At 35.0% G+C, this 72,089-nt stretch overlaps 1 protein-coding gene and 1 long non-coding RNA gene across 2 annotated transcripts; both read right to left on the bottom strand.

Moving 5' to 3' along the window:
• Positions 1-29,168: 29,168 nt before the first annotated feature.
• Positions 29,169-30,791, bottom strand: LOC103501050 (uncharacterized). Its single transcript, XM_008464543.1, has 4 exons — positions 30,482-30,791; positions 30,029-30,388; positions 29,588-29,894; positions 29,169-29,415 (listed from the first exon to the last, which is right to left on the bottom strand). Exons 1-4 carry the CDS (start codon positions 30,789-30,791, stop codon positions 29,169-29,171), a joined length of 1,224 nt encoding a protein of 407 aa, XP_008462765.1.
• A 38,652-nt stretch (positions 30,792-69,443) lies between these two features.
• On the bottom strand, positions 69,444-70,817 carry LOC127148318 (uncharacterized). The gene is made up of 3 exons (XR_007819168.1): positions 70,661-70,817; positions 69,659-69,778; positions 69,444-69,569 (listed from the first exon to the last, which is right to left on the bottom strand). It is a non-coding gene; the product is annotated as an uncharacterized LOC127148318 (long non-coding RNA).
• Positions 70,818-72,089: the final 1,272 nt, after the last annotated feature.

The following is a 72,089-nucleotide window of genomic DNA, read 5'->3' as shown; positions in this document are numbered from 1 at the left end:
CATTTGTGTTTCTTATATTAATCCTCTAAATATTGATTTGAAGAAAACTTTCATTATAAAATTAAATTAAATTAATTCTCTAAATATAAAATTAAATTGTAGTAATTAAAACGAAACAAATGAAAATGAAATAAAGCAGAAAATTCAAAGCTATAAATAGAATTTGGCTAAAAAACGATAATATCTAAGAAGCTGATGATAGTTTATATTTGAAGAATGATCTAACCTATTTTCTTTAATTTATTTAATTATTATCTTATGGACTATTTAATTATCTTGGAAGTTGTGTATTGGTAAAGAGCATTGGGCAGGCTTTGTGTGGTTTGATGAGGTCATGGTTTGGTACAATAATTCAACTTATAATAATAATATATCCATTCAAAAATTAGGTATTATCATAGGTTGTCATTAATTCTTATATATATATATATATATATATATATATATATATATATATATATATATATATATATATATATATATGTTTTTATGTGGAATTTGTTTGCAAGCTCATAAATAAAGAAATAAATAAATCAAAGAAAAAGAAATACTTTGGGTATTTGTTTAACTTTAGTCAAGGCTTAGGAATCTCTTATTAAATATATATACACACATACATACTTATATATAAGATTGACAATCATATTGCCATTATGAAATCAACCATGTGATTAGGTATAAGACTCTTAATTTAGTTTTAACAGTATTTCGTAGCCATCGTACCAAAATTTGTTTAAACAAACATTGAATTAATTATTTAAAAACTAATTGGACGGTTGATTACTTGCATGATTGATGTTGATTGAGGTATTCGTTTGGATACTCAACAACCTTAACACTGAAGTTTACATTTTCTTTAACATATTTATACGATTTTTAAAAAGTTAAAAAATATTCTTTTTTTTTTTTTTTTTAATTTACGGGTTATGGAATAGTTTATTGTGCTTTTGGTTTCCATTGTGAATGAACTTGTATTTGAATTTACTCTACTACTTTCATGAGCTTCATATATTTCTTGAAAGCAATCTATAATAAATTTGTTGTGATAATAAGAATGACAATAATATATTGCTTCTAGTATAAGTTTTACCTTTTGTGTGAGGTTGTTGAAGGATTGATCCAATTATTATAATCTATTTGGTTTTTGTAAGGTTAGAAAGGGCAGGTTGTTACATTTGTTGGTTAATGGGTATAGCTAGAATTTGAGTTAAAATAGTTTCATTAGTTGTAACTAATATGTTTTGTACACATATCTAGTTTTCCTTAATAGCCAAGAGGAGCTCAAGGAGCAGTGGATGTCTAATGGGAAGATGGCAATAATTGTAACGACCCAACTTTCCGGACTAAGCTGAGGTCACTACTCAGTACTAAGACTCGACCACACAACACAAAATTTATAACGGACCGGTTACGATTTCTTAAAACGTTAGAAATATTACAAAAAAACAGTTTCGGGCCCTATTTTAAATCACAGTCACAAAAGTTTCAAATAAAAACTCAGGTCATCAGCTCAAAATCACAAACCAAATATTCTAACAAAATACATCAGCGGAAGCAATAAGAAAACCAGACGCGTCCATATGGCCTTCACGCATCCTTCCTGCCTCTCGTCGGTCTGCCCCTCGCTGTGCCCTTACCTGAAAAGTTTAAGAAGAGAAAAGGGTGAGTATAAACATACCCAGTAAGGGACCCACTACTGGGCCCGTTAGGGAACAACAGTTAACTTCCTATTCAGGGGTACCCTACATAACAGTCTAGTGGTTCCGTAGAACACACATATCAGTCTAGTGCTCTCGAAGGATGCACATATCAGTCTAGTGCTCCCGAAGGATGCACATATAAGTCTAGTGCTCCCGAAGGATGCACATATCAGTTTAGTGCTCCCGCAGGATGCACATATCCGTAAGGTACACTACCCCATAGATGAAGCTAACCGTTACCCCTCAGTTCATACTAAACCGTCTACCACAGTCATACCCCATCAACACTCATATTACAAATTCGCCATAGGCTTTGCCGGTCAGATAGTATAGGTTTAAACAACTACACCCTCAGTTGCTATACGCGTTTCCAATTCGCACACCATTATGGTAACCCCTAGACCCAATCAACTAATCAATCAAAATCGGACTCACTGTCCTTCCCCGTCCAAACTCCATGATCAATGTCCAGACCAATGACTACCACGTACCTAACCGTAACTTCAAGGTCCAACGACATACAATTCCAATCTACAACGTAGCCCATTAACATAACCACACTATACCGAACATCCAGCATCGGGGTCTACCAGCAAGTAACTCCTTATACCCAATAGCACACAAGCTACAACTAGCGGTCGCGTTACCTTTACATCAGACAAGAGTATAGTAACAATGCTTAAAAGTCAAACACACATATATTTATTCGGTACAGTTACTAACGTGTAATCCCCTGTGGACTACTACGTTACCAGCCTCGATCCGAGGTCAAGTAGTAGGAAAACCCTTACCTGAAACTTGGTTATGCCCCTCGATCGAGTCCACGCTCAACGGATTCACCTAAACGAAAACACAAGGGTTTTTAAACGATGATACTAGTAGAAGTCATTTTAATTGGCCCTAAGCAACAACCGTTGACTTACCCGAGGAAAGGAAAACTATCTCCAAATAAACCTGCCGCGGAACCCGAGAACTTAAACGTCAACTCCTTAATACCTTCAAGGGATGAAAGGTAGGACCAAATCTTATTCCAATATTCAAATTCGAATCGGACGTAACAACATTAGGAAATTCATCAAAATAATCCTTACCGAAGTCTCACCGTGACCCGAAGTGGAGGAAGGAAGGCTTAGGTGGCTCGGTGAACAGGGAGCTCGGCTTGGCTTGGAGGTGTTCGGCTCGGCTTGGCTCGGCTCGCGGCTTGACTCGGCTTGGCTCACCCTCGGCTCGGCTCGGCTTGGCCTCGGCTCACAGCTCGGCTCGGCTCGGCTTGGCCTCGGCTCACGGCTCGGCTCAATTCGGCTCGCGGCTCGGCTCAACTCGGCTTGCGGCTCGGCTCAACTCGGCTCGCGGCTCGGCTCAACTCGGCTCGCGACTCGGCTCGCGGCTCGGCTCGCGGCTTGGCTTACAGCTTGAAACACGGGTCGGACTGGAAGCGGGTTCTCGTGTCGGGTCGACTTGAAATCGGGCAACCACGAACGACAAATCTTAGGGCGTTCGACGACGGAGACGCGTCGCGGCTTGGCGGAGTCCGACGACTGGCTCTGCTTCAACGCGGCGGAGGGCGACGGATTGACGGCGGACACGACCGGACGAAGGACGCACGGCGGCGTCCGAGTGCTTTGAACCGAGAGGAGACCCGAAATGGTAGGGAGCCGCGGCGGACGAAAACGATGAAGTTGAAGACGTTGCCGACGTTGGAGACGGAAATGGAGACGGAACGCGACGGAGGAGATGGGGACGGAGGCGACGGCGAGTGTGAGGAAGAGAGATGGTGGGAGGCGGCGCTGAAAGGAAAGAAAAGAAGATGGGTTGCGGCGGCGCAAGGAAGAAGAAAACGAAAATGGATGAGGGGGGGTGGTGGTGCCGCGCGCGCCTTAGAGTTTTTTTTTTAAAAAATATTATTATATATATATATATTAACTTATAATAATTATAAATAATAATAATAATAATAATAATACTAATAATAATAATAAAAGATAATATTAATATTAAATTATATATAAAGATTATAATAAATAATAATGATAATAATAATATAATTAATATTATATTATTATTATATAAATTTACAAATATTAATTTAAGAATTTCAGAAATTACTCCAAAATTTAAAATTTCCGAAAAATTTACGCAAAACGATAAAAGTTTACCTCGAAAATTCGGGGCGTTACAATAATAAAGAGGCATCAGCCATCGAGCTAACACAATAATACAAATATCCTTATCCTTATTCTTATCTTTATCCATATCCTTAGTATATTAAAAATGGCTTTGGGAAGAATCAGTTTTAGACGATTCTATCCCTTGTCAAATTCTAGAATTTATAATATTAATGTCAATTTTAAGTTATTGTTTTTAATTTATAAAAAAGTAACTCACATGTATTGTAATTTTTTTTATTAATGTCAGTCTTAAGTTATTATCATTTAATTTATTTTATTAAAAAAATAATGAAAGAAACTCCTCACATATTCTTAAGTTATTTGTAAATAATCATTTCAATTTACCCTTTCAATATTTGTTCCATTATAATATAATAATAACAAATACAAATTTTATAATAAATAGGAAGGGAGAAAGTCACCAACGCGTATGGCAAACACTAGAACAAATTTGGCCTTTAATGTCGGTTGGAAAAAATGAAAAATCAGCTTTAATGTCGTTTTTGAAAAGGCGGATGTTTAATGTCGGTTTTAAACTGACATTAAAAAAGGAGCTTTAATGTCGGTTTAAAACTGACATTAAACATCCTTGTTTTGCAAAGCGACATTAAAGCTCCTATTTAATTTTAATTTTAATTTTTTATTTTGTAAAAAAATGACTTTCTCTCTCTTACTTTACTCTTTCTCAATCACCCACACGATTTCTTCCTTCCAATTTCTTCTTCACTCCTCATTCTCATCTAACAATCTTCCCTTTCTTCTCTGAACAGTCGCTGCCACCACCACCACCATCGTCCCTCGTGCCCAGCCCGTGCCCGCCACCACCGTCGTCACTCCTCCCTTTCTTCAACCGCTGTTATGCTTGCCACCACCGTCGGGAGTCCTTTTCTTCAACCATGTTCATGTCCATCCCTCGCCACCACCGTCGCACGTCTGTATCTATCTCACAAGCTCCGATCTGGTTGGCTTGTGGCCAGATCTGTTGCAGAAGCGTCAATTAGCTGTTGTTCGACGATTCTTTTAAGATATAGTTCTTTCCTATACCATGGGAATTCTTTTGATAGGTGGCAAAAGCAGCCATGCTTGAATACTGTTTAGGGGTAAGCTTATAGGCCTGGGTAAGGGTCCAGTAGGGATGCATCGTTGCTTGTGTTTGATTTGAAGTATTTATAAGGAACTGATTTTCATTTTATTTAGAAAGGAGTATTTTTTTTCTTTTTTAAAACCAAGATTATTTTGAACTTCAAAATTCATCAATGCCAATAATTAGATAGACTTTTCCTTTTTGCTAATGCAAAAGGCAGAATAGGAATTTTAAAATTGTAGCTTCATGATCCATGGACAACAATTTGCATCTTAGAAAAGGGCACCTTCTGTTGATGAGAAGTTTGATCTCTATTTATTGGGGAAGTGGCATGACTGAGTTGTCTATTTAATATGCCTCAATCATGTTAACTGGCTGAAGTCACAATTTGTGATTTCTCAAAAAATGTTCTGGAAATCAATTTGTACTAAGATGATCTGTTAGAATACTGTGGTGAGAAACTGAATGAACACTTCTGAAATATACTGTACTTAGTTTTTGTTGTTCACAACTCCCACAACTGATATTTTGGATAATTTATTATTTTCAGAGTCGGGTATTCTTTGTTGTCCCTGAAAATATTGCAGCCAACATTGAACTACCAGACTCCTTTTACACACTCTCTATTGAAGAGGTCAAAAGAGAAGCTATAATGAGGAAGAAAAAGATTGCTGAGTCTCAGCTTTTGGTTCTAAAATCATACAAGGAAAAGCAAGCAAAAGCTGCTAGGAGGAAGTACACAAGAACAGTTAATGGAAATCACTAAATTCAGGGGAGCCATTTATATGGAGATTGTAAGGAATGTGGTTGGTAAAGAAGAAGAAATTGGGTATTCAAATTGTTACTTCCTTACTTGAACCGTTGGAAAGAAAGTTTTTATCTCTTTTACTGTTTGTGCTTTACTTGTTGTTAATGTATTTAATTGTATACTTGTAAGTAATTGTCAATGAAGAGTAGGATAAAGGATGAGCTGAGAGTGATACAAGAATGGGACATAAATTTGGTTATTCATGCACCTGGAATATGGTTGCTTATTTTGTTGAGGGATTTGTGATTTCTCTATAAGCTTACCTTTCTTGTTTCCTATCTAAACATATATTTTTTATCCATGCATTGATGCTTATAATAACCATAACTTTTAGAGGCAATATTCCAACTCTGTTGTATAACATACAAGCACATTGCAATATGGGGTTGAAATTTTGTAGGATGTGTGATTATTGATTGATAATTTAAAGAATTATGGGTTAGTCTTTTCTCTGTATCTTTAGTTGAGTACTGAACTTCATTGTTATATGATCAAGTGTTTTTAGGTTTGCAGATGTCTATGTTTAAGTTTTTTCTCTATATGTTTTGTTTTGGCCTCAAGGTATTGTTTCTTCTATTCCAAATTATTTAATGCATCTAATTGTTTTACAATGCCACCTTCTTTGTCTTCACTTGGTCTAATTTTGCAGGTTGTGAAAGACAATCTAGGGGAGCTGGTATATTGCACAATTGCTTTTCTACAAATTTACGGAGCAACAGGTTTTCTTCTACTTTTTTCATTATATTTCTCGGGCATATAGGGATTTAGTTCAACACTAAATATTGGTATGGGCAACAGTACTTCAATGTATTTCTAATCTTGAGATATGTTTATTCTTTTACATTTTATAACGTATTCTATATGTTGAAAGAACTTATTCAAGATATTGATAAAAATAATGTTTTGAGTCAACCTAGTTAAAGACTTATAAAAGGGCTTATTCTAAGTTTGTTGTATAAAATACTTATTCTAAGTTTGTTGTATAAACTACTTATTCCAAGTTTGTTGTATAAACTACTTATTCCAAGTCTGTTGTATAAACTACTTATTCAAGTCTGTTGTATAAACTACTTATTCCAAGTCTGTTGTATAAACTACTTATTCTAAGTTTGTTTTATAAAATACTCAATTTAACAAGATGTGGGGTTGAAGATATTTGAACTTTTTGAAATGTTGGCTAATGGTGTATACCTAGTGTGGCTATAATACTTCATTTTGTACTTGAGTTACTCCGACTTAATTAAAAGTTAATTTTTGAGATATCTCTCACTTTTTGTATGCTTTGTAGGATCGAATGTCTAACCCTACATTTATGAACTTTAATTATTTAGTAGGATTATGTTACCTACTCATTTCTGCTTTTGTGAACTATAATATTGACTTGTGTTTCTTTGGTTGTAGCCTTTTAACTTTGTGAGAAGCTCTTCCAATACGTTTACTACACTTGGAAATTATAAGTTTCATAAATCATAAATTTTTTCAATTAATGACCTTTAATAGTTAAGATTTTTTGTTCTTTATTTGAAGTCTAAACTTTTTTTTTTGTTTGTCCTATTAGTTAAAGTGTTGTTTAGGATATTTGCATATTGACTAGAATTCTAACAATGTTTTTTAATTTGCATATTGAGTTTAATGTCTAACCACGTTTTTACAGGGAGGAGGAAGGAAACCATGGAATAGTATCAACTTATTTGTGCACACAATGGTTTCACTTTGGCTAATTTAGTGACTTATAATAGTAGACATAATTTAGGAAATGGTGAAGACAACAATGATAGTGAAAATCATAATAATAGCTGTAAGTATGGACAGATATGCAATCAATTGTATGCATCTCATGAGATCATCGTTGATGTGGTATTAAGATCATCTCACAAGTTCTTTACTTGTTAGTGAATTATTACCTAGTTGTGGCCATTTCCAATACGTATTCCTACCACATAGGCCAAGAAAAACCAATCCAAAAATCTACTTTTGGCCCTCAATTATTTGCTCTTTAATTAGCTTTTTTCTACACTTGGAAGTAGATCACACTCATTCTGAGAATGGGAAGATTGGATTTTTGTCTGTAAAAGTTGGATTGGAGTATTCTTTTTCAGGTTATAGATAGTGAACATATGAGAAATTAGATATTGATTATAGCTGTATTGGTTATGGAGTTGTTTGCTGTTTTGCTTTGTAATGTGGTTATGTTGTTCAAATCAGATTCTTGTTTTTGATGGCTCTATTATAATAATTGTTGTTTAGCCATAAGAACAACCAACAGATATATTGTTCTCTTATTTGTGTAATCAAGCAAATCACAAGCACCAAATAATATGTAGGAAATTAATGGTTTAAGTTCAAGCTTCAGTCAACTGATTGGAATTGAAGGTATTATACAAAAAAATTTATCTTACCATGTTTCTCAGTTTGTTTTTTAGGAAGACTTGAATGAACAAGTTACAATATTATCTTGGTAAGACTGTTATGTGGTTGCACTTGGTTTAGAAAGTTTTTTTGGTGGTGTTGTTTCAAATACTTAGTTTAACAATTTAGAAAAGCGGGAAGTTTAATTATGTGAAGAAAAAAATGTTTTGGTGGTGACTTTATGTTTGGTTCTTTTGTTTGGCAATGAAAAGACTATTATGGTGGTGGCTATTTCTCAAAACTTGACTTGGTTTTTGAAAAACATGAATAGAAAGTTGATAACGAAACAAGAAATGTAGATGTGGTCACTTATTAGATGCTTGGATTTTTTTATTCACTTATATTTTTCAAGTAACTAAAGGAGAATTTGTTCATGGGAAGTTAAAAAAATCTTGCCTTTGTTTGGAACTATCATATCATCCTCATCTCATAACTAACTGTGATTTTGATATTGTTGGATTAAAGAATTACTTGAATGCTCAGTATTTTGGTGAGATTGGTATTGGTACTCCCCCTCAAAAGTTTACTGTTGTTTTTTAAACTGGTAGTTCAAATCTGTGGGTTCCATCATCCAAGTGCTTCTCTGTAAGTTCCCACCATCTTAGTAATTAAATGATTTATTTGTCTATTATATATTATAGCATGAAATGATTTTGAGTTGTCTGTAGCTGGCTTGTCTACTCCATTTCAAGTACAATTCAAAACGTTTGAATACTTATAAAAAGAATGATCAGGACAAGTCAAAGCGTTGAAGTACTTATAAAAAGAATGGTCCGTAAGAATAAACTTTTATGATCTCAAAGCTGTTTTTCTTCATTTTGATCTTGTTGTACTATCATTGTGCTGAAAGTTCGATTGATGTTGTAGTCCCACAAACTCTTTTCGAATGCGATCATATCTTTACCTCTGATTTGTGGTTCTATTTTATAGTCATGATATGCTTTCCAGTGCTATGAAGACTTCATATTCCGCTTTGTTAAGAATTTTGGTCACTTAGTTGGAGATTTGATACAGGAAAAGCATTGGTCTTGGCCCTTTTGGAGAGCTTAGATACTTTTATAATAATTATTGATATTTAAACGGGAACTTCAAAGGTGTTGCTTGAGGGCTTATATAGAGGGACCTTTTACAGGTATTCTGCACATCCTTTTGCTGATGGAAGATGGATGTTTCCCGAGATTGGTGAGTTTCATTGCTATGATAAATACATGTAAGTCTGAAGTTTTTATTTTTCTTGATTTTTAACTAATATAGTCAATCGTCATCTTCAGTTCTCTTAGGATTTACTTAAATAGCTATAATGGCTGTTGCTTTAGTTAATGTAGTTAATCGAGGAGTGAGTTTTTAGTCTCTTAATTTAATTTATTGATAATGAGAAATGGAAATATTTATGCTAACTCATGTTTTTAATTTCCTTAAAAAAAAAGTTTTGGGTTCTTTTGCATATTCCGATTGCTGCCATCGATCCATCTAACCACCCTCAGACCCTTCTGCATTGCGCAATAAAAGTTATGTTCGGTAACCAACCCTTTGCTTTATTAACTAGTAATCAAATGTGAATATTTTTACTAGCAACTAGGTTATAACATTGTTACTTATCAATTCAACCATCTTGATGTCTTTTACAGGGAGCTATCACGAAACAAATGACTGCAATAGAAGAAATGGTTGCAAGTGAGTACAATTAGCCAGACCCTTATCTTTGTGACAAGATCTTGAAGATCGTCATTTGTGAAGCGTTCTAGTTTGCTATTAGTTGCAGTTTTAGTTATTGCTCTTTCAATATATTCTTTTTCTTTCTTTTTTTTCTCAAAGGATGATCAGTGTAATAATTAAGCTTCATAATTTCTTTATGTTTGGAGCCAAGTTGTATATAAATGTACACATTATTAAGATTTCATTTTGTATATGTACAAGTAAAAGATTTCATTTTTAACTATTTGGTGTCATACAAAATGGACAATAATGCAAGGATTTAATAAAAATAAATTTGAAAAAACGACATTAAAGACAGCTTTAATGTCGGTTAAAAAAAATTAAAGACATCTTTAATGTCGGTGAAAAAACGACATTAAAAATGTATCATAAGTGACATTAAAGACATATTTAATGTCGGTTATCCACCGACATTAAAGATGAACCGACATTAAAGGTCTTCAATAACACCTTCAAAGATGTCGGTTTATAACCGACATTGAAGGCCTTTAATAACGCTCGCAAAGATGTCGGTCACCAAGTTACATTAAAGGCCAGATTTCTTGTAGTGCAAGTAAATAATCATTATGTAGGTGAATAATGTTTTTAGAAAACATTTAAAATATTTAACACCATTTGTAACCATTTTGCACTCAAATACAATATGTGGGTGAATAACTTAAAAAATATAAGTTGTTTGTAACATGGGAAATAAATTATTTGTAACATTTTGAAAGAAATAAATATGTATGATTATTATAATAAAAAAAAGTTGCCTTTTAGAATTCCATAACAAGAACCATGAATGGTCCAATTTTAATAAAAATATAGATGCATCATTTGAGTTAAATTTTCTATCTAAAGATTTTGTTGCTTTTAAGTTTTATCTACTTTGCTAGAAATTATGCCCACATTAGCCAAGTAAGCCATTTAGGACGTTAGTGCATCCAACACTAACGATGAAACTGCAGCGGAAGTTGTTTGATATACTTGATGTTTGATGGGTAAGAGAGTTTTGGCGGGAGAGAGAGTTAGGCTTAGCATTTCCTTAGAATTATTCCCTTTATTCCAAGTATGCCCAAATACAATTGCTTACAATGTTTTATCCTTTGCCAGGGTATTGCCATTTGTAAAGGAAGAGGCAAGGTTGCCTTGGTTGGCTAGGACATGCCAAACACCAAGGTTGTCCTATGGATACTCCATGTTTACCAAGGAGCCTAGGATTCTAGGATTGATTACAAATGAGCCCCCTAACTCCTATTTATAACCTCCACAACCGACTTAGGGGCTTAGAAGGTCGGTTGAGGACCTATCTAGAAGATCCAAGGCGGTTTGGCCCTTTACATTTGACTCTAGAACATTCTGGACCTACCATGACACTTCTGACCGTCATCGTATGTCTCTGCACCGACATAGAAGCTTCTGGATGTGTCTGGAGACTTCTCAGCTGGACGCGCACCGACATAGGCCATCCGGGCTGATCGCGCGCATTCCAGCCCCTTCACGGGCGTTCGCAGGTCTTCTGGAGTCTTCCCGAGTTATCCCGACCATCATATAAAGTTCTAGAAGCATCTGGGCTCTTCTCAGCTTGGGCGGACATGGGCGCGCGCGCATCCTGCCGCGCGCGCATGGGCGTGGTGCTGCACGCGTCATGCTGCACCTGCGTGGGGCGTGCGTGCTGCCTGTCGTGCATGCCATGCCACATCCGTATGAGGCGCACGCGCATCCTGCTGCGCGCGCCATGCTGGGTGTCGCCTGTGCGGGGCGCGTGCGCATCCTGCCGCGCGCGCCTTGCCTGTGCGTGTCTAGGCGGCCGTCTGGCGGGCGTGTGCGTCTGTGTGTGCACATGCTGGGTTGGCTGCCATGCCATGCACTGCTGTCTATGCGCATGGGCTGCCGCGGTAGCGCTGGTGCCGGGCACTGGTGCTTGCGGCCTGTCAGGGGCACGCGCGCATCGTGCCGCGTGCGCCTTTCCTGGGCGAGCATGGACGACGTCTGGTGGGCGTGCATGCCTGTCCGCGTGCATGTTGGGCTTGCCGCCTGGTTATGCGCATGTGCCCGCGCGCATGGGCTGTGCTGACTGTTGGTGCTTTGGGGCCGATGGCCGTACCAATGGGCATCCGGGGGTGTCATGGTGCCGTACTCCTGGGCTGTCGTGGCACACATGTCATGGCTGTCCTCGAGAGGCACACGCCAATGTCATGGGCGTGTGGGGTGGCCACCCGTGGGCTGTCTTGTGGCCACGTCGGGGCTCCTCCGTGCCTATCCTTAGGGAGCCGTGGGCACATTTCGGCGCAACTTTGGGGCTCTTTCGGTGTCGTTTCACGGGACGTGACAATATGCTAACATGAGGTTGGTAACATTTCCAAGATAATTGGAGCCTCAAAGGGAATGTTTTTTTGCAAAAACACCATTGAAAAATATCTTATCTTATCTTATCTTATCTTACTATCTTAAGAAAGGGCTAAGAAGAAAATTCATTATTGGACTTCTTTACCCTTCAAATTCTAAATTTACAACATTATCTTACATATTAATGTCAATCCACTCGTATTGATTGACTATTTTTTAAAAAATAAATAATAAGGAAAGAACGAAAGAAAACGACCCCATCTCTTCTTATGTGGTTTGTAGTAAATAATCATTTATTTAACCTTTGTAGGAATACCAAAAATATTTTTTTATAGCTTAAATAGTTTTTCATTTAATTATACTTTATTATAGAATCTCAAAAGTTTTAGAATTGTACTCTCTCTATTTTTTATTTTCTAACTTTTATTCTTTCACTTCATTCTTCTCCATGCACATCAAATTGGCTACATATTAGTTTGATAGGATTTCTACTATTTGTGGAGTTTTGCAACTATGTTTACCGTCTAACATCATCAAACTATGTCATCCAATTAAAAAGTATCATTCTACAATGTATATATGGTCAAACTTTTAATTGATAAAAAAGATATTACATCACCTAAATTGCACATTTGTATAGCTCCAAGTTGTAGCAAATGTTGAATTGTAATATTTGTAACTGAATGTGTTTATACCTTAAAAAAAGTGCAATTGATCTCAAACACCAATCAAAGAGAAAAAAAATTGTTTTCATATTATCATATACCTTAAATGTTTTATGTAAATTTTGTTTTCATTATTATTATTTTTGTTTGATGTATGATAATTTTTAAAATTTTATTTGTTACCCTTTTTTTGTTCTAATAATTAATAAAAAGATACTTTTCCTCCTTCAAAACCCTAAAAAATAGATATTGATTTTCTTATTGTATATCATGTAAGAAATAAATAAGAGAAAATAGCGCAAGTTAAATTATCAATCAAACTTTAGAAGTATACATGTGGGACACTTTTAAATATAATAAAATAAACTTATATATTTATAATATATAACAAAATCTTGGATTCTATCAATGATAGACAGTAATAGACATCTATCACTATGACTAATAGAAGCATATTAGTGTCTATCAATGTCTATCATTGATAGAATCTAAAATTTGCTATATTTTGTAAATATTTTGTTAAACTTGCCATTTTTGACAATTTCTCTCTCTCTATGTATATATAAAGCAAACCAACTTCTAAAGTTATTGATAAACTACTTGCCATTCATTTAAAATTATCTATTTTCACTTGATTTGAAATAGAAATGTAACTTAGTTGTAATCGAAGAGTTACACTATTTAATGAATTTTTTTTATGAGTAAAGTATAAGTATCTCTATTGACTATAATATTATGTTTAAATTTTTTAAAATAAAATTTAAAATACTTATTTAATTTAAATGCATCAAAATAATGTTTACATTAATATTTATTAAATTTAGAATAAATCTAATGAATATTATCTTCTTTAAACCATCCTAGGAAAATTGTCGTGAATAGTAAAAAGATGAAACAATTTAGAAAATATAGCAAAAAAATTTAAATGGTATATTGAGTTTGATGTATTTTGTCATATTTGGTAAATAGTTTCAATATTTTGCAATGTTTTGAAAATGTCTTATTATTCAGATTTTTATATATTTTGAGAAAAAATACACCATGCACTTGGTAAGAATGCTAATAAGCTTCAAGTGTTAGTTAACATTGAAAAACACCTTGAAATTCTTCAAACGCTAGTAAAAGAGAGTTTAGTGCAGTCAACTTTAACAAATTCCTAGTACATAATATGCATCTTAATCGATTATCATAGCAAAACAAGTTGAGCAAATCTCTCAACTCACATTTTCACGTTGACAATACTTCAACCTTGCTTGAAGTCTTTAAATAGGCCTCAAATCAAAACAAGACTACAAACATTATTAGTTTTAAGATTTGAAGTAAAAATACAAAACTTAAAAAGATATTTGAAAAGAATTATGAGTGATTCACAGCATTATGGAAAGAAGTTTCTCTTACCGTGACCACCAAATTGGTTTATTCTTCTTTACGATGTTGAAGGACCTACAAGTGCATATATGTATTACCTTCCTTGATGGTTTCCAATGATACTAGAACCATTAGGTTTAGCTTTCATTATCTCCTTTCATCACAATCACATCTATCAATTTGCAACAAATTTATTTTTTTGAAAAAAGAGACTAAGCGTCCGAGAGAGCTTAGGAGAAACCCAAGAAGAAGTCCTAAAGCTATTCCAAGACACAAATTTATTAATAATAGGAAATTGCGCTTACAAGCCGGACTAGAGGAAAGCCCAAATGTGAGAGCTCCTATATGAGCAAAGCTTTGAAGTTTAATGCTATAGTACTAGGTTTATAGTCTTTGAAGATGGGGTGTCTAATGCACCATAAACCTAGGTAGTTACAAACATCTTTCCATAAATTTAATACACTTTTTTGTTTGTTAGAGAAGATTCTATTGTTTCTTTCGAACCAAATATTCCAAAGAATGGCCACTGCAAGATTAAAGATATGATTATATTCCTCTTTTGTTGATTTTAATTGGCAAAGGGAGTGACAAAGAGATTTGATATCATCAACTATTACTTGGTGATCTGTTTGTTGTTTAAAAGTGGACAAGAAGATGGTATCTATTCTTATAACTTGAAAAGCACATAATGCACCAGATAGGATTGAGGGAGCCTTTTTTTGAAGAACCTCCTTTGTGTTTGGACCTTTATATAAAATGGACCATATGAAGAATTTGCATTTCTTTGGTATAACTGATTTTCAAAGGCATTTGAAGATATGTTCTTTGAAACCATTGTTGTAGTTTAGAGGGTATCTAGTCTCAGCTTCTTTTACTGATGCCGTAGAGAAAAGGTTGTCATCATTTAGACTCCATAATGGTTTTCTCATCCCTTTATCCCTACAAGGAATTGGAAGAACTGCTTTTATTTGATTCCGTAGAATGGATTCTCTACCATTCAACTCTCTTCTTGGTGCTATGTTCTGTTATCCTTCTAAGTTGTTCCATATTTCCTCGATAGTTTCGTCTTTTTTATTGGAAATGGAAAAAAGCTTAGGGAATTTAATGGACAAAGGGCCAATGGGGCTCAAATTACTGTGCCAAAAGGAAATGAGCTCTCCATTGTTCAATTCTCACTTATAGTGTTCTTCAAATCAATTTAAGTCTTTAACAATAGACCTCCAAGGAGCTCTAGAGGAACTGAATTTGCCCTTTGTTGGGATTATGCCAAGGTGAGATCCTTTCTACTTAGCCGGAATAATTGTCCTCCAAAGACCGTTTAGTTCCATTTGGTACCTCCACATCCATTTTACAGAGCAGTGCGAAGTTTGTATCTGTTTTCTCTAGATGAGCTAAAAGTGTAATGAAGTAGTTCATTGCCAGTACAAAGATAAATGGAGAGCTAGGATCTCTTTAGTGAATACCCCTATTTAATTAATTCGACCATGAGGTTTACCATTGATGAGAATAGAGAATTGAACATTTCCAATGCAAGTCGTAATCCACTTTCTCCAAGTAATAGGGAAGTTTTTGACATGTATTCAATGAAGTCCCAATTTATTTTGTCAAATACCTTTTCAATGTCTAGATAAAATCCTTTGATTTTGCTTGTTTTCCAATAGTCAACGACTTGCCATTAAGATCGCATCCGTTATTTGTCTCCCTTTTACAAAGGCAAGCCGATTTTCTGAGACCGTTTTAGGGAGAGTAGTTTTCAATTTGTTGGCCATTGTTTTTGCTATAATCTTTTAAAGGGATGTAGTAAGGCTTATAGGCCTAAGATCCTTGGGCAAAGTGCACTCTTTCTTCTTGGCAATCAGAGCAATGAATGTGTTATTTACATTTTTGTTGATGATGCCTTTTGAGTGGAAATCCCTGAAACTATCAATAATATCTTTCTTGAGGATATACCAAAATTGTTTCGTAGAAATTGATAGGGAAACTATCTGGATCGGGAGATTTGTTGCTTCCAAAAGAGAAAATAGCTTTCTTGATTTCTTCCTCCTGAAAGGGCTCACAAAGAGATGAATGGATGGAGTTTGTTATAGGATGCCAATCAAGATTTTCAATAAGAAGGATTTCCTTGTGACCTCCGTTTTATAAGGCTTTAAAGTGATTGATAAAGCTCTCAGCAAGTGTTACGTTGGAGGTTTATAAGATGTGGTTTTTGTCAACGATCTTTGTGATAAGGTGTTACTCATGCAAACTCTATGAAAGAAGTTTGTATTTTTGTCCCCATCTTTGACCTAAAGCTTTTTTACTCTTTGAGACCAGTATTAAGATTCTTTGAGAAAATTAACTTGATTGGCATCAGCTTTGAGGGATAGCCTTCTACTGCTATCATTTGGGCCCATCATTTCATGCTCTTTTAATTTGCCAATAACATCATAAGGCTTGCCTTAGTAATAGCCAAAATTTTCATCTTCTCAGCTTGCCAAGTTCTAATTGTTTTGGATAGGTCTTTAAGTCTTTGAATGAAAGTGAATCTTGGATGACCTACTTGGATTGTGTTCTCCCACTACCTTTCTAAATTTCTTTTAAAATCAATATCATCGAGAGTATTATTGTCCAACCTGAAAGGAGTGGGACCCCAACTGATCTATGTGGAATCAAGAACTAGGGGATATGGTCTGATGTAGTTTTGAATAAGGTTCTTGAGGAGTGTTGGTTGAACATTGGTTCCCAAGCTCAATTGTATAGGTATCTATCATTATGAGATAGGATTGGCTGAGCTCGAAGATTAGACTAGGTATACTTATTACTTGTTAAAGGAGGGTCTATCAAATTATTTGGTTGAATGAACTTGTTGAAGTTCTTCATACTGTGTCGGGCTGGATTAATTGCAGTAGTTTCATACTATGCTGAGCTGGATAAATTTGCAACAAATTTATTAGTCTAACGTAACTTACAATAGTTTTGGTGGTCTATCACTTTATTTCTTTTCTAGTTATTTCCTATATATCCAAATGTGAAGTAAAAGAAAATATAAGTCTCACTTTCAATCTTAAAACAATAGTCAAATCTATAATTTTGTGGAGATATGGAAACCACTTGGATAGATTAAAGCCCACAAATTCTTATTAAAAAAGCCACTTCATTAAACAAACATCAACTTTCTGAAGGTCTAAAACAACAATAAAGTTTAGGAGTTACAACATAGTTCGAAAACCTTAACCAACACGAAGAGAACGGTTAAGAGAGGTAATACTATTCATAATCAACCAAAACCAAAAATAGACCTTGATTGAAATGTTGCGGAATTTGTCGTTCTCATGCAAATATTGATCATGATGAAAATAACCAGAAGCACCATAATTGAATTATCTTAAGATGTCCAAAAACTAAAACCAACCCAATATAAATAGTAACATTTCACTTACAACACACAAAAAAAGAAAAAAAAAACATTTAAGTGTTTAACATCTAAGAACACTATAATTCGACAACAATCTATAATAGAACATTTAAAAAGTTCAAAATAGGTTGAAAGTGTTCACAACATATTATAAAACAATCTTAAACCTTAATTCAAACATTCTAGTTTGAAAATTCTAAATGAAGGAATATTTAAATTAAAAGAGTTAAAAGAGTTAAGATAATATATCCAGAGGATATGCAAGCCCTAGCCAAAAAGAAATTTAGAAGACAACAATTAAACTACACGGGAAAAACTATAAGGTCTACTTCTTCATATTGCCCAAATAAGATAAGAACTTTGACATGTTTTCTGATATGGTTATCAAGACGGCCATTAAATTGTAACAACAAAATCTTAACCGTTTTAGAACATATGCCAAAGTTATGCTAGTGAACCAAATCCGATGCTTGGGAAATAGTGAATACCCTATCTTTATATCCTTATCGTGCATGAACCTGCAAAGAAAAAAAAAACTAGTCATTGATAACTTGTAGAAATATAAAAGTTATTGTAGCATTTAGGTAGAATAATGGATTTAATTATTGCAATATAAAGAGGAATAACGCTTGACAAAATGGGTTAAAATAAAATAAATGCGAAATGCGAGTCATAAAAAGTAGATGCCTATTTATCACGGTGTTTAGTGTCTTAACATAGAATTTTAGTGAAGAGAAGCAGGAAGCGAAATGAAGAAACCATTTTAGGCAGTCAATGCTCACGTCAACCAACTAGAAGATACTAGGCGATATGAATCACTAAAAGATAAGAATAGTTGGTGAGATTGTCAGCCAAAGGATGAAAGGACATCTTCGGTGCCGCATGACAGTGTTTCAGAAGTTAGAAAATTAATGGTGCATCAGACCATGTGTTGTCCCATCATTCCAACATCTATAAGTACAAGAGCATCTCCTTCATTCAAATGTATGTGAAAATCTGGTGAAAGAACTCAAAATCATAGGCGACAAACTCAAAGAGATAACAATAAAGCAGTGAAATCACTTAACTTCTTCTCTTTACTAACTTAACACTTACAGAGTTCATACATTACAAATTACAACCCTTAAACTTTACTTTGCATAAAATAAGACCCGATTTGGTCTTCCCACGTCCTTCTTCTTCTCACCAAGGTGTTGTTTTTCGCGCTAAGGTGTTCTGCGGTATAAGACTTCAATCTCAACCCTTTTTCCTTTTTGTCATCTACTATCCAACTCAAGGATATCCTTCGGGGTCTCTTTTTCTTTCTTTGTCGTTAAACGCTGCCCTTTATGGCGCGTAGCTAGAGGTGTAAAGGTGAAACTTTGTCCTTCCACTCGGTCGCCCAACCACTTCTCTTATCATACCGCGTTTAGTGTTATCCTTTCCTTGACTCAACTCTTTGGCTCTCTGGCTCACTGAGTTTACCCTCACCAACTTGGGTATTGCACTCACCTTCCTATTGAGTTGAGCCATCCACGCTAAAGAGTGATGCGATTACCAACTAGCTCCTTAAACATATGATCAGATGTCATGGCTAGTATGTCATGTAAGACTACAGAGTAACTTTGTCTTCCTTCCTTAACTAAGCTACGACACCTGAGATCCATCCTTCGCTTGGCTTCAACGTTTGACAACCTAGGGAAGGGAAAACTTAAAACATAAGTCAAACGGACTTAGTGAGTGATGGGTTTGGAAAAACCTTTTTGGGGAAAACACACAGAACCAACAAGATCAAACCGCAACACATAAATCTCATCACATCTAGCCACAAATAATTTAATCGCCAACTCAAAGTGTTACGAGCACCGCATGCTCAAATCATCTCGCAAACAAGTTCATTACTGAGACCTGGGGTTTTCCCCTCGCCTAGACCTAAGATTTTCCCATCGCCTACATCTGGAACTCACAATCAATCAGCATTATACGAGTAACTGGGATTTCTTCCAGAGTCTTGACACATTCAATCTTTCTCAGACCTAGGATTCACATTCGTTCAACACATGCTTCTTTCTCAAATATGTGTAATAAATTCTTTAAAAGCTATACAACAATTTAAAATCTTATTTAACTACAAAAACAAATTAAAGTTTTAGAATCTAGTATAAAATTTAATTCCATATCAAATAGATCCATTAACTTTAGAACTTACCCATTAATTTTTTAAACTTTCAAGAATGTCATAGACCTAATAAATGTTTTCATGAAGAACTTGTAAATCTAAAAATATATGAATAAATTAAAATTTTAAAGAAGTGGTTTTATAAAAAATATAACAAACCGATAAAATATTTACCTTCTAGAACAATTTTGAAAACGGAAAAAATCCACCGACCGACTATAACGCCCCAAAAATTAAAGTAATTTTAAATTTAATTATCTTAGTTTAATTTAACTATGTTGGAAGCGTCCGTTCGTCGCGTCGTCTGCCACGTCAGTTGAGTCTTCGTCGTGAAGCCTTTCTCTTTTGCAAGCTGCCCAACCCTCTGTCAAACGCTTTATTGTCGTTCACCTCTCCATCCATTGTGTCGTCCGTCCGTTCGTCTCTATCTTCGTCTCAATTGAAGCCGAAAGTGTCTGTCAAGTTCTTTCTCCGTCACAAGCCGATTCTTCCTCCGTTAGTCAATTCCTTCTCAGTCGCATGTCTGTAAAAGCGAGTCGAGATCCCCCTGTCCGAGCCATGCTCTCCTAGTCGAGCTGCTTGAGCTTTTGTTGTCCTTTTTGAGCTAGTTGGTAGTTTTGGTGAGTTTTTTTAATGCCCATCAAATATTTAAATTTTGGTTTAAGTAAATTAATTTTTGGGATTAAGTTGATTTTTTCTTAAGGATGGATTATTGTTCTTTGAAGTTCATTGCAAAATTGAAGAAGGATTAATCTGTGAATTTTCCCATTTAAGGTTGATTTGGTCTCAACCTCAGTTTTGGTAAGTTTGGAAGCCTAAGCAAATAATTTAAATTTTGTTTACGTTTAGGATTGGTTATTTGGGTTTTGGACTGTTGAGGATTTTAGCTACTCTCGAGGTAAAAGATTCTACTACTAGACCTCGAATGAAAATGAATTAGGAGCTTGCATGTATTTTCCATTATGCATTGATATAACTAAGATGCATAATGTGTTGTGATTGATGAATGATATGGATTGACTGATATGTTTATGATGCATGATTTATTAATCTCATGATTTAGGACTTTATGATTGATATCCATACCATGTTTATGACGTGTATGATATGCTACATGCTATGGATGGTAGTGTATGTTAACTTTGGCTATTAGGGTTGTACCTACATGGGTGTCCTTCGGGATCACCACCTTTCACAGATTTATGATTGTGTGAGCTCGACGGGACCACAAATCTGTCATGTCAAGTTTATGAGTAGTTTGATGGGATCACTTACAGTCCGATGTCATTAGTGTTCCTTTGGATTCATTGACAGACTAGATGCGTTCCTACGGGATCAATAGATTGCATTCGGGAGCATGACAGTTTTGGGTACCTCTTCATGGGACCCTAATGGGAAGTTAACAAACAACTAGTGGAACTAGTAGTGAGTACCTTACTGAATATATGTTTATACTCACCCTTTCTATGTTTAATATTTTAGGCAAAAGTAGAGGTAGAGGTAGAGGAAAGCTGACGAATGACAAGAAGGGTCCGTGACTTGCCATAGTGGAATTATGTTGTTTTCGCCTTTCATGCTTTTCAGTATTTGAGTGTTAGTATTTTGATTAGAATTTATAGAAACTCCTTAATTACTTTTATGTTATTTTTCTTTAAAAGTTAGATAGGGCTCGAACTAGGATTATATTTTCTAGCATTTATTTCATTTGTTTTCTAAATTATGATTTATGAAAGAGTATTTGAAATTATTTATTTAAGAACTATAATTTCCTCTTTTCTTTTAGATAATAAAATCGACATTTATTTTAATAGTAACAACCTTAACTTAGTATAAGGAGTTGGGTCGTTACGCCAACAATGAAAAATACAAAAAATATCCCAGTCAACATATGATTAATCGGTCACACGCACATGTGAATAATCTTCTTCTTCTAAACGATCATGTTCTACAGTCTGAACCAATGATCAACGATCGCTTAGGTCATGATATACGATCATGTAGTTTTTTTTAACAATGGGAGAAAAGCCGTAATTTTAAACGATCGTGTTGACAAACGATCATGTTGATTATGGTAAGCAATCGTTTAGATCATATGCACATGATCCTGTAGTTATTTTTAAACGAGTGGAAAAGAACTTCAAATCTAAACGATCGTATTGACTATGGTAAGTGATTGTTTAAATCATATCAACACGATTATGTAGTTCTTTTTAAACGATGGAGAAAAAACTTCAAATTTAAACAATCGTGTTGACAATGATAAATGGTCATTTAGATCATGTCAAAATGATACTTAACAATCTTGATATTCTCGACTATGAGAAAAACAAAGTAGCTTCAAAGGATCTGGTTGAAAATGGTGAATATGAAATAGGAATTTAAATAGAAGAATAAATTGTTTAAAAATATAATAAAGAAAATCTAGAAGATGAGATGAAGAAATTTGGAAGGGAAAAAATTGCAAAGAGGGAAGAAGAAGAAAAAGAAGTGACATAAGAACAAGTTTGAAAATTATTAAAATATTATACTGATTTTATAGGTTTTTGTTTTTTTATCACATGAATCGTAAATATTTTTGTGCTTTATTAGATTAACCATTAAAGAATTTATAATTTAAAAACAAAATACAACCAAAACTTAAAAATTCACCATCTAAACTTCGATTAAAGCCTTTTTTTTTTTTTTTTTTAGTTGCATATGACAAGGATCATTCATTATTAACCTTGATATATTTTAATTGATATGTACACAAATTACAATAAAATGAGCAACCACATATAAAGATTAATATTCTCTCTCTTCATCCTTCAAATTTCAAAAATTGATTATATGTCCTCTGAGAAAGAGACAATATGTAAAAGGCTCCTATTCCCAAAAAATAATAATAATAATAATAATAGAGAGTTTTTTTTTTTTTTTTTCTCATGTTCAAAGCAATAGGAGGATTTTTCAATGTTTTGGAAAGGAATCTTTAGACTATGAAATTGAATATATTAAATAAGCCCCATACAACTGAGTTGGTGAATCAAAATGTACTACTGCTTATCTACCTGCAAATGTAGGCCTTTCCATGTGAAACTTATTTTAAATATATTATATATCATCTTTTCATATGTACTTCAACTTTCTAGAGTTTGACTAAAGTGTATAAACGGTTTTGAGCTACATGAATTTGCAAACACAAGCTGGATATTCCACTTTCTATATTGATAAAATAAGAAATATAATAGCAAAACTTCAGCCTGTTTTTAATTTTAATTCCAATCGTTTTAAAAATTTGTATTTTGTTCTTTTATGATTTACTTAAATTTGTTAAATTTGATTTTTTTACCATAGTGAACATATAAATGTGATACCGCACTAGAAAAAGAAGAGAATATTTCAACAAATATTTATGTGTTAACGAACACAAAATTTGGGGTTTTGAATTCTTTTGTCAACTTAAAAAAAAAGGGATACGTATAAGATAGGGGTCTTTTAAAAAAATATAACAAAACGACAAAATATTTACATTGTATAGAACAATTCCAAAATCAGAAAAAACTCACAAGCCCACCATGGAAAATACAAAAAATGTTCCGTCAACCACATCATCAACAACGCGCGTAATATATTTGATACACGATCGTTTAGATTTGGCTATTGTTTGGTACACGATCGTTTAGGATTTGACTATTATTTGGTACTCGTTTAGATTTGGCTCTTTAGATTTAGATAGTCAAATCTAAACGATTTTTTTTCCAAGATTTGGTACACGACCGTTTATATTGGCTAAACGGTTTTTTTTTTTTAAATTCTTTTCATACACGATCATTTAGATTTGGTTACTTTTTTTACACGATCGTTTACATTTGGCTACCTAAGTCGTTTTTTTTTCAGTCTTTTATATGTAGCGTACGATCTTGAATAACCAAATAAAAAAGATCTTGAATGACCAAATAAAAAAGTTTGAAATAAATAGATCTTTTATATTTGATACACGCTGAACCAAATAACATACTAGAAAAAAACAAAAGAAAGAAAAAGACGACGAAACAGACGAAAATGGAAGAAAGAAAGAAAAAAGAAAAAAAAGAAAGACGATGGAATAGACGAAGAGGAGAAGAAAGACGGAAAGACAAATTTGGAATATTTAAAAAATGATTAACTTTATGAACTTTGTTATATGAGTCGTAAATATTTTATGAAAAGTTTCCTACAACAATATAATATAAATTTAAATAAATGGAAACGAACAGTTTTAAAATGTTTTAAAATATTTTGGATTATCTATTTGCTTCCATTATTCTTACTTTCTCTCGCTAGTTTAGAACCTTGCGGTGAAGGAATAAGGTTTTAAGGAAAACAAATAGAAATGTATAAAACAAATAGGTTTTGAGAAAGGATCTTTTAAAAAATATAACAAAACGGTAAAATATTTATACTGTATAAAACAATTTTGAATGAAAAAAATTCACAAGAAACATGAAAAATACCAAAAAAATACCATTGTCAAGAACACAAATAATAAATTTGGTACGATCGTTTAGATTTGGGTATTGTATGGTACATGATCGTTTAGATGGGTAGTCAAATATAAAAGATTTTTGATTATTTATTACTCTCATTTAGATTTGGTACACGATCATTTAGATTTGATCGTTTAGATTTGGGTAGACAAATCTAAACGATTTTTTTCAATATTGTTTGGTACACGATCGTTTAGATTTGATTACACGACTGTTTAGATTTGATTACACGATTATTTAGATTTGGCTAAACAATTTTTTTCAAGATTCTTTGGTACACGATCATTTAAACTTGGTTATGACATCAATTATTTTTTATACACGGTCGTTTAAATTTAGCTACCAAAATCTAAATAATATTTTTTTTTTCAAAGTCTTTTATATTTGATACACGATCTTGAACCAAATAACAATTTAAAAAAAGAAATAAAATAAAAATTGCAGAAGAATAGAAAAAAGACGATGAAAAGAAAAAAAATCGTAGATGAAGAACAGAAAGAAAAACGATAAAAAGGAATAAAAAACATGAAATATTAAAAAAAAATAGTCAGTTTTTGACTTTTTCATTTTATTACCTTGAATATTTTGACGGTTTGTTATATTTATAAAAGTTAACATTTTAAGAAACTAAAAGGAAAAATGAACCTCCTTAGTCGAAAAGGAAAAAAATGAATCAAGGTGGAGCTCCAAAGCATCAACCGTCAAAAAAGAACCTTCAAAGCAAAGAAAAATTTCTCTTTGATGTCAAAAGATTGGGAAGGAGAATCGGAAAACGGAGAAAAGAACAAGAAGTTTAAGTTCCAGATGTTAGACAGAAACATCCATATGAAGTTATAATAATATATTTATAGAAAAAAAATATAAAGTTTACTATTTTCCTCTTATGGTTGGGATTAGATGAACTTTCCATAAGGACGATGAATGATTAGCTGACACTTGGATTTCTTTGAACCAAAATTAACTCTACCTTCATATTTATTCTATATAGAATTAATTATCCTATTTCATCAATAAATTTTCACACAAGATATGAAAAATCTATGAATCACTGACACTATTTTCGTCGGTTAAATCAGACTTGCTTTAACCTAAAATAAATGTTAATATGAAAAAAATGATCCCTAAATCGATATAAGGAATTAAATTAATTGAAGATCTACTTTATTAGAAGATGCAAATTAAAATTAAAAATTTTCAAGTCGTAGTGCTATTTGATTAATTAATTTAATTTGAGTTTTGGACTTCCCAAAAGACTTTTTAAATGTGTACATTGAAGAAAGGGAAATAAATAAAAGTGAAATAAGGACAAAGAGTACAATTTCATTTTCCAAAGGCTGCCGACACGTCTTTCCAAAGTCTTCTAGAAACGTCAATTATAAATAAAAAGAATTTATAAGTTTTGAAATGAATTATTTTCATAAAAGTAAAATTTAATTACAAATTCTAAGAAATAGATATTTAATTTTGAAAACTCAACCATGGATATTTTAGAAGTCGGAAAACAAAAGATGCATGGACAATTTAGCGTAGTTGTAGTTGCAAGAACAAAAGCAACAAATACATAGCAATTACAATGACATGGTGGTGTCAATTTCATATAAAAAAAAAAAAAAAGAGAAAAGAAAACCAAAAGAATCAAAATTAATTAAGTAGAGAAATATATGGAAGAAATGAACGGGGAATCAAAAGGAGAGGAGTAGTGATATGTTGAAAAGGAGATCAATAAGAAAAAAAGAAAAGAAAAGGAAAATGGATTGGTGACTCATTTCATTATTCATAAAGTCAATTTATTTAGGTGTGATAAGGGCTGTTTGTTTGCTTATCACATGGGTGATGTGGGGTCCACGAGAGCCAAAATCCAAAAGCAACTTAAGAAGAAGAAGAAGAAGAAGAAAAAGTGTGAATTGGAAAGACAACAATTTTGAAAAGTGTGAAAAAGAAAGAGAAAAATAATAAAGAAAAGAAAATTTTTGTTGCAATTAATGGACTGACTGACACTCCCATGTGCCTCCCTAGTTGTTTAGTCTTTGTCACTTAAGTTTGGTATTGGGTGACTTCTTACTTTGAATCTTGCTCATCACTTATCATACTCCCTTATCCTCTTTTTTTCTTTTTTCTTTTTAATCAACATTCTTTTTATAATTTCAAATATTTTAAGTTTCCTTTTGTTTATTTATATAAAATTAATCCAATGGATAAATTTCTTAAAAATATTTACAAAATATTTTAAAAACCTTTTAATCGATATTAAATTTTGTTATATTTAATAAATATTTTGATTCACTTTGCTGTATTTGAAAATATTTATTTATTTATTTATTTATTTATTAAATCATTCATTTTTCTTTCTAAAAATACATGGTTCAAGTTTTGCTGCATTTGAATCTAGAACATTCTAAACTCAACATTTTTTACTCTTGATATTTGAGGTACTATCTTTTTCAAACTATACATAAATGTTTGTTTCTTATTATTGACTTTAAGTTATACAGGACTTGGTATACATTTTTATTAGAAAATTGTACCAAATGGCAAAAAATTGTAGAAAAAAGCACCCCTAGTACCTCATTTTTGCATATTGCAAATATGAAAAATATGAAAAGTAATTAGAGACTGCTATTAGAGGGCTATCAGAGGACTATTCGATTTTAAATTTGATACTTTTGCAATTTAAAAAATGTAGTGATATAAACCTTATTATCATAATTTTCTTTTGCTATTTTTTGCAAATTTTCTTTTTTATTATCTTTAAATTATATATTGTTTATTCATTTAAGTTGTTGATATAGAAAAAAATATCAACTATCAATCTAATTTATTTTTCTTTTTCTTTCGTATTTTATTCGTAAAATGTTGGTCAATTACAATTGTCACATCATCAATTTAAATCAATGATTAATAAGTTTTAAACTAATTAAAAATCTAGAGAGGTCTTTAAATTAAATTAGAAAACATGAAAATTGACAATCAAAGAATGGGAATTGTCCAAGCACTGAATCCATCATATAGGTAGTGCCACCAAAGCTAGTGAAATAATGGCATGTGGCAGTTGGATTGGTTGCTAAGGTAGCCCAACCTTAATAAAATATGTTGCAAATTATGTGTTGGCAGTTTCATAGATGCTCTCCCAGATGTCTCTGCATTGGTTGTAATTTTTCAAACAAGTAGATGTTTTTTTCTTTTGGAAATGCAGATACTGCAAAAATGCATTCCTTTTCGAAAATCTCTATCGTCAGTATTTTTGCATATCTGCTTTCTCTGTGCATGATGATGAGCTCAAGCTCACACATCAAGTAACAATAGAGAAAACAATCTAAAATCCTGAATATCATTCCAAGGAGATTAAATTACAATTATTACTTAGCTATTCAAGAGAATTCAAGAGATTGAAGTGTTTTAGAGCGTTGATTTTGTTAGACCATCCTTAGATTAATCATGAAATTTTGTATAAACATTATGCTTAAAGTTTAGAACCATATATTATTTTCTCAAGAAAAAGAAAAAGAAAAAAATCTTTAATTTCTTTCATGCAACTTAATCGACAACTAACCTCTTGAAATCAGTTGAAGAAACACGACATTCAGTAAAGTCATTCGCAACTCCCATTGTTAATCTAACCACTTCCCATGAGAGATTAACAATGATTCAATGTTAAACATGAAAAAGTTGTGAGATAATAGAATTAACTATTGTAATACCTAGAGGGACAACAGAAGTAAATAACACAAAAAGTTTTGGTAACCCAGTTCATCAAATACCACCTTCGTCTGGGGAGCTGCGTACAACTTAGATGACTAATACTATTAAGATTCACAATAGCCAATATAGATCAATACAATAAGAGACAATCTTCTCATGTATATGATTATCTTAAAGTGCACGATAACTTAAGAATTCAGGCTCCCTTTAAACATATGCGTAAATCTTCTTGAAGATGACTTCACACTCCCCTTGAGTTCAAGGTAATCTCTTGATCAACACTTCTTCTTTCATATTACTCATCATTAATCTCATCATAGATCAACATGTTGAGACCACAGATAATTAATCCGTACTACCTTCTCTAGCTCACAACTCTACAACAGTATTTTCGATTAACAATACGAAACGTCTTTCTGCATTCATAAGTCGTACTAAGTCTCACAAGTTTTGTAGTATATATATATATCTTCAAGAACAATATCAAAAAGATATTTATAAAAGATTCCTAAAATAAAGGAAGATCTTTTATCTTTTTTAAATGAAATAACTCATTAAATAAAAAGATAATCTCATTAATTATTTTTGACAAATTCTAATAAACTCCCCTTTTTGTCAAAAAGAGGAGATTTCTTTTCAAGTTCAAGTCAATGCTTCTCAGAAGCTTCCCATAGTGCAACAGTCAGCAGATGGCCATTTTTAACCATATATCAACACACCGGACCAACTCATTCATGAAGAAAAATTATCCATTTATGATGATCATCATTTCTTTTCTTTAATTAATAACAAAAAATACAACAACAAAAAGTCAGCAATAACCATCATATAAACTTGTACGTATGAGCTTCTTACATTTTTCAAAAAGAAAAAAAAAACTTCAAAATATCTTCAAAACTTCAACATAAACAACTTCAAAACATCATCAAAACTTCAAAGCTTCAACAGAAACAACATCATAAGCAACTTCAGGATATCAACCTCTACAACTACTCTTGCCTCCTAACTTCACAACTTCTCCCCCTTTGAACGGAAAAGAAACACTACTCTTGTTCTGGAACATCAATACTAGAGGAGGGAATAAGTGACTTCAGATATCGAACAAAAGAATCAACCTCTAATCTTCTATCAGACAACAGATTTATAGACGTAGATAGAGCTCAAGACTCAGCTATAAGCGTATTAATTATCTTGGAGGCTAAATCACGATGAACAAGGAACCCTTCAACATTCTCATCTACATCATCAATGTCAAACATACGGGGGTTCCTAGAGGGTCTCATATCATGTTCTATGTCAGGAACATGACTTCCTTGAAAAGGCCTATAACTTAATGACAATGATTTTGGGTTAGGACCAGGAGCATCATTTGAGGTCAAGATAACAGCATTCAGATGAACCAGAAGACTTTAAGAAGAATTGCCGCAGACGAATAGGAATGTTAACACCAAATGTTCCCACATGTCTCAAAAGTGGATTATATATAAAGAGGCCAGCATCCATAGAATCATCATTGCATATTTGATAAAGAAAGGTCCCTAAAGCAACAAAAACACTGGAAGCATGTGAAGAGGGGAACCAATTAGTAATGCCAACCTTATGAAGAATGACATATTTGATACCTAGTGAGACAGTTGGAATCCCATTCACAGGCCATATAGACAGAGTTCCTCCAGATAGTACAAAAGTCAAAACATCATTGTATGGATGTGAAGGAGTAGAGCCAAACTCCACAGTGTTTCCCAAGAATCCATTGATTATAGCAGGAGAAATCTTGAAGTTCAAGCCTCTAATGTCCACTGTCTGGTAATCAGGACTGCTAGGATTGTTGAATTTTGAAGGCAAATTGACTATAAATTCTTTTGTCAGCTGAGGATAGAACAAACCTACATTAAAAATCGTCTTGATAGTCATGCTTTAACAATCAAGTCCATAACACTTAAGTAGGAATGATGCTTATCAGACACATTCACCTTATATGCAATATGCCTCTACACTATATACTTCCACCGTTGCACACTTTCTTCGAGATGAAATGAGATTCCATCAATGGGGGCAAATGGAATATTCGGTGGAATCTTCTTCCTCCCAATTTTCGTAGTAATGTTATGACGATTTTGTTGTAATTTCTTCCCTTTTGATTTTGGGTCAGCACTAGGTTGTTCAGATTTAGTTTGAGGAGCATTCACATTAGGTTCAACATCACCAGGTGCACCATTATCAGTTGGTTCAACATGCTTACCAACATCTTCATCTAGGTTTTCACCGTCATTATTAGCAACGTTCTCATCAACATTAACAGTAGACTGACCCACAGGGTTAGGATCAGGAACAGACAGTTGGATATCAGCTAGTGAACTAGTCTGAATAGAAGACCTAACTAGTGAAGAATGACCAGATTGACCAACGTCTTCATTTGTGGTAGAAGGCTAACTAGGTGTTGGAACAAATATATCTTCAGAGGAAGAACTACCATCAGAGTAAACTGAAGAACCAAGAGCATCAACAATTGTAGACCCAACTTTAGAAAATAGATCCTTCTTTAACAAGCTAACTAGTGGAACATCATCTCTTTCATTCGAATCCATTTCAGACATATGAGACTTAGAGACAACCGATTCAGATTCGACATTCTCAGCAACAATACCAACCATCTTCTCATCATGCACAGATAAATTTGAGCTATCAAAAAGATTTACTTGATTCTTTTCAAACGATAGGCAATAAGGTCTTCGAGAGGGAGTGCTTTTAAATCGATGACCTCTCATGCGAACGCCATGCATGTTGGTTCAGCTGTTAGGAGCTTCAACAACAACTTTGGAAGAACAAGCTTGATACTTTCCTTTATGCGTATTCACCATTTTCGAATTTGAAAAAAACTTTGAGAATGTGTGCTACAGAATTTTAAAGATGAACGGGTTCCTTGAAGATGAGGAGACTTAAAATGAAAGTAACTTTCGTTTAAAAGTTAAGTGCCCTTTAATACAAGCTATTTCGGCGTTGACGTGTCCATAAATGTAGGCCATGATGCTTTTCTCCACGTCTTCCTAAATAAACAAATAGATTAAATTTTACAAACACCTAAACCAACTCTCAAGTACTAAAAAGAACTTGCCTCCAATGGTTTAGTAAATATATTAGCCAACTAAAGATTTGATCGAACATGCTCAAGTGTAACTATTTTTCTCTCTATAAGCTCCCTGATAAAATGATGTCCATATCAATATGCTTGGTCCTACTGTGTTGTATTGAATTTTTTAGACATATTGATTGCACTCATATTATCACAATAAAGTGTCATGGTATCCTATTGAATACCATATTCTTGGAGCATCTGTTTCATCCAAATAAGTTGAGTACACCAACTTCTTGCTGCAATGTATTATGCCTTTGCTATAGACAGTGATACATAATTTTGCTTTTTACTAAACCAGGATATTAAATTGTTTCCAAAAGAGAAACATCCTCTTAAAGTGCTTTTTCTATCATCCAAATCTGCATCTCAATAGCCAACAAGAATTAAATTTGTATCATAATAGTATAAAACTCCAAATTCGCTTGTACCATGAACATATTTGATTATTCTTTTAACTGCAGCAAGATGTGAAACACAAGGGTCAAATTGAAATCGTGCACATATACCCACATCACAAGCAATATCAAGTCTACTGGTTGTTAAATAAAGTAAACTCCCAATCATACTTCTGTAAAGTTTATGATCTATAGACTCCCCATCACTATCCTTGGTGATTTTAACATGTAAAGAAACTGGAGTCCTCTTTTGCTGAGACTTGTCAAGGCTAAAGTTTTTAAATTATATTCTTAGCATATTTCTCCTGAGTTCTAAAGATGTCCTCCTTCCTTTGCTTAATTTGAAGACCCAGAAAACATGACAACTCTCTAACCATACTCATTTCAAGTTCTGACTGTATAATATCAATAAAAATTTTAACGAACTCCTTTAGAAATTTTTCGAATATGATATCATCCACATATATTTGCATAACTATCAAGTCTTTGTCAGATTTATTCACAAATAAAGTTTTATCAGCACCTCCTCTAAAGTATCCTTTGTGACTAAGATAGTTTGTGAGTCATTCATACCATGCTCTGGGTGCTTGCTTTAGTCTATATAGGGATTTATTAAGTTTATACACAAGCCGAGGATACGTAGAATCAATAAAACCCTTAGGTTGACCTACATCCATCTGACACAGTTTGAATTTATTCGTTCAAGTACCCATTTAGAAAGGTACTTTTAACATCCATCTAATACAGTTTGAATTTACAAACACATGATATGCTCAGTAAGAGGCGAATAACTTCAAGTCTAGCTGCAAGTGCGAAGGTTTCATCAAAATCCACTCCTTCCACCTGAGAATAACCCTGTGTAACCAATCTGGCTTTGTTTCTTGTTACAGATCCTTTCTCATCTGTTTTATTTTTTAATATCCATTTAGTTCCTATAATGTTTGCTTCCTCAGGTTTAGGAACCAAAGTCCACACATTATTTTATTTAAATTGCAATAATTCTTCCTGCATTGCATTTATCCAGAATTCATCTTTGAGAGCATCATTTACTAATGTAGGCTCAATAGATGAAGTGTAGCAAATATTAGCAATCATCTTGGCATAATCAATCTTGTCCTTTTTTTAGTAGTAATCCCAGCTAAGGGATCTCCAATTATGGAACTTGATGGGTGATTCTTTTGGACATTTGAAGATGGAGCAATTTCACTCACACTAGCCATTACTTCCTTCTGAGTTGATTTAGAGCTATCATCATAGCTATTAACACTTGTATCAACTGTAGGAACATCAACAACAACTAACTCAAGTGCAAGGGAGGGTTATGTTGGTAAATCATCATCATCATCTGTTCGTCTACATAATGTCTGCTCATTATCATTTACCACCACATTTATAGTCGCTATAACCACTCTTGTTCTATTATTGAATATTTTATAAGCATGACTATTATGAGAATATCTGAGAAAAATCCCTTTATCTGATTTAGCATCCCATTTTCTGTGATACTCTCTATTAGCAAGAATATAATAAGTACTTCCAAATACATGAAAATACTTAACATTAGGCTTTCTGCCTTCTATAACTCATACAAGGTTACAGTAGTACCAGAAGGAGTAGTAATTCGATTGTGAATATGACAAGCAGTATCCATGGCTTCAGCCCAAAACTGTAGTGAAAGAGATTTTGCATGAAGCATAACTCGAGTCATCTCTTGTAAGGTTCTATTCTTTCTTTTTATTACCCCGTTCTGCTGCGGTGTTAAAGGTGTTGAGTATTCATGATGAATCCCTTTTGCTTCATAGAAACTATCAAGTTCTTCATCCTCAAATTCTTTTCCATGATCGCTCATAATTTGAACAATATTTTTCCCTTGTTCACGTTGAAGGCTCAGGCATAAATTGATGCAAACTTTGACAGTATCTGATTTTCCTCTAAGAAATCTTATCCAAGTGAAATGAGAGAAATCATGCACAACAACAATGATATACTTTTTCACTCTGAGGCTCTCAGTTTGCATAGGACCAATTAGATCCATGTGTAACAGTTCCAAAACTCTATTTGTATAACACTCTTTCATACTTTTGTGAGATGCCTTGATTTTCTTTCCTAGTTGACAGTCACCACAAAAGAACTTGCTGTTTGAGTCAATATTTGGAATCCCTATGACAATCTTATTCTTTATAGCTTTATCAATACTACTTAGACTAACATGTCCAAGTTTCCTATGCCATAGTCGAGTTTGATCTTATTTGATTGAGTGACATACATAGGTATTGTTTGATACCCAATGTTAACAATTATCAGCCTGTCTACAACCACTTATAAGCACTATTTTATTTGCACCAGTCACTATGTAATTATCTTTGTTAAAATTTACAATGTAACCCTGATCACAAAGTTGACTGACACTAATTAGTTTTGCTTTAAGCCCTTCATATCGCACATCATTTAGACATGGTAGATTATATTTCTCAATATTTCTTTTTTCAAGAATTCTTCCTTTTACACCACCCCATTAGGTAACATGTCCAGATGAACATTCTTTTAATTTAAAAAAGAATGATCTATTTCCAGTCATGTATCTGGAACAACCACTATCAAAATACCATGCATCAGTAGACGATTGAACTGTAGTAAAAGCAATATTACATTTTCCTGAATTATTGACTATCTATTCCTTATAACTTCTCATGCCTCTTGGAGTAAATAAATTTAATTTGTGCTTCTGTGAAAGATAAGCAACTTTTTTATGTTGAAATCTATATCTTTATAATGCATAACAAAAGGGTCGAATATGACCTTTCTTACCACAATAATGTCACAACAAGTTATTTACTTTTGAGAAAAGGCCAACAGCCTTTAGTTCAGCTGGATGGTCAGGCTTGATACCCATAGTAGCAAGAACAAATTTTATACTATTTGCTTGACGTACTATCTTTTCTGATGAGTTAAAGCCAAGACCACATCTGTTTGAACTAGACTGTATTAAGTTCAGTATTTGATATAGATTTTCAAACCCTGAATTTAACATTTTGACAAACTTTATAGTTTGATCATACTCTGTTTGGACCTCCCTCAATTTTTGTTTTAAGGAAGATATCACTGATATTAATCGTTATTTTCTTCCATAAAATTCTATATTTTTTCTTTCTGTATAACTCTGGCTTTTAAATCCTCTTTCCATTGAATCTTCAACTGCTCAAAAGACAAGTTGTTGTTTTCACTTTTTCTTAGAATCTTCAATTTTATCTTCAACTATAGAATCAGCCCTCGGTGATATTCACAATTAATGCATTTGTACATCCATCATCTTCTTCACTATCATGATCAGTGTCTTCATCAGATAATGTAGCATGAAAATTCTTCTTTTGCTTTCTCAGAAACGTGGGACATTCAGCTTAATAATGACCAACTCCTTTATACTCCCTACATTTGAAAATCCTGCCTTCACCATCTCTTCTTCAGAAGTTTTCACCATCCCTTTTATTGAAATTTTCATTATCCCTTCTATTATAACTTTTACCATCTCTTCTTCTAAAGTTAATAAAATTTCTAGAGTTGGACCAAGTTGAATTCATATTTCTGAACTCCTTTACAACTTTTGAAAACTGTTTCATTATAAGAGCTATTAACTCATTGACATTTGCTTCACTTGGTGATTTATTGTTAGTTAACTATTCTTCATATACAGATTTAAAAGCAATGACTTTACCTTTCTTATTTTTTATGTTTGATATGGCCATCTCGAATGCAAAGAGACCCAAACAATTCATCTAATTTTAGCTTAGTTATAATGTGCTTCCTCTATAGCTATCACCTTTATGTCAAATTTTCCAAGCAGAGAACGTAACACTTTTCACACTATCTTGGATTCTGGTATCTTCTCTCCAAGGTTAAATGATTCATTCGTTATTTCTAGAACTCTCTCGATATTCAGCAACAAACTCATCTTCAAACATTTTTAAGGTTTTAAATTTTGAAGTTACCAACTATAATCTGAATATTTTAACTTTTGTAGTGCCTTCATATGCAACCTACAAGATTTTTCGTGTTTCTTTGGTAGAGAGCTATAAGAGTTAATTAGTTTAAACACATTCAATTCAACATCATTAAAGATAGCATTAAGAGCTCTCACATTCCTTATAGAGGCTTGTTCTTCAGCATCAGTCCAGTCAACTTCAGATTTAGGATTAGAAATTCTATCTATAGTAATCATTGGTGGTTCCCATCCCGCTACAACCGCTCTCCATGCTCTCATATCAAGAGTTTTTATGAACGATATTATTTGAGGCTTCCAGTACAAATAATTTTTGCCATCAAGTACATGAGGACGTGAGGTTGACAGACCTTCCTTGATTACCTCATTTGATTAGCAACCCATTCTGATACCAATTGAAAAAGTTGTGAGATAGTCAATAAAACCTTTAGTTAATTCTAAAGTAATTAACTGTTGTAATAGCTAAAGGGACAACATAAGTAAATAACACAGAAAGCTTTAGTAACCCAATTTGGCAAATACCACCTATGTTTGGGGAGTTGCACACATCTCAGATGAGTAATATTATTAAGATTCACAATAGTCAATATAGATCAATACTATAAGAAAGAATCTTCTCATGTATATGACTATCTTAAAGTAGACGATAACTTAAGAATTCAGGCTCCCCTGAACATATGAGTGAATCTTCTTGAAGATAACTTCACACTCTCCTGAGTTCAAGGTAATCTCTTGATTAGCACTTCTTCTTTCATATTACTCATCTTAATCTCATCATAGATCAACATGTTGAGACTATAGATAATTAATTGTACTACCTTCTCTAGCTCACAGCTTTGCAACAGTATTTTCGATTAACAACATGAAACGTCTTTCTGCATTCGTAAGTCGTACCAAGTCTCACAAGTTCTGTAGTGTGTATATATATATATATATATATCTTCAAGAATAATATCAAAAAGATATTTATAAAAGATTCCTAAAATAAAGGAAGATCTTTTATGTTTTTGAAATTAGATAACTCATTAAATAAAAAGATAATCTCATTAATTTTTTTTTGACAAAATTCTAACAAAACATTCAATTAAACTTAATAACATTCAATTGGAAATTTAATCTAGCATTCATTGATGGCCAATAAATAATAATAAAAAAAAACACACAATAGCATTGAAAACTAAATCCATATGTAACTACATCAACACCCTAAAACTAGAGAGTTTAGTTACTTACGGCTCTCAATCTAGCGAGTTTAATTTAGTTGCTACTCATGGCTCTCAAATACATACTTTCATACAAAATTGCATGCATTAAATTATAGAACACTACTAGAAAAAGGGACTCTCTTGACATTTGTAGTTTTAATTACTTTGACGTTTTTTAAAAAACAAAATGTCAAGAAATGGGTGATTTCAAAGAAAAAGCACGTCAAGAATTTTTATGAAAAGGCAGAGATAAGCTAATTTTCAGCTTTCTTGATGTTTTTTAAATGTCAAGTAATATCAATTAAATTCTTGACGTTTTTAAAACATCAAGAAGTTTTATAAATTCAACATTCTTAACGTTTTTTTAAACGTTAAATGATATGTACTTTTGCTAGTAGTGTTCTCTAATATCTATTAAATTCTTTACGTTGAATTTTTATGAAAATGTGGAGGAGAGATAATTTTTCGAATTTCTTGACTTTTTTAAATGTCAAGTAAGATACTTTTCTTAACATTTTAAAAATGTCAAGTTTTATTAAGTAATTAAAAAAAAAAAGAAATGAGCAGATTGAAGCAAATGACCTAAAACGTCAAGCCCCAGCAAACGACGCTTCTTCACACCTCTCCTTCAAAAATGAAATTGTTGTCCGATCCTTCATGCCTCTCCTTTGAAAATGAAACGAGCTTCACCGTACTCCATTTGAAATCGTCGCCCGATCCTTCATGCTCGATCCGTTCAAAAATAAAATGAAAGCCCTAGCAAACGATGCATCTTGAATGTTGTGCTCTATTTTGTACGGCTATTGTGCGCCTCGCTCCTTTTTGTACCACCGTCGTGCTTCCTTGTTCACGGTTGTCGCGAGGATTAATTGCACGAGAGCAGTATCTTCATGCCCGATCTCTTCATGTCATCCTTCGTTCGATCTTTTCATTCTAAAACGACCTTGACACTTCCGATCGTCGACTGATGTCCTCTGAACAAACCCATTGAACCCTTTTCTTCTTTGACCACGATACTGAATTAGGTGCGTTGTTCTTTCTTCATTTGTGATTGTTAAGTTGATGTTTAAGTTGCTTAAACAATGATAGGATTTAGAGATTTGAGTTTGATTATTCTTTTGCTAATGAGATTTCATTTGTAATTGTTTCTAATTAATTTTTGTAAGGCTTAAACAACCATCCGAACAGTAATTATCTTTAGTTATATTGTCTAGAGATTAGCTTAGACCTATATTGAAAATTCTGTTGGTCTTTTGCAAACTTCTTGTGATTGATCCCCATCTAATTTAGTTAAGAAGTATTGTTATTTTTCTCCCTGGCTTTATTTTTTTCCCTGTGATCTTTACAATACCTCTCGTATCATTGTACTATATTGTTGTCTTTCTCTTTGAATACTTATTCTTCATAAATACATGGGTTGGTTATTCAAAAATTCTTGGGTTTGTTCCTATAGAGATGTTTAAGCTTGGGAATGGGATGATGAGGATGTTGATTTTGTGTTGTGGAGCTTGGGTTAGATCTAAGAAGGGGTATTAGATGATGGTTGGTTTGTGTTTGGGGAATGGGGTTCAGTAATATGGTGTGTTGGAGAGTTTATTTTTTTTATTTGTTTAGTTCGGGGGAAATTTGTAATGGGGTTTGAATTGAAGAAACCTAATGGTGTGTAAGAATTGTTGGTTAAAGATTATGAGTTGGGTATTGGAAAACAAACTAGGACTAAATGCAGCGGAATTAAAATAAAAAAGACTTCTCTAACCCTTAGAACGTAAATAGAACATGCATAAACAATTCAATCACGAATAAACATACCTTGTTGGGGTTGATGCCCTAAATCTCGTGGTCTTGTAGTTTGTAATTGTATATATTATACAAACTTTTTATTTATCTAATAAAATAAAGTGTTTTATTTTATTTGATATTTAGTTGCATTAACTCACAAAACCAATAAACTAACATCCAAGGTTATCTTCTGTAACCTAAACATGTATTTGGAGACATACAAGTGGATCATGTTTAAGTGATAACCTAAATGGTCTATAGTAAATGGATAAGGCTGGATACCTTATCCTGGTGACACTACGAATACGGCCTGCTTTGTAGTTGTTACAATTGTTCTAAAGTGCTACAAATGATTTGATCCTAATCATTTATGTCGAGACATTAGAGCGGGGGTATTCTATACAAAGAGTTTGTATAAGACCGGACCATGAAATGAATAGTCTCTCTTATTAACACCGTTACTAGTTGAGACTACATTTCACCAGGATGACTATAGGTGACTTGACCTGAATCTTGAGTGAGTTGTGAACTCCTGCCTATGTAGGCGATTCTTTGATTTGTATGGGTGAGAGTGGTCTATGTAGCCGACTCAATATGCCTACCATTTTGGGGATTCGTCTGATTGGGGAGCTGGGAACGCAGCTACACAAGAAGGAATTCACTCCTTCTCTATAGATAGAGTAAGTAGAGAATTTGCTCTCTTAAGGGTTGATTTCAGGGCTTGAACAATGTGGCGCCACACCCTTTCTTGGCCTGAGAGGAGTTCAGTTATAGTAGGACTATAATTATTGTTCATTAGAGGAATCAATGGTACTTAAGGAGTTAGATGTAACTACAGGGGCAAAACGGTAATTTTTGGCCTAGCTGTACTTACGAGCATACCTATGTGCCAATGTTCCAAATTCGAATTGCCTTGTTTTGATTAGGATGATCCTCCAAATTCGTATCACTAAAATGCTGCAAAATCACAAACGTTCTTTGACAGTATCAACACACGACCTGGGTGTTCGACTCATCGAACTCTAGTCTACTAGAACCTCACAAAGTGAGAATTTCGACTCTCTCTATTCTCTCTTTGTGTATAACAAATTTTATGTCTTTGCTTGTATATAAAATAAGACCCCTACGGTCTTTTTTATAGGCTTCTTGGGGTTTACTAATAAGCTTCCAATTCTCCAATTGGGCTTATTAATTACTTCTCCTAATAAGTTTCCAATAATAAGTTTCCAATTCTCTAATTGGACTTATTAATTACGTTTCCTAATTGAATTTCAATTCTTCAATTGGAATTATTAATTACCTTACCTAAAGATAAATTCAACCTAGTTTTTGCATGTGTGACCTGTTACATTAATTTTATATAGAAATGGGCCCATAAGTCATAATTGGTCTACAGCAAGACATTATGACTACCCATATTAAATTAAGTCAGAGATCCAACATAACCTAATATAATTATTGCTTTAATCCTTTTATCACGCGATATCTATAATTGAATATAAGGCATGGACAAAGTCATCTTATCTAATTCAATTGATTTCTCGATCAATAAGCATATTGAAATAATAAATGACATGAATACCCTTATTAATTTATTTATAACATGACCATGCATTTCCACATTTACGCTTGATGAGGGGCCCAAAGATATCTCTCCATAACAAGAGGGATAAATTTCATCTTGATTTATCATTGTCAACTACATAATTCCTAACGTATTCGAGTACAACCTTTATAATTATCCGGTTAAAAATAACGTTTGATTACATCAGAATAGATTAGTCTTATGTTTGACGCTATGATAATCTCAAGTCTAAGGATTAAAACAATCAATTATTTGAGATTATTTATGACACATGTCCATGTAATAATCTCAAAAGGGGTCAGTCCAATTCTTATTCTCTAATAAGAAAATATTATTATAATTTATGTCTCTACATATATAATCATCCTATGATTATTAATTATAACTTAGACTAATCTTAATTTATTATTGTTCCCACAATAATAATCGATTAGGGATATTTGAAATATAGTAACATATTTATGGATATTATAATACAATAACATGCCATTGAATAATAATGAGAATAATAACTTTTATTAAATAATTAAACAATAAATCAATTATCCATAAAATTATTGTAGCGCACAATAAAAAACCAACATTGGGTGTGAAAAACTTCATCGATTTTGGATTTTCTAATACTAATAGCTCCTACATTCACTGTCCTTGTTTGAAATGTGGGAATTGTGAAAAGCATAGTAGAAAGGATGTTATAGATCATTTTTTTTGTTAATGGTATTGATGAAAGTTAATAAAATTTAGTTTTGGCATGAGGAAGAACTTTCTAACTTATCCTTCTATAAAGAATCTTCAAAGTTTGACACACATACATGTGAAGAGAATAATGTTGGAAGTGTAAAAGAAATGATTGAAGTTGCTCACAAGGAGTATTTAAAAGATCTAAATGGATTTTAGAAGTTGCTTATTGATGCTGAAAAATCATTATATGAAGGATGCAAAAAGTACACCAAGTTGTCTAATCTAGTTAAATTACATAATTTAAAAGTTAGGTATGAATGGGGTGATACTAATTTTTCTGAATTACTTAAAACTTTAAAGGAAATTCTACTTACTACATATGAGCTCTCAAATTCATTATATGAAGCAAAGAAAACATTAGATGCATTAAGAATGGAATATGAAAAAATTCGTGCATGCCCTAATAATTGTTGTCACTATAGGAAAGAATTTGCTAATGCAATTGAATGTTCTGAATGTGGTTAATCAAGGTCGAAAAACGTTAAGGATACAAATGAAGGAAGAAAACAAATTTCCCCAAAAGTGATATGGTATTTTCCACCAATTCCACGATTCAAAAGGTTATTCAGAAGTATTGAATGTGTTGAAAACTTGACTTAGCATGCTAGTGAAAGAATTGAGGATGGTAAGTTACAATATCCAGCAAACTCTCCAGCATGGAACTTAATAGACTTTAAATGGTCAGACTTCGGTTCTAAATCCAAAAATCTTCATTTAGCATTCTCAGGCGATGGAGTAAATCTTGTGACATGAGTTCTAAATACAGTTGTTGGTAGGTAGTGATGATTATTTATAAACTTCTAACATGGTTGTGTATGAGAAGAAAGTACATGATACTATCAATGCTAATTTCAAGACCAAAACAATTGGGGGATGATATAGGCACATAATTAGCACCACTAATTGAAGTTTTAAAACTTTTATGGAAAAGTGGTGTTGAATGTTATGGTGCTTATCGAGAAGAACTATTCAACTTAAGGTTAGTTTTGTTGTGGACAATCAATGATTTTCCTGCATGTGGTAATCTTAGTGGATGTTGCGTGAAAGGGTATAAGGCATGCCCAATTTGTGAAAGGGTATAAGGCATGCCCAATTCTATAAGATTAAAGTATGGGGAAAACTTGGCATACCTAGGACATAAAAAATTTCTAGCACACCATCATCCGTACCAACGACAAAATAAGTCATTCAGTGTTAAACAAGAACTTGGTATAATTTCAGAACCACTTTCTGGGGAGGTTATGTATTTAAAATTGAAAGATCTTGAATTTCCTAGAGGGAAAAAGAACCATAAGAAACTGTTGATGAACAAAAGTGAAAAGGTTTGTTGGAATAGATTATCTTCAATTTTTTGAGTTGCCATATTGGAAAGATCTTCATATAAGACATTGTTTAGATGTGATGTATATTGAAATTTTTTTTTATGCACATTGAAAAAAATAAGAAGTTGTCTTCAAAACTGTGATGCACATTGAAGATAATGTTTGCATGAATATCTTAGGTACGCTTCTTGATATTCCTAGAAAAAGTAAATATGGGTTGAATGCTAGACGCGATTTAGTTAATCTAATATTTGGAAGAGTAACCTTTGAAACCTTGTGTCAATGACAAATTTAAAACTTAATAATTTAAAATCTCATGATTCTCATGTGCTCATACAATAATTGTTTTCAGTTGCGATAAGTCGGTGCTATTAAAACATATTCGTTATGATATAACTAGGTTGTGTATCTTTTTCAATCTTGTATACAACAAGGTATTAGATATGCAACAATTAGACAAGTTGGAAGAAGATAACGTGGTAACATTGTGTTTATTTGAAAAGTATTTTCCCCTTTCATTCTTCAAATTCATGATTCAGCTCATAGAATACATAGTTAGAAAAGTCAAACTTTGTGGCCCTATATATCTTCGATGGATGTATTCCTCTGAAAGATTCATGAAGGTCATCAAAAACTCTGTTAGGAATAGATATCGTTCAGAAGGTTATAAAACTGAAAGTTATTTAATAGAAGAAGCTATTTAATTATGTACTAATTTCTTATTTGGAGTATATCTCATTGGGCTTGGGACTCGTAAGTCACAAGACCATTTAAACATTTCAAATATTGGTAAGCCATTGTCCATGGGAGTTTCCTTCAAACCTGAACAAGAACTTCTACATCAAGCTCATCGATATGTCTTGGAAAATACAATTGATATCCAACCATATACGGAGTAAGTTTATTCATTGCTTTCTTGATTGTTTCACTGACTCTTATATAATTAATCTAACTATATTACAATGTTTGAATGATGACTACAAAAAAAACATATGAAAGCTTTGTAATTGCAATATTAGAAAAATTCTAAAAATAAAAAATGGCTTCAAGAGGAACATAATAAAACTTTTATACATTGGCTACAAGAAGAGGTATAGTGTTAAACCTGTTATGGTAACGTAATTTAGTTACACATGTTATGTGTCCAACTTGAAATAAGAATTCTCGTGGTGGGTATTAATTGAGCTTGAAGTCGGAAGTACTAGAGTTTTAGATAATTTAAGGAGGATTGCTCGTGGTCCTCATCCTTTTATTATTACATATAGTGGTTATGCAATAAATGGATGTCTCTACACACAAAGTCTTGTGATAAGGATCAAAGTGTACAAAACAGTGGAGTTAACTTAGTTGCAAAAACAATGCAAGTGTCTAGTTTTAAAGATAAAAATTTTGTCATTAGAGATATGTTATTCTATGGAGTGATACAAGAGATATGGGAACTGAATGATAATACGTTTAATGTTCCTATGTTTAAATGTGATTGGGTTCAGAATAATGGCGATGTTTGCATTGATGAACTTTGTTATGTTTTAGTTGATTTAAATAGAGTAGGACACAAGTTAGACTCCTTCATACTAACAAGCCAAGCAAAACAAGTATTTTATGTTAAGGATCCAAGCGATGTTAGATGGTCAGTTGTGCTTACTCCACCACAAAGAGACTTTGAAGATAGATATAAAGACGATGAACTTGGTGATACAATACTAAAGTGTCCAGGAATACCTAATGATATGCCATATGTCGATTTAAATAATGACTTGGATGACAACATCTCAACGTACGTACGATCAGATTGTGAAGGTACATGGATAATTGTGTGTTTTTAAAATTTCAGACTAATAGTACCATAAGTTTATTATGTTCATTCATCCCATTTCATTTTTTATTGTTTAAAACTTGTATATTATGCTAATTATTTCTTGATTTTGACTGACAACCTTTGATTCATACGTCAAATGGATGATTTTAATGAAGAACTTAGAGTTGGTGAGTTGAATGCAACATTTGGAATTGAGGATGAGGAAGAAGAGATTAATATTGCAAATGAAACCCTAAAATAGATAAAGAGACCATGAGGACCTACTCGATATAACTCGTATTATAAGTTTGGGAGAGAAGAAGGTGGCTGAGGTACAATGAAAATGACTTACCCATTGGTGAGAATGGAGCGAAGTTAAAGTCTTTCATAGGGTTTGCAACATATTATCATGTCCCTATCACATATACGTCTTGAAAAAGTGTGTTTGCAGAACTAAAAGATAAGATATTCAGTACAATTGAGGCATACATAATTTTAGTGTATATTGATAATGTTCTTGATGTACGTACACTTTACTAAGTACTTTTAAATATTTAGGCTGCATTTGTCATTGATCTAAGACCTAGGAAAAACATTCTCCAAACTGTAGGTATTTTGTTTCGTCAGTTTAAGAACTGGCTAACAATGAAATACGTTATGCCACATAAAGATGAACTACATGTGAGACCCTAATTGTGTACCGTCAACACGATAAAAACCTTGCGACAAGGATAATGAGCGAAGAGATTCTTGACCGTAGGATATTAATAACTTGTAAAAATATAAGTTATTATAGACTTTTGGGTATAATGATGTGACCAAAATGCATAAGAAATATGTCAAAATGTGTAGCTTATATTGTAAATTTATAAATATTTGGAAATACACTTTACATAAGCTTTCATGACTGTCTCTATTGTCTAAACACAGGATTATGAACAAAAGTGGAAGCTAGTGAATCGCAGAGGGAATCGCGAGAAGAGTGGGTGAGAAGTCCATATTAGTAGGAGAGAAAAGGTTTGCTAAAAGACAAAAGTGGTAGCTGAAGATGATGTGACTTAGCATAAAGGCAACTTTCGACGCTGACATGCTCATAAGATTAGATTTTTCGTCTAAATATACCTATATAAAGGAACCATCACCATCAAGAAAAGTGTTTGTGCCTATAGGTGCCCGATCCTAGAGAGTGGTGGGAAGGAGTAGCCTTTCCACCGTTTGTAAAATCTTTCTTCCTCTTTTTATCGATTAGTTTATGAGTGAGAGCTTAAGGCCAAGTGAAGAAGAGCTCATCCCAATTTTCCCTCTAACTTGTAACGACATCCCTATTCTTTCCATTTTTATATTTCTTTACATTGTATTTATTTATATTGTACAGTGGCTAAAGGTTTATATTCTTTATTACAATGTATATGTTTACTTTCTCAATCCATTTATCTCTTTACTGTTTACTCATCTTTGCGTTATTTGTAGTTTAAGTCTTATGATAAGTTCTTGATAAGAAAACTTATAATTCTTATCGCGTTAGCTGAGCTATTTTCATCACTTGACCAATGTATATTGCCAACAACTCAAGAGGGTAAGTAGCAAGGATATAGCTAAAGATTGCAAGGAGGAGTTTAAAGACAAACTTCACCTTAACAAGATAACTCCATCATTTGCATCTCGAAAGGAGAACAAGTGTGGGTACTAGACGCCAAGAGGTTGCCACCCTTAAATGTGAAGTTCAATAAATCTTATGAGTGTGACAGAATAAATATAACTTGTTTAATGCGGCTTGGTCATTTGGATCTCGAAAGGTGACCATATGTGACGTTTAATGACTCTGAGAGGATCACGCCTTAATTACAAGCACGTTAATTTAGTTATATCGCATCAAGGATCGTTTATTGCTTAATTTCCTGGTAATGCATATACTTCCTTCACCTCATCTTTTATGCAAGCTAGTTCACTATTCCATCCCGCATCCATCTTAATACCCTTTACAGATTCTCTAGTGTAAATAAATAGATATAGTTTAAATTTACGCTCATTACACTATGTAACTATTCTTTTATATTGCTTAAACACCTAGCGAATCTTAGAACTATGCTTTGACATCAATTCCCGGTGTTCGACCTTGGATCATCCAGGTAAACCTATTGTTTCGCTTATACTTGGGCAAGCAATAGAAAAACGTGTACACAACAAGGGCTTAGAAGTATGTAATGAGGAGATTCAAAAGGAACATGTTACATGTAATGATCTTAAATCAATGACACATTATGAAGAGAGAAGTATAGTGTTTACACCTAGCTAAGTTCGGAACACGTTGTCCCAACTAGTTATATTCTGCGAAAGGAGTATTCGTGAGGCCTTGAACAGAAGAAAAGAAGTTTGGGTGGAGAAAATCCTTGTTGGGAAGTCATTTCGGATAGGAGTATAGTACATCTCGCAAAAGAACATGCAAAGGGTAAGAATGTGCATTGCTACATGATAAGGCGAGTAAACCAGACGTGAAGTTGGAAAGGCTGTGTTGGGCAAATGGAAGCCGTAAGATTGTGTTTAAAGTCTTGTTGTAAGGAAAAGTGTTAGTTATGTTTGAACCTTGTAAAAGTGTTAAATTAAAAAAGAAAAATTATGTATTCATTTGTATTATCTTGTGTTTCTCGCCTAAATAGTAGAAAGACCTTGTAAGCTAAGACTTAGAGGCTTAGTAATAAGGCTATGATTGATAAACTTTAATTCTTATTTCACTGTTGTGTTAAGAAAGCTTGGTGTTTAAGCCCTACATCTAGTTATAAAAGAAAAGTAGTTCTACTTACTAGGCATTCAGCGATTACTACTCGACGTGGTAAGCATTGATGGTTAGTGGGTTGTGTTTCCTTGCTTATGCATAAAGTAGACATGGTTAGTGGAAGCAAGAAGGAGATAATTTATTATATCAAGAAAAAAGTTAAGGAGGTTGAGAGGAAGAGAGTTTAGTTCGATCCTCAATCCATGTAAAAGATGTACCTTTCCATTTGAAGAGTATTTTTTTGCAAACATATAATCAATGAGAGGATCATGAAATTCAAAGGATATGGAATTGAAAGCAAGATAATTAAGTGGAGAAGAAAATTGATTATGATCATGGAATTTGAATAAGAACTTATGCTCAACTTGGGAATTGTTATAAAAAATAAAAATGAATTCTTCCTTACTAATAATCTTATCATTGTCATCAAAGATAGAATTTATCATATTCATTGTAGAATTTATTAAAATAAAAATCAATCGATGATGTATCAATCTTATCGAGATCATGATAGACATCATTGTCAACAAATTTATTAACAAATTCATCAATGATCAAATTTTCATGTAATAAAATTCTATATTCATGATTATTTAGAGAATTGTCAATCATGTCAAATCATTCATCAAAGTTCTCATGAACAAAATCATCATTAAATCTATCTAAAATCTCAAAATTAAGATCAAGTGCAAAGTCAATATCAAAATCTAAAGTAGGTTTTTCACATGCACCATTGTCATTTTCAAAAATTTTCTCATCATAAAGTTTGTGCCAGATCATTATCAATGGCAATGCCTTTCAAGGTATGCCAACATCATCATAAATGTTTCTTCTAAGATCATGCTCATTACTAGATGCAAAATCATTATCTAAAGCATTGTCCATTTGTTGCAAGATTATCAACCAAGACATACTCATCATTTACACTAGCAACAAAGTCAAGGAAGATAGAGAGGTCATCATCACTAGGTTTGTTCTTAGCAAATTCATTATATATCAACATATATTCCAAAGTTGTTTGATCAATAAGCTCATTGAATTTATCATGCTCTTCTAGTGTCTCTAATTATAACAAAGTATCAAGTGTACTCAATGAAACATGATCATTAGAGGACTTTACTTCATAAAAAATGTTGAAAGACACTATATCATCGTCAAACACAACATTAAGGAGACATTTGTTCACATTAATTATGTCTCGAGCAGTTTTCAAGAATGATCTTCCTAAAAGTATGGTAGGAGATGAATGTGCATATTCATTATTCATTTCAATTATGTAAAAATACATGGGAAATATAAGATTTTCTACCTTAACTAGGACATCTTCTACAACCCCTAATGGTGAAATGCAAGATCGATCAGCTAATCGAATACAAATACTAGTCTTTTCAAGTCCATTTAATCCCTAAGCCTTTGAAAATACTAAAAGACATGATATTAACGGATGCACCAAGATCAAGCATTGCACTAGATATGTCTCTATTTCCTATTGTGCAAGGGAGCAAAAACATATCTGGGTCGACACACTTTTTGGAAGATTCTTCTTTAAAGGTGAAGACACGTTTTTACTAACCATTACTTTTTCTTAGCTTCTACTCATCCTCTTGTGAGTACAAAACTCTTTAAGAAACTTTGCATACCTCGGTATGTTCTTGATTGCCATCAAGAGGGATATGTTTACTTCTACCTTCTTGAAGACTTCAAAGAGTTCTTCATCATTTTTGAATTTCTTCCTTAGTTGAGATAACCTAGAAGGAAATGGGTATAAAGGATTATTAACAATGTTTCTTGAATCACTATTAATAGAAAAAGAAGCATTAGAAAAAGAGGAGTTTGTTTGTACCTTATTTTCTTCTTTGGCATTTGAATCAACATTTTCTATCATTTTGAAATAAAGAGACATCATTATTTTTATTCAAAATTTTGCCACTTCTTAAAGTAATAGCACTTACATTTGCATGGTTGGGTTGGGTTGGCAGGAAGTTTGTCATTCTCTTCCGTTTTAAGAACATGTGTTGCTAATTGATAAAACTTATCTTCTAACTCATAAATGGATGCTTTCATGATTTCTATATCATTTTTCATGACTCCAGTTGAATTAATAGTATGCTCACTATGAAGGGATGAAAGCCCTTTGCAGCGGAACAATTACAGAGACCTTAACTAATTTAATTGGAAACCTAAAAAATACCAATACATTGGCAAAATAAATTACAAAACTAATTTCTATGGCTAAGCATGGTGAATTAAAAAAATACAGAGAAAAAGAAAGAAGAGGAAACTTACGATTGTTGACGTCTCCGTATCTACAAAACTTCAAATTGGAGAACACTACCACTTGCAAACTTTCCTATTCTCTAGATTGAGATGGTTTGTGGGAACCGGAGGAATTTTTTTTTACAGAGAAGAAATTTCTTTAAGAGAGAAAAAAGACAGAATTCGCATTGCAAAACTCTTCTGTGAATTGCATATAACTCCTCTTTCTTCAAACTGAAGAAGAGGGAAGTTGGAGAGAATTTGGAATGTGGGAAAACCACCCACGTTCCTTATTAATTTAATTTTACTAAGTTAATAAAATTATTAAATTAATTAATTAATTAAATCATATTTAATTAATATTTCATTTAAACATATTTAAATAAATATCTCTCACATAACCTATAGTTTTAATTTAATTAATTTAATTTAATTTAATTAAACTATTAATTAGTTATCTAATTAATTAATTACAAAATTAAATAGGGAAACTTACATAAATGTAACAAAACTGTAAACTATTTACGGCTCGTATAACAAGCCCATTACAAATTATTTTTTCAGAATTCTTTATTTGCCCTTAATCTTTTATAACGATCTTTCAAATATGATATTCTTCTTCTTCCTGATTTTTTCACGATCGTTGATTCGGAGTTATTCATCTCGTCTTTTATATATCTTTCATCTTGATCATTCTTTGTCTTTTTCATAATTTTCGACAACATTCGCTCTCATATCCATCATCTTCGATAACATAGTTTCTCTTCTTGTCATCTTGGACAATCAAGATCATGTATATTGCTCTGTTAATATCGTCTTGGTGATTTTGATTTCGGTGAGTATTCTAAATATTATTTTTTCTTTGAACTATTTAGTTGATTATAAAATTTCATTTAGAATTATATATTTTGACATGAAAGTAGAATGTTTAGAATATGTAGGTATTACTGTAAGACATCATGTATTTGGTTATAAAGATCGTCGAAGATTTTGATTATTGTTTACGTCGATTTAAGAATTTATATTTCAGTATGAATGTGTTTTTGTTTTTTCGTTTTAAACTTTTAAGAATCACTGTAAGAATTGTGTATTTCATTATAAATATCAATAGTTTCAAGCTTTTTACGATAATTTTCATTGAATCACTTGATCGTTTACCTCTATCAACATCATCGTTTAGCAATATACATATGATCGTTTTGCTATATGAACACGATCGTTCATCTTTATGAACACGAAAATTTTCAATATTTTGTATGATCAACGTCTTTAAACGATCGTGTATCAAATTCAATACGATGGTTTAAACGATCAGTGTCTTTAGACGATCGTCTATAGCTTATTCTATATGATGATTTAATTTATTATATACGATCGTCTATTGGTGTTAAACGATCTTTTAGTATTTATTAACTTTTTAGCACGATTGTTTAGTATTCTCTTATTACATCTAAATACTTAATTATATATTTTTTTTCTACAGATTAGAATGTCTATTCCTATTGTTGTTTTTTATGAAGGTCAATGGAATGGCTGCAATGTTTATGAGAATTACTCAGTGTCCTGAATTTTGGTAGATATGCGAGTAAACTTTAATTCTTTGGTTGCTTTGACATGTGAATAACTTGAATTGGATTAATCAGTAGAATTATCTGTTTTACTTGATTTTGGTAAAAATAATGTTCAAACTGTTGTGCCAATAAAGAAGGACAATGATGTTGCTTGATATTTAGCTTTTGCTAAAAATGCAACTAGTAGACATCCATTAGTTACCCATGTAAGTGTTAATTGTTTGAGAATGTCTTCTTCATCTAGTAATGTACAGGAGAATGTTGATATGTCATTGAGTATAGGTTTTTCTTCTTCTGTTTCAAATGATGAAGTTATAAGAGACATATCTTATTATTCTGATTTGAAGGAAAAAAGTTCATTTGAAAGTAAATAAGTGCTTTCAAAATGTTTTTACATAATAGCAGTAAGGAACAACTTTCAATTTAGAACTACAGTATCAAATTTGAGGTCTCTTGAATTTAGATGTCTGCAAGAAGGCTGCAAATGGTATGCAAGGGCATCACATTATAAGAAGAGTGATTTGTAGATGCTACGAAAATACACTTCTGACTATGATTGTTCATTGAGTATTGCCCAAAGTTCTCACATGCAAGCTTCTTCAACAGCAATTGGCAATTGTTTGATAGATGATTTTAGATTCATGTCTACTGATCGTTCCATTCCTAAAGAGATTGTGCATAAGGCTCGTACAAGTCTTGGAGTTAATATAAGTTACCAAAAAGTTTGAAGGGCGAAAGAACATATGGTAAAGATATTACATGGTGACACAGTTGAATCGTATGCATTGATTCCAAGATTCTTTGATAAATTGGTTGAATTTAACCCAAGTATGATTAATTTTTTATATCAAATTTAAATTCATTTGCAGATAGATGTGGATAGACTAATATCACAGTCTATCCAGATAGACCAATATTAGCATCTTTCATATTCTTTCTGTTCTTTTTTGTTTGTGCTGATAGAAATGTGTTTTTCATTATTATAGGTACATGCACTGCTTTAGAAATGGATGACTTTGGTCATTTCAAGTTTTGCTTTATGACTTTCGGTGTAACACCCTAAATTTTTTAGGTAAATTTTAGCAATTTATATTAATTTTGAGGTTTTAAAATTTTTGGGTGCTAAATTTTTTTTATTTGGTTTAAAAGAGAAAAGAAAACGAAAATGAAGAGTATAAATTTTAATAATATAATATAATTATATTATTATTATTATTATTATTATTATTATTATTATTATTATTATTATTTAATATATATTTTTTTTTGAAAAAACCTAATTCTCCTCCTCTCTCCCGCGCACCGCCAGCACCCCTCCTCAGTTCTTCTTCTTCTTCTTCTCCCGACAGCACTGACCGTCGCCTCCAATCCCTCTTTCTCTTTTCTCGTCCTCGCAAAGCAACCGCTAGCTGTGTGGTTGCCTGGTCTGGGCCGCCGCTCCTTCTCTGTGTGTCGTCCGCAAAGCACAGTCACCGCCGTCCGTCTCTTCAGCTACAAAGGCAGTTGCAGCCTTCGTCCGCGCAAGTCTCCGACCCTTTCCCTCTCCTTCTCACTCGTTCCATCGACCGTCGACTATCTCTACCCTCAGCCGAGTGCCGTCGACCGCCTTCCGACCTCGTCTGGTCATGTTTGCTCATGTCTAGTCGCTGCCGTCGCACCAAATCCCCTTCTTCTTCGTTCGATCGTCCGTCGCGTTGAAGTAGAGCCGCGCACTGCCGACACCATTTTCTTCCACGATTTTCGTCGGCTTCGGTAGCTGTTCGTAAAGCTCTAGCCGCATCGGGTCCTCGTAAAGAAATTGCGAGCCAAGTCGAGCCGTAAATTGAGTCGGGCCGTGAATTGAGCCGAGTCGCAAACCGAGTCGTGAATTGAGCTGCGAGCTGTGAGTCAAGCCGAGCCAACTCAAGCCGAGCTGCCTTCAAAGCCAAGCCAATTCTCCAAGCTGATCTCCCTGTTCACCGAGCCACTTAAGTCGTTTCCTTCCGTGCTAAGTTCTGGTAAGTTTTGGTAAGGGTAATTTAAGGAGTTCCTAACGTTTTCTATAGCCGATTCGAGTATTAATGTTGAAATAAAACGTTAGACTTATTGGTTAGGTTAACTTTTGATTCTTGAAGGTGTTAGAGAGATGACGCTCGAATTCTTGGGTTTTACGGCAAGTGTAGTTTGGAGTTAAGTCTCCTCTACTTGGGTAAGTCTGTGAATGTTGCCTTGGAGCATTTTAAATGTGGATTTTGGTGGTGTCATCATTTAAATCCTTATGTTTGTGTTTAGGTGGATTCGTTTGGACGCTGACTTGAACAAGGATTTTAGCTACATCTCAGGTAAGGGACTTCTTACTCCTGGACCCCAAACCGAGACTGGAAACGTAGTAATTCATATGAGGGTTACACAATAGCAACTGTACTAAATTGATTGATGCATGTATGCCTAGAAAACATCACTAGTATGCATCCTTGGCTGATTAAAGGTGACATGATTGTTAGCTGTAGCTTTACGTATATATATAGATGTGAATGGGATGTTCTGTTGTTGAGGCTTGGAGGCCTAAAATGTTATATGAAGTTTGTATATATGTGAGTGGGTTATTCTGTTGATGGAGTACGGATGCCTGGATGTTTTGTGTAATTTAGTTATTTTGATGGACCGTACTGTTAACTGAATTAGTAATGTCAATGGATTATGAAAATCTTAATGTTATGTATAGTTGAGGTATGTTGTTGGGCTGCTTACTATTGAGTTATGTCGTTGATGGACTAAGAGTTCGGGAACCTCATGTGTAGATTGTGTATTCGCTGTTGGACTGTGCTGTAGACTGAATACAACCATTATGTATAATATGGACGTTATGCATAATCTCGATTACCTATAGCTGTGCTAGGGTTTGGACTGAGACGAAGTTACTGTCAGGTGAATTTACAAAGTGATGATTTGACTAGTTGACTGAATTTAGGTAATATAACAATATTGTGTGGATTGGATATATGTATAATGATTAAGGAGACTGTTGACTAAACCTAAACTGTTTAACTGACTAAGCTTATAAACTAAGTCGTTAGCTTGAAAGATATTGTGATGTGACTGTTGTAGACGATTTAGTATGGACTGAGGGGTAACGGTTAGCTTTATCTATGGGTAGTGTACCTTGTAGGCACGGTGTCCTTTGGAATTTCTCGACTGATATGTGCATCCTTCGGGATCACTAGACTGATACGTGTATTCGACGGGATCACTAGACTGATTGATGTGTGCGTTTTAAGGAATCACTAGACTGTTTATATAGGGTACCCCTTAATAGGAAGCTAACTGTTATTACCCTAACGGACCTAGTAGTGTGTCCCTTATTGGATATATTTTTATACTCACCATTTTACTTTTTAATTTTTTTTCAGGTAAGGGTAACGCGAGGGACAGACCAGCAAGAGGCAAGAAGGATGCATGAAGGCCATATGGACATGTCTAGTTTTTTATGCTTCCACTGAACATAATTGTTATTTCTATTTTCTTATTTTTTTTATTATTAAATGGAGTCATGGTTGGAACAATCGTTCTTCCATTTTGTTTTGATGACTTTATGGGTTATGTTTTGAAACTTTTGGAAAGCGATTTAAAATAGGGTCCGAAATTGTTTTTCTTTTGTATTAAAGGATTTTAATGAATCGTAAACAGGTCTTTTTATGAGTTTGTGTGTTTTACTGTAAGTCTTAGCAATAAGTAGCAACCTCAGCTTAGTTCGAAAAGTTGGGTTGTTACATTTGATGCATCAATTGAGGGGTGGAAATATGTAGACCTATTATTTTTGTTGATTGGACATTTTTTAAGTGTAAGTTTGGTGGCATCCTATTAATAGCCGCATCACAAGATGGTAACAATCAAATCTTCCCTCTTGCTTTTGCCATTGTAGATTTTGAAAATGATGTATCATGGACATGGTTTTTTAAGAAGATAGGAGGTAATTGTTCAGAGTTGACTAATTTAGTAATTGTTTTTTATAGGCATCTTAGCATCCCAAAGGAGTTTTAAGAGTGTTTCCTGATGTTGAGTATTGTGTGTGCACAAAACGTCTTTTAAGTAACTTGAAACTTCATTTTAAGAATCCACTACTTGATAAATATTTCTTTAGTTGTGCTTGTGCCTACACTGTTGAAGAATTTGAGTACCACATGAGATGCATGGAGTCTGTTTGTCAAAATATCAGAGATTATCTTAGTAATGTTGGTTTTGAGAAGTATAGAATGATGACATCAAATTGTGCAGAAAGTGCAAATTCAGTGTTTAAAGATCTTAGAGAACTACCTGTGGCTACGATGTTTTGTTCAATTAGGATTGTATTGCAGAAGTGGTTTTATGAACGAAGTAAAGTTGCTTCTACAATGAAGAGTCATTTGACTTCTTGGACTGAGAACGTTCTGCGTTTAGAACATGAAAAGTCGAGAAGATAATTGGTAAGATTTTTTTTTATCTCGGACAGTTAGAGATACATTGCTATCTTTGTCTATCTGATAGATAAAGGTAGCAATTTATTTGTTCCTATCTCAGATAGGCACTGATAGATTGATATCTATATATGTGATGTATATAGAGATTAAAATCTATTTCTTATTATTTTATTAATTGTCTTATTTGTGTTATATATTAGGTTGATCCAAAAAGTAGGATTGAATACCAAGTAACAGATGGAAATCAACAGTTTATTGTGAAGTTAAACATGGGATGTTGAAGAAATTCCTTGTGCACATGCTCTTGCTGTTCTATGAATGCTTAATTTAGATACCTATTCTTATGTATCTGAGTTTTATTATAGAGAAACACTATCAGCAACATACAATGGCTGTATTCAACCTGTTGGATCTCATTTTGATTGGAGAGTTGTAGATTCTATCATGAAAATATTACCTGTAGTCTTTAAACGGCAGGCTGGAAGACCAAGAAAACAAAGAATTCCATCTATTGACGAATTTAGTAGTTCAACTAGATGTTCCAATTGTAACCATAAAGGACATAATAGTAGGACTTGTAAGCAAGAAAAAGTTTGAACAATTAATGAAAATGCGTACTCTCTCTCTTTCATTATTATGTATACACGTTTGTTATTAAATTTGATGGAAAGTTAATATCGTTTAAATATATAAACGATCGTTTAATATTATTTATGTGTATTAAGAATATCGTTTAGACTTTACTAAACGATTGCTTAAAGATATATGTACGATCTTTTTGTAACGACCCAACTTTTCGGACTAAGCTGAGGTCACTACCAAATACCAAAACTCGACCACTCAACATAAAATTTAAAACGGACCAGTTACGATTCATTAAAACATTAGAAACCTTACAAAAGACAGTTTCGGGCCCTATTTTAAATAAATCAAAAAGTCACAAAATAAAAATATCAAGTCACCAGTTCAAAATCACAAGTCAAAATATTCTGACAAAATACATAGCGGAAGCGATAAGAAAACCAGACGCGTCCATATGGCCTTCACGCATCCTTCCTGCCTCTCGTCGGTCTGCCCCTCGCTGTACCCCTACCTGAAAAGTTAAAGAAGAGAAAGGGTGAGTATAAACATACCCAGTAAGGGACCCACTACTGGGCCCGTTAGGGGACAACAGTTAACTTCCTATTCGGGGGTACCCTACATAACAGTCTAGTGGTCCCGTAGAACGCACATATCAGTCTAGTGCTCCCGAAGGATGCACATATCAGTCTAGTGCTCCCGAAGGATGCACATATCAGTCCAGTGCTCCCGAAGGATGCACATGTCAGTCTAGTGCTCCCGAAGGATGCACAGTCAGTCTAGTGCTCCCGAAGGATGCACATATCAGTCTAGTACTCCCGGAGGAAGCACATATCAGTCTAGTGCTCCCGAAGGATGCACATATCAGTCTAGTGCTCCCGAAGGATGCACATATCCGTAAGGCACACTACCCCATTGATGAAGCTAACCGTTACCCCTCAGTCCATACTAAACTGTCTACATCAGTCACACCCCAACGGCATTCATATTACAGTTCCGCCATAGGCTTTGTCAATCAGATAGTATAGGTTTAAACATCTATACCCTCAGTTGCTATATGCATTACAAATTCGCACACCATTAGGGGAAAACCCTAGATCCAATCGACTAACAACCAAAAACCGGACTCACTGTCCTTCCCCGTCCAAACTCCATGAACCACATCCAGACCAGTGTTTTACTACATACTGAACCGTAACTTTAAGGTCCATCAACATAAAATCTCAATCCACAATTAGCAGTCACAGTATATTTACATCAGACAAAATATAATGTCAGTACTTAACAGTCAACACGCATACAGTTATTCAGTACAGTCACTAACGTGTAATCCCCTGTGGATTACTACGTTTTCAGCCTGGACTCGGGGTCCAGTAGTAGGAAAACCCTTACCTGATACTCGGTTATGGCCCTCGATCGAATCCACGCTCAACAGATCCCCCTAAACGAAACACGAAAGTTTTAGTTGATGACTTTAGTAGCAGTTGTTTTAAAAGGTCATCCGTTGACTTACCCAAGGAAAGGAGAACTACCTCCAAAACAAGCCTACCGCGAGACCCGAGAACTCAAGCGTCAACTCTGTACTACCGTGAACCGAAGTGGAGGAAGGAAGGCTTAGGTGGCTCGGCTCAGCTCGGCTTGGACTCGGCTCGGCTTAACTCGGCCTGGTTCTCGGCTCGGCTCGGCTCGGCTTGGCTTAGTTCGGCTCGCGGCTCGGCTCACTCGGCTCGACTCGGACAAGGATGGCGGCTCGACTCGGACAAGGATGGCGGCTCGGCTCGGACAGGGATAGCGGCTCAGCTCGGACAGGGATGGCGGCTCGGCTCGGACAGGGATGGCGGCTCGGCTCCGACAGGGATGGCAGCTCGGCTCCGACAGGGATGGCGGCTCGGCTCGGACAGGGATGGCGGCTCGGCTCGGACGGGGATCGCGGCTCGGCTTGGACGGCCGGCTTGGAGCCGATTTAATCTTCACACTGCTCGGCGGCGGAACGCGGCGGCGATGGCAGAAATGGTTTGCCCGGTTTCTTTCGTCGACGATGGTAATACGACGGCTGACGCTTTACCACCGAGGCAGAAATGGCCGACGGCTGGCCGTGCACGCGGAACTGAGAAGAAGGGCGGTCGGGGACGGCCGTCGCTGGTGCTTCCCGCCGGTGATGTGCGGACACAGAAATGGACGGTCGACGAAGGCGTGCGGGCGACGTCTGTGTTCGCCGGATGAAGAAGCCGAAGAGAAGAAGACGAAGGAGAAGAGAGGACTGGCGACGTCGGGCGAGGAAGGGAGAGGAAGAAGAAGAAGAAGTTTTCACGCGGGGGGGGGGGGGGGGGAAGAGAGAGAGGCGGCGCGCGGGTTAGGGTTAATCTTTAAAAAAAAAATTTATTATATATATATATATATATATATATAACTTTTAATAATAATAATAATAAATAAGATATTATTATTATATATATATATATATTAATTTCTACTTATCAATATTTATAATTAAAATATATAAAGTATTATTATATACCTATACATATTTTAACCCAAAAAGATTTAATTAGTAATAATCATACTAATAATAATAATAATAATAATAGAAAATATTAATATTAAATTATATATAAGGGTAATAATAAATACCAATAGTAATAATAATATAATTACTTATTATATTACTATTATAAAATTTACAAATATAAATTTAGAATTTCAGAAATTAATTCAAGATTTAACATCCCCGAGAATTTATATAAAACGAAAAAATAAATTTTTACCTCGAAAGTTCGGGGCGTTACATTCTTCCCTCCTTAGGGAACTTTCGTCCGCGAAAGTTTTATTCCTCGAACAGTTCGGGATAACGGGACCTCATGTCGTCTTCACGCTCCCACGTAGCCTCTTCTACCCGGTGATTCCGCCATAAGACTTTAACCAGGGGAATTTCTTTATTCCTCAACGTCTTCACCTCTCTAGCAAGCACCTCAACAGGTTGTTCAATATAGCTCAAGTTTTCATCAATCTCTAGTGGCTCGTAATCTACTACATGGGATGGATCTGACACGTACTTCCTCAACATAGAGACATGAAACACATCATGAACTGTCGAGAGTGATGGTGGCAACGCCAAGCGATAAGCTACAGGGCCAATCCGCTCCAGAATCTCAAACGGCCCAACAAAACGGGGACTCAGCTTTCCCCTCCTTTCAAATCGTAAAACACCTCTCATAGGTGCTACTTTTAAGAACACCTTATCCCCTATCTCAAACTCAAGATCCTTCCGCCTCACATCTGCATAACTCTTCTGTCTACTCTGAGCGGTATGCATGCGTGATCTAATCTTCTGAATCGCTTCGTTAGTAGACTGAACTAACTCGGGACCCATCAATCTCTGCTCACCTACCTCACCCCAGCAAACCGGGGATCTACAACATTTGCCGTACAGGGCCTCAAACGGTGCCATGCCAATAGTAGCCTGATAACTGTTATTATAAGCAAATTCCATCAAATGTAGGTGGGAGTCCCAGCTACCTGGAAATTCCAATGCACACGCTCGCAACATATCCTTTAAAACTTGGTTCAGACGCTCAGTCTGACCGTCAGTCTGTGGATGGAAAGCTGTACTAAAATCTAACCTCGTGCCCATAGCAGCCTGCAAGCCCTTCCAGAATTTGGAAGTGAAACGGGCATCTCTATCAGAAACAATCGACACTGGCACTCCGTGCAATCTCACTATCTCAGACATGTACAACTGTGCCCACTTACTAGCAGTATAGGTGGATTTACCCGGAACAAAGTGCGCTGATTTAGTAAGTCTGTCCACCACAACCCAAATCACTGTAAAACCCCTCAGAGTTCTCGGTAGCCCTGTAATGAAATCCATGGACACGTTTTCCCACTTCCATTCCGGTATGCTCAAGGGTTGTAATAAACCCGCTGGTTTCTGCCTTGGTGCCTTAACCTGCTGACACACCAGGCATTTACTAACAAATTCTGCTACTTCCCTCTTCATGTTACGCCACCAATAAACCCGCTTCAGGTCCTGATACATCTTCGTACTACCTGGGTGCATGGAAAATGGGGAACTGTGTGCCTCAATTAATAATTCTGTCTTAACTGCACTATCTGACGGCACACAGAGGCGTCTCTCGAACAAAAGTCCACCATCAGAGGATAATGAGAACTCAACCGCTTGCCCTGCCTCTGCTAGGCCACGTTTCTCAACCAGATAAGGATCGTTACTCTGAGCATCAATGATCCTTTGCCTTAAAGTCGGCTGTACCGTCAACTGGGCTAACTGCATAGTAACTGCCCCCACTGACACTGCAATCTCAGCCCGCTCGAGATCCTGATGCAATGGGGTCTGTCGGGTAATAAGTGCTGCTGAATGTGATACCTTCCTACTAAGAGCATCGGCTACCACATTCGCCTTGCCTGGATGATACAGTATCTCACAATCGTAATCCTTCACTAACTCAAGCCACCTTCGCTGTCTCATATTCAATTCTTTCTGAGTAAAGAAGTATTTCAAACTCTTATGATCCGTGAATATCTGTATCTTTTCACCATATAAGTAATGCCTCCATATTTTCAAAGCAAAAACCACTGCTGCCAACTCTAGATCATGTGTAGGGTAGTTCTGCTCATGACTCTTCAGCTGACGAGACGCATAAGCGACCACCTTACCCTGCTGCATCAAAACACAACCCAGACCCTTCTTGGAAGCATCACTATAAATCACGAAACTGCCAGAACCATCAGGTACAGTAAGAACCGGTGCGGTAACTAGCTTCTGTTTAAGGTTCTGGAAACTGTCCTCACATGCCTTGCTCCAAACAAAAGGAGTTCCCTTTCTGGTCAACTGAGTAAGAGGAGTAGCTATACGAGAGAAGTTCTCCACAAACCGTCGATAATAGCCTGCTAAACCCAGAAAGCTACGAACCTCACTGACTGTGGAAGGTCGGGTCCAACCGGTGACTGCCTCTATCTTAGCTGGATCCACAGAGACTCCAGCCTTAGAAACCACGTGGCCCAGAAAGGACACCTGCTTCAGCCAAAACTCGCACTTCGAGAACTTTGCGTATAACTTATTATCCCGAAGTGTTTGCAAAACCATACGTAAATGCTCCTCGTGTTCGGCCTCCGTCTTGGAGTATATCAAGATATCGTCGATAAACACAATCACAAAAGTATCTAGGAACTCCCTAAACACTCTGTTCATCAAGTCCATAAACACTGCCGGAGCATTCGTCAAACCAAAAGACATCACAATAAACTCGTAGTGTCCGTACCTGGAACGAAATGTTGTCCTCGGTACATCCTCATCCTTAATCCTCAGCTGATGGTATCCCGACCGAAGATCAATCTTAGAGAACACTGTGGCTCCCTGTAACTGGTCAAATAGATCGTCAATCCTGGGCAAGGGATATCTGTTCTTTACGGTTACTTTGTTCAACTCCCTATAGTCAATGCACAGACGCATCGATCCGTCCTTCTTCTTAACGAATAAGACTGGCGCACCCCAAGGTGACACGCTCGGTCGAATGAGTCCCTTATCAAGCAATTCCTGTAACTGTACCTTCAGTTCTTTCAGTTCTGCGGGGGCCATTCTGTAAGGGGCTCTGGATATAGGAACCGTGCCCGGCTCCAACTCTATGGCAAACTCAACCTCCCTGTGCGGAGGTAACCCTGGAAGTTCCTCAGGAAAAACGTCCGGATAGTCCCTCACCACCGGTTCTGACGACAGGGATACATCGACCTCTCTAGTATCCACCACGCTTGCTAAGATACCCCAAGTACCCTGACTGAGCAGTTTACTGGCCCTGATGGCTGAGATTACCTGAGGCAACGACTTTGACCCTCCTCCCTTAAATTTAAAACTGGCCATCGAGGGAGGGTTAAACGTTACCTCCTTACGTGAACAATCTATGCTGGCGTGGTTAGCGGCCAACCAATCCATACCCAGGATTACATCAAAATCCAGCATATCCAGGACTATCAGCGTTACTTCAATCACATGGCCTGCTATCTCAATCTGGCATGCTTTCACCTTTTCTTTCGACAACATACATTCCCCGGAAGGAGTAGATACTGATAGAACATGGTGTAAGGGCTCTACCTCTAAGCGGGCATGCGACACAAATGCGGAAGAGATAAAAGAATGTGACGAACCCGAATCAAACAAAACTAAGGCGTAGTGCCCCAACACTGGAAGCGTACCTGTCACTACTGTGCCTGCCTTCTCAGCCTCAGTCCTGTTGGTAGCAAAGACTCTACCCTGGTGTGGAGCACCTGCTCCCTGATTCTGCGCGATCCCCGTGAGTCTCAACGGGCATCTATCAGCTGTATGACCCTCTTGCCTGCACTTAAAGCAGGTCCTGGTCCCGAATAAGCAACGGCCCAGCTGGTGCTTCCCACAAGTGGTACACAACGGCTTTCCTCTGGCAGCCTCCCCTGCCTCAAAAGGTTTCTGCTGGAAGCTGCGAAACTCACCACCTGATCTGAAATTCCGTTGTGGTACTGGAACAGGCTGCTGCTCAGCCTTCCTCTTCTGTCCCGACGTCGAACCTCTACCAGCGGTCTTAGACGAGTTGGCCCTCTCCTGTAAACTGAGATCCACTGCCAGGCGCAGTGCATCGGCATGAGTAGCGGGTCTGAAAGCTCGGACCAAACCCTAAATGTCCAGTCTGAGGCCTCTAACAAACTTATCAGCTCTGGCCGCCTCGGTCGCTATCATCTCGGGAGCGAAGCGGGATAACATGTCAAACTCCGCATCATACTGCTCCACTGTCCTGTCACCCTGCTCTAAGTTCAGGAACTCCTGCCGCTTGGCGTCTCTCAAACTGGCAGAGAAGAATTTCGCATAGAAACTCTCCTTGAACTGTTGCCACGTGATCTGACTCACATCACCACCTAGCATTCTCTCTGTAGTCTCCCACCATGCAGTACCTCTGTCAGTCAACATAAAAACAGCACACTGAACCTTCTGATCCTCAGGACATTTCATGTAACGGAATATGGTTTCCAAGGACGATAACCACATCTGAGCCCTGGTGGGGTCCTCCAAAGACCCATCGAACGTCGTGGGATTGTACTTCCTGAAATCCCTCAGGTGCTTAGCCTCTGTTGACAACTGATCCGGCACAAACTGGGGCGCAACTGGTACTGGAGCCGGAGCTGGGGCAGGAACTGGTGCTGGGGCTGGCGCTGGAGCTGGCGCCGGAGTTGGGGAGGCAGGCTTCTGCTGCTCCCGCATCTGCATAATCAAATCTCTAAACCTCTGCTCCATGGCGGCTAGGTCCGCATGAGTAACTGGCACAGCCGGGTCAGGGGCTTGGGCTACAGGCTGCACCTCAGGCTGAACGTGTCCTGCTCCCCTTCCTCGGCCTCCTCGGCCACCCCTACGTGCACCTCTCCTTGGTGGCATTTCCCTAACAACCACCAACGATTCCTTTAGTCATAAATGGTAATTGAATTTGCAGTTTAACTTAGGTAAGGTAATGCATGTAGAGTTATACATATACTTTCATGAGAGCGTACCTGACGAGCGGCAAGGATCGTTTCAGCCATAAGGACACAAAACACAGACTCACATCATAAGTCAGTCTACAGAACCTAAAACTTAGGCTCTGATACCAACTGTAACGACCCAACTTTTCGGACTAAGCTGAGGTCACTACCAAATACCAAAACTCGACCACTCAACATAAAATTTAAAACGGACCAGTTACGATTCATTAAAACATTAGAAACCTTACAAAAGACAGTTTCGGGCCCTATTTTAAATAAATCAAAAAGTCACAAAATAAAAATATCAAGTCACCAGTTCAAAATCACAAGTCAAAATATTCTGACAAAATACATAGCGGAAGCGATAAGAAAACCAGACGCGTCCATATGGCCTTCACGCATCCTTCCTGCCTCTCGTCGGTCTGCCCCTCGCTGTACCCCTACCTGAAAAGTTAAAGAAGAGAAAGGGTGAGTATAAACATACCCAGTAAGGGACCCACTACTGGGCCCGTTAGGGGACAACAGTTAACTTCCTATTGGGGGTACCCTACATAACAGTCTAGTGGTCCCGTAGAACGCACATATCAGTCTAGTGCTCCCGAAGGATGCACATATCAGTCTAGTGCTCCCGAAGGATGCACATATCAGTCCAGTGCTCCCGAAGGATGCACATGTCAGTCTAGTGCTCCCGAAGGATGCACATATCAGTCTAGTACTCCCGGAGGAAGCACATATCAGTCTAGTGCTCCCGAAGGATGCACATATCAGTCTAGTGCTCCCGAAGGATGCACATATCCGTAAGGCACACTACCTCATAGATGAAGCTAACCGTTACCCCTCAGTCCATACTAAACTATCTACATCAGTCACACCCCAACGGCATTCATATTACAGTTCCGCCATAGGCTTTGTCAATCAGATAGTATAGGTTTAAACATCTATACCCTCAGTTGCTATATGCATTACAAATTCGCACACCATTAGGGGAAAACCCTAGATCCAATCGACTAACAACCAAAAACCGGACTCACTGTCCTTCCCCGTCCAAACTCCATGAACCACATCCAGACCAGTGTTTTACTACATACTGAACCGTAACTTTAAGGTCCATCAACATAAAATCTCAATCCACAATTAGCAGTCACAGTATATTTACATCAGACAAAATATAATGTCAGTACTTAACAGTCAACACGCATACAGTTATTCAGTACAGTCACTAACGTGTAATCCCCTGTGGATTACTACGTTTTCAGCCTGGACTCGGGGTCCAGTAGTAGGAAAACCCTTACCTGATACTCGGTTATGCCCCTCGATCGAATCCACGCTCAACAGATCCCCCTAAACGAAACACGAAAGTTTTAGTTGATGACTTTAGTAGCAGCTGTTTTAAAAGGTCATCCGTTGACTTACCCAAGGAAAGGAGAACTACCTCCAAAACAAGCCTACCGCGAGACCCGAGAACTCAAGCGTCAACTCTGTACTACCGTGAACCGAAGTGGAGGAAGGAAGGCTTAAGTGGCTCGGCTCGGCTCGGCTCGGCTCGGCTTGGACTCGGCTCGGCTTAACTCGGCTTGGTTCTCGGCTCGGCTCGGCTCGGCTTGGCTTAGTTCGGCTCGCGGCTCGGCTCACTCGGCTCGCTCGGCTCGACTCGGACAGGGATGGCGGCTCGGCTCGGACAGGGATGGCGGCTCGGCTCGGACAGGGATGGCGGCTCGGCTCGGACAGGGATCGCGGCTCGGCTTGGACGGGGATCGCGGCTCGGCTTGGACGGCCAGCTTGGAGCCGATTTAATCTTCACACTGCCCGGCGGCGGAACGCGACGGCGATGGCAGAAATGGTTTGCTCGGTTTCTTTCGTCGACGATGGTAATACGACGGCTGACGCTTTACCACCGAGGTAGAAATGGCCGACGGCTGGCCGTGCACGCGGAACTGAGAAGAAGGGCGGTCGGGGACGGCCGTCGCTGGTGCTTCCCGCCGGTGATGTGCGGACACAGAAATGGACGGTCGACGAAGGCGTGCGGGCGACGTTTGTGTTCGCCGGATGAAGAAGCCGAAGAGAAGAAGACGAAGGAGAAGAGAGGACTGGCGACGTCGGGCGAGGAAGGGAGAGGAAGAAGAAGAAGAAGTTTTCACGCGGGGGGGAAGAGAGAGAGGCGGCACGCGGGTTAGGGTTAATCTTTAAAAAAAAATTTATTATATATATATATATATATATATATATATATATATATATATATAACTTTTAATAATAATAATAATAAATAAGATATTATTATTATTATATATATATATATGTATATATGTATATATTAATTTCTACTTATCAATATTTATAATTAAAATATATAAAGTATTATTATATACCTATACATATTTTAACCCAAAAAGATTTAATTAGTAATAATCATACTAATAATAATAATAATAGAAAATATTAATATTAAATTATATATAAGGGTAATAATAAATACCAATAGTAATAATAATATAATTACTTATTATATTACTATTATAAAATTTACAAATATAAATTTAGAATTTCAGAAATTAATTCAAGATTTAACATCCCCGAGAATTTATATAAAACGAAAAAATAAATTTTTACCTCGAAAGTTCGGGGCGTTACACTTTTACATTAGTGTGATACATATAAACGATTACTTAATATTTTTCACATGTACGTTTAGAAAATCGGTTTGACTTAAATGCATGGGGATCTATGATATTTTACATGATTGTTTAGATTAATCGGAAAATTTGCGATCGTTTAGATATTAGTGTGGTATATATAAACAATCGCTTGATATTGTTTGTGTATTAAGAAGATCGTTTAGACTTTACTAAACGATCGCTTAAAGATATATGTAAGATCTTTTACATTAGTGTGATACATATAAACGATAACTTAATATTCTTCACATGCACGTTTAGGAAATCGATTTGACTTAAGTGGATGGTGGTCCATGATATTTTACATGATCATTTAGATTAATCGGAAAATTTGTGATCCTTTAGATATTAGTGTGGTATATATAAACGACCGCTTAATATTGTTTATGTGTATTAAGAATATCGTTTAGACTTTACTAAACGATCGCTTAAAGATATATGCACGATTGTTGACATCAATGTGATACATATAAACGATCGCTTAATATTCTTCACATTGACGTTTAGAAAATCGGATTGACTTAAGTGGATGGTTGTCCATGATATTTTACATGATCGTTTAGATTAATCGAAAAATTCGCGATTCTTTAGATATTAGTGTGGTATATATAAACGATCGCTTAATACTATTTATGTGTATTAAAAAGATCGTTTAGACTTTACTAAACGATCGCTTAAAGATATATGCACGATCTTGTACATTAGTGTGATACATATAAACGATCACTTAATATTCTTTACATTGACGTTTAGGAAATCGGTTTGACTTTAGTGGATGGTGGTCCATGATATTTTACATGATCGTTTAGATTAATCGAAAAATTCACGATCCTTTAGATATTAATGTGGTATATATAAACGATCGCTTAATATTGTTTATGTGTATTAAGAAGATCGCTTAAAGATATATGCACGATCTTTTACATTTCTCTACACTAATGTTTTTATATCTTTATACAATTGTTTTGTGATATCTATCTAAATGAATACAAACATTCAGTCAAAAGTTTACTAAAATTAAAAAGTAAAAACTGGACATGTACATGAAACAAATATACATTTATTTATCAAAAGAATTTATTTGCCCAAAGTTCTAATACATACTATTGTCTAAACAGTTTCATGTTATCCACAGTTAGACAATCATACGCATTTGTTACAAGGCATTCAATAAATTTCGCACAAAAAATCCCACAATCTAATGAATGACCTTTTCGTAATGTGGTATTCGATCTCACTACTGGCCAAGGGCTATTTTTGAAACGTTTTAAATGGACATTCATTCCAATTGCAATTGCAAGTGAGGGGATGCATCGTGCAGGCATTTCAAGAGTTGCATCAACAAGTTTTTTTCAACATATTTTGGCATTGGATCGAACACGTAGATATTGCATTTTCTCATATCAGCTGCAACAACCAACCAATGTTCTTTTATGTTGATGCAGCCAATCACGTAGTTGACATCTCCCCACCCTTCTTTATCTTCGAAATCACTAAGAGCTGAATTAAAATAGTAATCCAAATCTGGTTCTGTCCATAGTTCTAAGTGTGCTATTGTGTCTGTCATTCAGCTTCCTTATTGCCTGCTATTAGCACATGATTATCAAAAAGTCGTTATCAAACTATGTAGTGTTGTTTATTGATTCCAGTCTTGAAGAACAAATAAAAAAATTTAGTCAAAATATAATTATGTAGTTTAACTTCTGTAGAAAAAAAATTAAAGAATAACAACTTACTATAAACGTCGAATCTAGTACTCTAAAAGCATACTTGCAAAGTTGCTTGATATGCAGCATTTTTTCTAAGTGGTACAATAGTAAATTCATGGTCTACAAAAAAAATTAAACGATCATTTAGTGAATAGAAGCAATAGTTTAATCCTCGTTTAGAAAATACAAGTGATCGTTTACAACATTCTTTTCCTTACTAAGCGATCGTGTATTATATATAAATGATCGTTTGGTTAGCTAAAGTATATTGTACTCGATCATGTAGTTTTGTATATAAAATGAAATTTGGATAGAGTAAATCCATGGTCTACAAAAAAAATTAAACGATCGTTTAGTGAATAGAAGCGGTAGTTTAAGCGATCGTTTAACAAATACAAGTGATCGTTTACAACCTTATTTTCCTTACTAAGCGATCGTGTATTATATATAAATGATCGTTTGGTTAGATAAAGTATATTGTACTCGATCGTGTAGTTTTATATATAAAATGAAATTTGGAAAGAGTACTTACGTCTCCTAGTATCCATGTGTTTTCTTCAAGCTTTTTGAAAAATTATTTCTTTCTGGTTGTGGACATTACTGTCCTTTCTTCATGAGTTTTTTTTTTTTTATCTCTTCCAAGATAAGTATGCCTTCCATAATTTTGGATCCACTTGTCACATGGGATCATATCTATCTACATCACTGAATTTGACATTTGGGATAGGTATTGTAGGTTGTAATATGACCTCAATAGATGTTGTGGGTGGATTAACTTGTTAATCTTGATCAAGCACCTTTTTATCTGCTATCTTACATAGCTTCCTTCTTTTCATTGATTTTTGTTGTTTATTTATTTCCTATAATGCACAATGTTGTTAACTAAGGAAAAAATAATAAACAATAATAATTGATGCAAAGTACTTTAAGTTCTTTTATATACATACCAATATAGATTCTAAATCAATTGTAGAACTTTCTTTCTTCGTTACTAGTTCATTGTCAATCGAAGTAACTGCTTCATCATTTTTTTTAATCTCAACCTGCTGTTTTTGTCTTTCCTGTAATATATGATATTAGACAAGTAACAAACTCTTAATTTAAAGGACTAAACATTTGTTGTGTATACATACCAGTTGAGATTCTATTTTTCAGTTGCAGTAGATTGCTACACATTTCCAATTATTTCATTCTCAGTTACTTATTCATTTTCATTTTCTATCTCAACCAAAGTAACTGCTTGATCATTTTTTTTGTATTTCCTACAATGCATAATATTAGATAAGAAACAAGCTCTTGCTTCAAAGGACTACACAGTTGTTGTGTATATATACCAGTTGACATTCTTCATTTACAATTGAAATTGATGGTGACACTTCATGAATTTGTACAATTTGATCCAATTGAGCCATTGCAAGTTGTTTGAGAGTACTATTTAATGATGGTAGTATCTTACAAAGTGAAAGATGTTGGCTCATAAGTGGAAGGGTAGTAATCATTTCTGGCAGGTCTTTTTCTTTCTAACTTTGAGCATTTATATTATCTGATAAATCTCTTATAGTTAATAGCAAGTTTGCATCCTTGCCATCTATGCTAATATCACTACCTGATTCCTCTTGATGTTCAAGTGAGTTGTTTCTTGTTCCCTATACAAAATGAGAAAAAAAAATGAGAATAAGAAAAAAATACAATTGTTACTTATTTAGAATGTAAGCAATTTTGAACAATATAAAGCAGTAAACAATGAATGAAATGTTAACCTTTGAGTTTCCATGTTAAGTTCTTCAGTATGTTATTCTTCAACATATGGTTGATCATTGCTGATCATATCTTCTCTATTATGATTATCATTGTCATTCTGATGGATATCATCATTCCTTTGATTTTGATTTTGATTCTAATAAATAAATAAAATGAAAATAAAATTAAAAAAAAATCGATTGCTAAACGATCGTGTATATAAAAGTAAACGATGATGTATCATATCTAAACGCTCCAGGGGCGATCGTCATCGGAATGCGCCCATTTATTGCAACGTGGCGCTCTAACTCCAAGAGTCGAGACTGCGCACGTCTCCTAGGAGTCGGAGTCGTTTGTTGAGAAGAAGACTCTGCTCAATAAATAGACAATAACATATAAAGTTAGAAAAAAGAACATGAAATATTTGTAAGTTAAAATGAAGAAAATTCTTAGACTCACCCGTATTGTCGCCCACAGATGATGACCCTCCTGCGATGTTATTATCTAAATCGTCCTCAAACTGGAGGAACATATCGTCCGTCTCCATAAAATTTGATGGTCGATATGACATAATAATGGCTATGGACATAGAAAACAAACATTTTCAATTTAACTTAAACCTCCCTCTCCCCAGATAAGTAGTAATTCCATTTCATAATAATTACACGACCACTGTACACAAGATAATCTTCCCCATAGAATTTCTATCAGATCAAGACATCTCGGTATAGACTTAAGCATATTCAAAAATCTCATGCTAAAACTTTAACTTTCTTAAGTTAGCATGCTTATGAAAAAAGAAACTCTTGCATTAAGCAAGTCTCAAATCTAGCTTTGCTTTAAATTATCTCTTTGCTCTAATATTTTCAGAAACTTAGCATTCTAACACATTCTCATAAATCTCATGTTTTAAGAAATATGTTGAGTAGACCCATTAAAACCATCCGTATATAAGATTGAAGAATGTTAAACATTTTGTATAAACACAAAATTAAAAGTTTATTAGGTATTTCTCAAAGTTCAAACGACTAAGTAATTGGAGATCCTAAATCACAATCTCAAATTCAATAAACACCCCCCCCCCCCCAATTCAATATAACCTCAAAAATCTCTACACATTCAAATTTTTTATCAATCTCAAATTCAATTTCAACTTCAATCTCAACGTCAATCTTAAATCCTAAAACCACTTCAAATTCAAATTCAACACTAAAACCTAAAACTAATTCAAAATCTATATCCTAAAACTATTTCAAAATCTAAATTCTAAAACTAATCCTAAAACTAATTAACTAAAGCAAAACTAAAACAAAAACAAAAAAGAACTTTAAACAATTTCAATAATACATACATTTTTTTAACTTTGAAACAAAAAAAAAACAAAAAAACAAACAAACCCTAAACTAATTTTTATCAAAAAAAACCCTAAAAAAACTAAATAAATTTACATATTTCACTTACCTAAAGTGGCAGACGGCGACGAGGAACAACGGCGAGGCGGTCGGCGACGGACGGCGGCGGAACAAAAGGAAAGCACGGCCGGGCGACGTTCTTCTTCTTCTCCTTTCTTTTTCTCCTCTCCTCTCGGCTTCGGTTCTGTGAATACAGAACGGAAAAGAATTTAAAGGGGATTTCCCGACGCAGTGACGTGGCGTCGGGAAATCCCTCACAATGCGTCGGGAAAAGGGGAATTCCCGACGCTCATTAAACCCCTTTTCCCGACGTTTAACGCGGCGTCGGGAAAAACCCCTATTCCCGACGCCGCTCCCGACGCACTGTTCACGGCGTCGGGAAAAACCCGTTTTCCCCGATTTACTTTTTCCCGACGCCGCTCCCGACGCACTATTCACGGCGTCGGGAAAAACCCCTTTTCCCGATGTATTTTTGCCGACGCCTTCATGGTGCGTCGGGAAAGGTGGTTTTCCCGACGCATCTCCCGACGCGTTGTTGAGGGCGTCGGGAAAGCCCTTATTCCCGACGTTCTTTATGCCGACGTATTTTTTAGTTAAACGATTTTCTTGTAGTGATTTGACAGGCGATCGGATTTTTTAGTTAAACGATCATTTATTTAAACAACTGATAAACGAAATACTTTCTAAAAACTAAAATTAAATAAAAACAAAAATAAAATTAAACGATCGTGTATATAAAAATAAACGATGATGTATCCTATCTAAACGATCGTGTAACTGTGATAAACGATCGTTGAAATTTGATAGGTGATCGGATATTTTAGTTAAACATCATTTATTTAAAAAACTGATAAACGAAATACTTTCTGAAAACAAAGCTTACCTGGACCAGTCTCTTCAGCATCTGCTTCATTTCAGACAGCTCCAATAACTGCTTTTTAATTGCATCATCCATCCTAGAGACTAAAGAAGACAGTGTGGATAAATCTTTACAAACTTCTTTCATGTCCTTTTTCAGTGTTTTGTAGGATTGCGAATGACTTTGTTGTTCTTTGTCATTGGACTTCTTTGATCTGCAACATCTCTTGTTGGTTATTGGATGCATTTCAGACCGGTCAAACACTGTTTGTCTTTGTTTCTTTCATGGTGACAGTTATGGAGATGAGTCTGATTGCTCCAATGATTGATTGTTCATTGCATCATCAGGAGTATTGATATCACTGTTGTTAATATCTGGCATGGATTCATCATCTTCTATTTCCATGTTAGCATCTCCTCGAATTCGACTCTCCATGAAAGCTTTCTCTTGGATTGATAGCTTCAGTTTAGGTTTAACAACAGTTTGCAATGTTACAATCAAAGAATTGTTAATACATTGAATATCAAACTAAGCTACTAATATGATACTACATATGGTATTCAATATAAACGATATTGCATTAAGCTAAACGATCATATATGTTAAAATGTAAACGATC

This window comes from Cucumis melo, chromosome 2, assembly GCF_025177605.1.
Source record: "Cucumis melo cultivar AY chromosome 2, USDA_Cmelo_AY_1.0, whole genome shotgun sequence".
NCBI classification, from domain to species: Eukaryota; Viridiplantae; Streptophyta; class Magnoliopsida; order Cucurbitales; family Cucurbitaceae; genus Cucumis; species Cucumis melo.
The sequence above is the reverse complement of the archived record's forward strand: the minus strand, read 5'-3'. Positions and strand labels throughout refer to the sequence as shown.

Coding starts and splice junctions, on each gene's coding strand:
- LOC103501050 (XM_008464543.1), bottom strand. CDS start 30,791: ATGCATGGCGTTCGCATGAGAGGTCATCGATTTAAAAGCACTCCCTCT. Junction 29,895..30,028: donor CTCATTTCATCTCGAAGAAA/GTGTGCAACGGT, acceptor TTTTTAATGTAG/GTTTGTTCTATCCTCAGCTG. Junction 29,416..29,587: donor AAGGTTGGCATTACTAATTG/GTTCCCCTCTTC, acceptor TTCTTCTTAAAG/TCTTCTGGTTCATCTGAATG.